Source organism: Silurus meridionalis, chromosome 4, assembly GCF_014805685.1.
Source record: "Silurus meridionalis isolate SWU-2019-XX chromosome 4, ASM1480568v1, whole genome shotgun sequence".
NCBI classification, from domain to species: Eukaryota; Metazoa; Chordata; class Actinopteri; order Siluriformes; family Siluridae; genus Silurus; species Silurus meridionalis.
This window is the reverse complement of record NC_060887.1, coordinates 18,600,942-18,673,030: the sequence shown is the minus strand read 5'-3', so window position 1 is coordinate 18,673,030 and position 72,089 is coordinate 18,600,942. Positions and strand designations below refer to the sequence as shown.

General features: G+C 36.7%; 2 protein-coding genes across 5 annotated transcripts; one reads left to right on the top strand and one right to left on the bottom strand.

The window, feature by feature from the left end:
- Positions 1–14,680: 14,680 nt before the first annotated feature.
- On the bottom strand, positions 14,681–46,408 carry mroh1 (maestro heat-like repeat family member 1). 4 transcript variants are annotated; one of them, XM_046847206.1, is made up of 43 exons: positions 46,149–46,408; positions 45,571–45,650; positions 43,743–43,888; positions 41,154–41,285; positions 40,901–41,063; positions 40,481–40,579; positions 39,100–39,251; positions 36,494–36,634; positions 35,375–35,467; positions 34,745–34,823; positions 33,958–34,071; positions 33,636–33,709; positions 33,374–33,496; positions 33,014–33,121; positions 32,246–32,390; positions 31,463–31,506; positions 29,979–30,120; positions 29,427–29,479; positions 29,212–29,316; positions 28,918–29,037; positions 28,296–28,418; positions 28,007–28,153; positions 25,655–25,681; positions 24,727–24,849; positions 23,785–23,864; positions 22,962–23,100; positions 22,303–22,398; positions 22,116–22,220; positions 21,404–21,539; positions 20,860–20,972; positions 20,401–20,553; positions 20,137–20,291; positions 19,860–20,025; positions 19,369–19,574; positions 18,386–18,523; positions 18,105–18,219; positions 17,449–17,595; positions 17,016–17,204; positions 16,389–16,538; positions 16,106–16,240; positions 15,605–15,707; positions 15,382–15,447; positions 14,681–14,980 (listed from the first exon to the last, which is right to left on the bottom strand). In XM_046847206.1, exons 2-43 carry the CDS (start codon positions 45,605–45,607, stop codon positions 14,904–14,906), a joined length of 4,959 nt encoding a protein of 1,652 aa, XP_046703162.1. In that variant the 5' UTR covers positions 45,608–45,650; positions 46,149–46,408; the 3' UTR covers positions 14,681–14,903. The 4 variants fall into 4 exon arrangements, with proteins under 4 accessions (XP_046703162.1, XP_046703164.1, XP_046703165.1 ...); XM_046847208.1 differs by having other exon boundaries at positions 45,571–45,645; XM_046847209.1 differs by having other exon boundaries at positions 45,571–45,642.
- Positions 46,409–63,952: 17,544 nt separating this feature from the next.
- Positions 63,953–66,635, top strand: scxb (scleraxis bHLH transcription factor b). Its single transcript, XM_046848018.1, is given in 3 exon segments — positions 63,953–64,751; positions 64,754–64,869; positions 66,316–66,635. Coding segments are annotated over 3 exon segments (591 nt in total). The 5' UTR covers positions 63,953–64,315; the 3' UTR covers positions 66,355–66,635.
- Positions 66,636–72,089: the final 5,454 nt, after the last annotated feature.

The window sequence follows — 72,089 nt, the reverse complement described above, 5'->3', positions numbered from 1 at the left end:
TCCGTAGATTCCTGACCAGATAGAATTCACATAATAAAAGACTTTTGTAAACCGATCTTGTATAAGGCAAAGGAAAGGTGTAAATCTATTATATGTTGTAAGTAGCTGCTTTTGCTTAAGGGTCATTATAGATTTGTTTTTCTTTCTTATGAGATCATAACTGATCAAATTTAAAGTTATACAACTCAGCACCACCAAGAATTATGCAAAAATGTAACTGCAACTATAATGACAGACAGACAGACAGACAGACAGACAGACAGACAGGCAGGCAGGCAGGCAGACAGACAGACAGACAGACAGACAGACAGACAGACAGACAGACAGATAGATAGATAGATAGATAGATAGATAGATAGATAGATAGATAGATAGATAGATAGATAGATACTGCTTGAAGATTGGAATGCTCATCTAGATGTCTCTAAGTACATTTAAGGTGTCTGCTTCTGTAGTGCACTCAAAAAACTAATCTTTTTGACCTGTGAATGATTTCTTCGGTAGCTGATGATTGTATGAGTGTGATTTCCCACAGCATTGACCATCAGGTCTCACTTCACCATCAACACGTTTTACAGCCGCTTTACAGTCAGCTCTTTATCTGCCTCCTTTTTGGCTTGCTCATTTTTTGTGTCTTTCATTCCTTTCTGCCTCCCTCCACCTCCCCCTCCTCCCCCTATTTCCCCTCCCCCTCTCTCTCTTTCCATCTTTTCAAGGTGGTGTGACAAGCTGCCAGGATGAAAGAGAAGTGGAATGGGAGGAGAAAAGGGGTAGAATTGAGCAGAGAGCTGAATCTCATTCACATCTCCCCAGACCCAATTGTTCATCCTAAGTTGGTGAATACCATCATCCTGTTGTGGGTTTGGGATTGATTTTTAGCCATCGGACAGAAGCCTAGGGACAAGAGCAAAACTCTGACAACAAGGAGAGAGCATTTCCGTGTGATGTAATAAACCTGAATACAAAGCCATTAAACTGGCAAAAAAACTGTATTGCCTTTAGCTCATCTTATCGATTACAACACTATGATGTCATTTTGGCTGAGGTGCTTTAAAATGGGAGATCACAGTAAACTACATTGAACCGATTGCACAAAGAGTCCAAATGGGACTTTGTCACTGACATAAAAACCTGAGATACTTGTAGAGTTCTGAGAAGTTTTATTTCTTGAAGATTTTGATCCTTGTGGACTCATTACTGACACACATTTATCCTATGCCAACTCCCTATTCAAAAACTAGAAATTATGCACTACCTGCCTAGGCTGTGAGCTGTAATAGAACACAAAATACAGACCGCCTGGAGATTCTCAAGGAGTTGGGTGGGGAAACTCTGCCGTAAGGCACAACTAGGGGACGACAACAAGGCTTTTCTAAAAATTTTCTTTTGTGTTGTCTCACTGAGCGTCCTAAGGGTGAATGTCCCAGCTGGTTACTCAGACAGTGGTAGCAGACAGTGGTGTATGTGTGTGTGTGTGTAAGGAGGGAAAGCTGCCTGGTGTGCCTGATCTAATCCACCTGCCTGTGTTGGACTGCACTCTCCCAGCTTATCTCAGGCTTAAAGGAGCTCTCACTGCTGTTAAACCATGAAAACAGCAAATGCCTTATTTGCTATCTTTTGGATATACAAAATTTGTATCAAATGGTTGATTATTTAAATGTACCTATGTTTAGGGCTTAGTTCATTGTGGCCGATTTTGCTAAAGCCCTAAGGCATTATTGCTTATGCTGATGGACAAGCCATCTGGTGAAGCTGAATCTGCATGATTTTGAAGGAAGGGTTTGGGGTGGGGTTGAGGCACATCACAAAAACTCTCAGCTTTTTTCTTCTATGTAACAGAGGCAAAAGAGCAGCTAGATAGTTACATATGCATCCAATTTTCTGTGAATGCCTAAGTCCTAAATGAAAAACATTCAAGAAAATTGCATGTATTTAGGCAGAATTTATAGTTATTTCTCCTAATTATTATAATTTTTTGGTCACCTGCATCCCAGTCCCTATAATATGTCAGAAGCAAGGATGAAGACTAACACATGCTTTCATGCTGATGCAAGTGAAGTCAACTAACTGTATGCTGTATATGCTGCATCCGAGGGCAGCGTAAAGATACTTGGAGAAGTACACTATCCACCCATAAAAATAACATTTAAAAACCATTTTAAAATAGCACATACAAGTTCACAGACACCTAGTGGTTGGCTACTTTTGCTGTGATCTGTGATTGAGAAAAGAGAGAGAGAGTGTGAGATAAAGAGAAAGAGCACAAACATTTTTTTCTCTCTTGGCCCCAGGCTACAGGTGGCTTGCTATCTCCAGGTAATCAAGTACATTTTTCTCTTTTGCATTACCAAATTTTTAAACGCACCAATAATTACAATGTTTTTTTATCTGATTAACTGTTTTGATGATTCAATTCACTTCTATGTTGTTGTGTAACCACACTTATCTCGCATGTTATTCTGCTTTTGGCGGAGCTATGCAAAATGTGCAATACTGCATGCACCATTATTTTGAATCATTTTGAACCAGCTCTCCATTTATTGTACCCTATGTGAAAAGAACATGTTCATTAACCTGTTCTCTTCACTCTTTATGCCCTCCTTGAGAGCTCTTAGCCCAAATTGCACTGAAGTGCCTGTTCAACATCTTAATATTGAGATAGACCTACAAAGGAGAAAAGAACAAAGAGAGAGCAAGAGCCTCTTATGCATGTTTAATGACAAAGAGGCCACCACTTCAGACACCAATTACTCAAGCATATAGGTTGAGCGCACACGGGCAGATTTGGAGGTGGGCAGTGGGTCGGTACTGACTGAGCGGAGGCTATGAGATCATCTTCCTATGGGATAAGGTACTGTATAATCATTGGGCATTAAGTTGAGCAATTATTGGCACCATGAAGTGAATATTTGTTGGGGGGAGGTCTAGATTTAATTTAGTCACTATATCAATCCCAAACAAACTTGCAACCCTAGAGGTCTGACTTTGCCTGATAAGACTTGTGCTCCCAGCTAATCCTGATTGCAGAACCCCCTCATGTACAATTGCATATGTGCCAGCACACACACACACACACACACACACACACACACACACACACACACACACACACACACAAAGTCTAGCGACCAGGATTGGCAATGAAAAATGAATTCATAAATCATAGACAGACAAGAATAAAAGTTGAAAGTGTATGGTTGATAAAGGGTAAAATAAGAGGCAATTATTGCTTCTAAGGGTACCGGATGAAAGCCGTTCTCTGTGTCAGTGGCTGACTAGACGGTTTGTATGTGTGTGTGTGTGTGTGTGTGTGTATCTGTCTGCGTTTGTTGTGGTGATGGGTAAGAGTGACAGGGAAGCATCAGGCATCCAGTGCTCATTATCAGAGATTTGTGTGTGTGTGTACGTGAGAGAGCCTTAATGTATTCATCTAACCATTTGGATGACTGTGAGCATGTTCACCCTGCAACCAAATGCAAGGGTGTGTGTCTGTGTGCTTTTCGGCCACTGATGTATTTCAGCAGCCATGTGGAAGGCCAGGCCGCTTAGCATGCGCTACAGGTCCCTTTTGTCCCCAGAGACAGTGATGAACGAGCACTTCCCTCACATAAAGACCTGAGTGTCACACACACTCATACACACACTCAAACACACACACACAAACACACACATACACACTTACTATACAGCCTCAAATTCAAAAGAGGCTCTAATTAAAAAGGTTTTTACACATTCATAAGAAGTGCAAGTAGAGTGCTGGTCTACCTATAGAAATACTGTGTGTGTTCCCTCTATATATTTTCTGAAGATAAGCTCTATGATCTGGCGCATACAAGAGCAGCTGTCAGATAATAGTATAATTATAGAAAGGTAGTTTTTAATGCAGGATGTACAGCACGGGAATGATGTTATGCATCATTGCACTTTTGTGTTTCAAAGGGCAGGTCATCATCCAAGTGCTGAGTCATTTCGCAGAGTCTTCAGACCATGTGATGTTACAGTTATGGTTTAAATCTTAAGCAAAAAGCCCAACAATTAAGTTGAGAACAGAGGTTTAGGATCCAGCACTCACAGTAAAATCTTTACAGTCTTTTGACTGTGAGAAAACTTATTAGACGCAAGGGAAGATATTACTTACAGTCAGCTATTTTACTCACCCATCTCTGTTTTTTTTTTTTTTACTTCACATGCTCCCTGACTGGAGGTCTCTGTTGGATCCAGAAAAAAAAAGCTATGTAGGTTTTCTTTTTTGTAATTAGTGTCTGTTGTGGATATTATTACCAAGCTCGGGGATGTTTTAAAACCTGCAGTGAAACTAACACACTTAGCTCTGCTAATAAGCTTTCCTTTGGCACAACATCTGGACTCATCACATTTATTTTTATCTACAGCAGGAATCACATTTTCCCCTCACTATTTTGATGGCTCTCTTTAGTGAAAGTCAGTGAGCATACAATAGTCTATTGTTTTTAATCTAAATCTCCTGCTCTGGGGAGGTGCACCAGAATCTTAAAAAGGTTTGCACTCTAGTCTGTAAAGGCAGTGTGAAATATTTCACCTGCAGATGTAATACAAATACATATTATAAGAACATTTGCACACCTACAGAAAGCTCTGTCTGAGAACAAGACCAGGAAGAAGATGACAGTGCATGAAAAGGAAGTGTCACGGTGTTAAAACTGAATTGGTGCATGTAGGATAAGGGCCTGGATAAAAGAATTCTGATTAAAACCGATTACACAGGAACTTTCTCCAACCACCATTTAGATGTTAAAGTACATTTTTATGTCACTTGATAAATAAAACCTTTACTAAAGGCTTTACAATCGAGGTGACAGTCATTTCTCTGTAATTTAGCATCCCGAATATTTGATGGAAGAGTGGTCAGGGTAATTGCAGGTTTCACCCAAGCCCTTATCAAATAGATCTTGATTTGAACAAAGATCATTTTTGTTCCCAAATTGTTTTAAAGCTAGCAATGAAGATCGTTATCATTAATCTCAAGTCAAATTGCCTACCATGTCGTTTGCTGTACCAGAGACAATTAAATGATGTGCGGCGGCAGCCTATCCTCCTGATTCCTCTCTCCCCAGGATATCCTGCGCTCTCGTTCTCATGGAAGATTCCGGGTAATTATTCCAATTAGTGCCAGTGTGAAGTGATTAAACATATGCAGCTATCACTGAGGGAAGATTTCACCAGGTGTTCCTCTGACGGTATTTCTCCCTCTCTTTCACTTCCAATCCAATTGTCTTGAAAAAGAAACATGATTTGGAGTGTCCAAGCTGCCTGTCTCAGGCTCTCAGGGAAAGCAGATGCTCCTTCTATAATTATTCCCTGTTCACAGGCTGAGGACTGACAGGGCTGATATGCATCAGTATAAATTGGTGTGGAGTGACCTCTGGCCATGGCAGTATGCTGAGGGCCAACAGAATGGAGCAGAGGGAAGGTTCAGGTCTTAGTACACTAACAAGCAGGCAGCATTGTACATGCAAAGCTGATGGTACCGTTAAAACCAGGATGGTATTCGTTCAGTTTTGTTGCTTTTTTTCTTGTGTCTTTTTTTCTAACAAGAAACTGCACTGGAAGGAGAGGTTAGGCAGCATGCATAATGCTACTCATCGCTTTACATTCTCTTAGTCTCACATCATAGTGTGTGTGTGTGTGTGTGTGTGTGTGTGTGTGTGTGTGTGTGTGTGTGTGTGTGTGTGTGTGTGTGTTTATTTTAGACCTAAACTCAGAAAATATCCATCATCCAACACAGGCTTGACTTTTTTTTCTTTATTCTTACAGTATACCCATATGCATGCCTTTCCTTTCTCAATTTGATAGGAGAGAATACATATTTTGACATATCTGAGTTAAACAACTGAACCACACAAGGACTCTTCTAAGCTGCCATTCCTCACTAGTTTCCTCATTGTCCTTCGTGTTCCAGTCTGTCAGTTATTGTATTGCTCCCACTTCTTCCTTCAGTCCAGTGTCAGTTCTCTATCTGTCCTTTCTGCCCAAGTCTCGTGTACTTTTCTGTTAGAACTGTGCAATAATCCATCCACACAACAATTAAATTAATACTAAAATATTGAAAAACATGACACTTCATTCCACTCATTAAGGCAATTACACACGGAGGAATTTCGATCACATCTAACATCAGTGGTTCGTTTATGACTTGTCCTCCTCAGATCTGGCCATCATTAGTATTAATGACGAGCGATCAGACGACACTCTGAACCATGATGAGTTTTGGCCATCTGAGGGACAAATTCATTATATGGCAGTTATTAACAAGCAACGACATGTCCTCTACTGCAGTGACACTTTAAATTGATTCTGAGTGGATCAAGCAGACATTTAATTTGGAGAAGCGCACTAATTCTGAGAATGTCCTCCTGACAAAATAATTCGCTGCATTCCCCGAGGGATTGTGCTTCTCTTCGTCCACTAAAACACTTTAAGAGGCATTTGAATTAAGTAGTTCAAGTGGCGTTTAATTAGTTTTAAGAAGTGGGTGATTGGTTGTTAATTAAGAGAGCATTAATGGTTGGTTATTTCTCATTCAGAGTCGGACATTTTCAACTAGCTAACACCAAGTACACATGAACTCATATTTAAAAAGAGCACCCCCCCTCATAAATAACATACACATACATAATACAGTATCTATTTACTTATATAAAGCACGAGTTTATTCAACATAACTAAATACTACAACATACAAAGATCTAAAAAATATGTACAATATATCTTACAATAGAAATGACTGAGATAAAATGAGATCTTGGGAAATTTAATAGAAATGAAGGTCAGTTCGTAGCAGAGAAGGCAACTAGTTTACATTTTTTAATCTCTTCTCAAGGACTGAGCTTGATTTCCCATTCTTGTGGAGCTGACAATGAATTCTGGCCTGCACTAGTCTACAGCAATGATAACAGCAGATCCAGCATATATAATATGGCCTGAACTGTGGGAGAATATTCTCCTATTCTATTCCAGGCTATGAACTGATGGCCACTATCACATGTGAGCCAAAGCAATTGAGCTCTAGATTAGACCCATATGTCCTCACACAGCCAGGTCAGCTCCAGATACACACACGCTCTGTCACACTCTGCCCCTCTGACAGAGGAATAAATGAGTGTAATTTCAGCAGAGATATATAAAAAAAAAAAAGAGAGAGAAACTCAGTCCCATCTTAATATTTTTAATTCTTATATGTAGATACTCATCTGATGTGTATTTATTACAGTGTTGTATTAAATGCAGAGAAAAGATGTTGCACTCGAGAACGTTTAAAACCAGCAATATGACCTGAAATAATACCTCAGAATTTACTTCCACATACAGCATAACCGCTTAAATATATTTATTATAATAATACAATGTGCTGGAATGCAACAGAAGTTGCCAGTGTTACTAATTTAAATGAAGCATTCATGATTGATGAAGCAGTTTTTTTCTGACAGCAGCAATGGTGCATTGATGTAATGTTGGTGAGCCGTAGGCCTATTTATGACTGAATAATTCAATGCAGTTGTATGCAGTGTTTCTACACAGCCAGGCTGGCGAAGGAGCCACTATGCAGCATCCGTCCAGATCATGGAAATGTTGAGTCTAAAAAGTTTTCCATTGTCAGTCAGACATTAAGTTAATTGTTTTTTTTGAAGTTTAGATGTTATTGGAAGAAACTAATTAAAAGAACACATTTTATGTGATTTTTTTATAAAGCTAAATAGTTAGATGTAACATTTATAACTGCCTAAGTTGAGCTTATCATTATAGGAAAGGAATTATCATTTATAATAATAATAATATATATTTTTTTATTTATATATTTTTTTATTTAATGCTATAATGATGTTTGTTTTTCTAGTTAAGAAACTTCACCTTTCTTGAAATCGTAACAACTCAGTTTCACAATAAAACCTTAGATAAGGTCATAAATCGCTTTTTCTATGTGCTTTTGCCTTATGAAACATTAAATAATACAATTGTTTCATGTAGAAAAAGTGATGATTTGGATAGTATAATGTTTTTAACTTTGAGCAGTTAATTTCACCCCATTGTCCACATTTTCCTCAAACTCAATCACTTATGTGCTTTGTAACAGTGTAAGGCAGAAATTGTTGCACAGAAACACTCAGAAGTACAGTACAATGCAGTAACATGTCAGTGGTTAAAAATTTTAATTTTTTGTTTTAATCCCATATGAAACTCATTCTGGTGTTTTATTTTTATTTATTTTACTTAATAATAATATATTGATAAATACAAATACATGACTTTTCTGGCCCGCAGTTTGATTGAGTGATATACACATAGATACATGTATGTATACAGTATACATTATACTGCCAAAAGTATTCACTCACCCATCCAAATCATTGAATGCAAGTGTTCCAATTACTTTCATGGTTACAGGTGTATAAATTCAAGCACATAGGAATGCAGACTGCTTCTACAAACATTTGTGAAAGAATGGGTCCCTCTCAGGAGCTCAGTGAATTCTAGCGTGGTACTGTGAAAGGATGCCACCTTTGCAATAAGTCTAATCCTCGCTACTAAATATTTCACAGTCATAATATTTTAGGGGTATTATAACAAAGTGGAAGCGATTGGGAACGACCGGAACTCAGCCAAAAAGTGGTAGGCCATATAAAATTAGAGCGGGTCAGCTGATGCTGAGATGCATAGTGCACAGAGGTTGGAAACTTTTTGCAGAGTCAATAGATACAGATCTCCAAACATCATATGGCCTTCAGATTAGCTCAAGAACAGTGCGTAAAGAGCTTCACTGAATAGATTTCCATGGTCGAGCAGCTGTATACAAACCTTACATCACCAAGTACAATGCAAAGCATCGGATGTAGTGGTGTAAAGCATGTCGCCACTGGACTATAGAGCAGTGGAGACGTGTTCTCTGAAGTGATGAATCACGTTTCACTGTCTGCCAATCCAATGGACGCGTCTGGGTTTGGTGGTTACCAAGACATTTTGAGTTTGGTGTGGAAGAACTTGACTGGCCTACACAGAGTCCGGCCCTCTTTTCCAACACATTCAAACACACATTGAGAAATAGTTAAAAGACTTAGTCTATCCACAAATATCACATGATATACAAATATATGTGGTGGTTGAACAAGTAGTTTGGAGAATTTCATTCCTGAGAAACGCACCATAGCAAAAACTACGTTTTTCTAAATTAAGCTGAAGTGTGAATATTTGTAAAACAATATGCAACATTAAAATTAATCTAACCATACATGAATACAGTAAAAGTGCATTTATAAGTGCATTAAAATATTCTGCAAGGACACAATTCATCAAACCTTTTTTGCAGTACTCTGTATATTCCATGTATTTCTTTTCTCTCCAGCACAACCCATTAGACACTATCTAGCTGCACCAGGTGTGCAAGTGGATGGCGTGTTGGAGAACAATTAATTATAATGTGTTCCTCATTCCTCATAAGAGGTTTAGAAATGTTTGAACTAACATACTGAGACATTATCCTTATTTTGTCTTAATCAATATTAATAGAGATATTAAAAGCAATAATCAACTGTAAAAAAGAAACCAGGCCAAAATGCAACAGAAGCCCCTCAGAAACAGCCTGCGTCTTGATTTCTTTAAGATACATTTCCTTAAGAGAAAGAATCTAGTCAAATGCTTGCTCAGCATCTGGCACAGTTGTTTGGCACTGAACCCAGTACATTCTTTTAAGAAACAGCCTTATATGAGGTGTTGCAGCTAAAATGTTATACATTGTTAAAAAAAAAAAAAAAGAAGAAGAAGAAAAAAAAAGGGAGAACATTTATTACACTAAAGACCAGCATATATGTGCACCATACAAACCGTCTAAATAAAGACTGCAAATTAACATTTACTAAAGACATAATCTAAGCCCAGTGGGACAATTGCAGCCCTGACTTCAACATAACTAAAGCACTGGTCGATAGAAAGCTCCTGAGATTTTACTATCAAGCTACTTCGGTTGTACATTTTTGAAATTGCAACATAAATACCTTCAAAATGCAGAAGAAAAGGATATCATTTAAATCAAATTAACCATGTCTCTATCAGAAGAAACTGCTTTAAACAAAATTTGGGTGGAACAATTTAGTACACAGACAGACTATTTTTATTATTATTATTATTTATTTATTTATCTTATTTATCTTTTATGTATCTAAATCAGATATTTCAGTTTTAAATCACAGGGATATAATAAAAATAAGCTCCAACCACAATCCCAAATTGAATCATTAAAACATTAAATCTTACCTTATTTTACCCTTAAGAGTGGTGGATAATAAACATTATTAAGGTGTAAACAAGTCGTAATCGCTATGCTGGAGAAGTCGATAGAATGCCTATAGGGAAGATTCAGTTAATTACAGTGAAGGCCAGTCAGACTGTCTAATAGAATACTGCCTGTAAATACACATACACTCCATCACACACTCAAACACACACACACACACACACACACACACCTCTGTTACTCTAACTTCTGAAAACTTCATTTCCAAAAAAGTTTGACTTTTCAGTACATTGATTTATCAATGGATAAAAAAAATAACAACTGGTGAAAATTGAAGCATTTCGTGAAAACATTTTGAGATACAGATTTAGCCCATTGAGGAATATTATAGAGGAACATTTTGTAAGGAAAAAATGTACTCTAGGTCCATCTAGTGGTCATAAATTAATTGTGTAGACTAACCTACACAGATAGAAAATTGATAATACAGTACTTTTTATATAAAAACAACACTAGCAGGGATTTAAGCAAGTGTTTATTAGGATACATTATAGTCAATTTTAATAGTTGACTACACATAATGTACTTCTAGCATGTTTACGCTGCATGACAAATTTGCCCGTCAGAAACTTGTTCAAAGTTTTTTCATTCTCAAACGGAATTCGGTGTCATTATGTAAAGCAGAGGAAATGAGAAAATTGCTCTCATTTACATATAAACACTGGCAGGGCATTTGAAGTAAAGCATGTGTAAAACTCAAAAGAGAGACAGATAAACTGTGTCCTCAAGGTGTAGTGGTTCAGCAAACCTATTTCATTTACATTTACGACATTAGGCAGACGCCTGTATACAGAGCGACTGACAAAACTGCTTCAAAATCTCCATCATTAAATGCATTCTAATGCTGGTTTATTAGGACACAGACTAAGAATAACATCAGTCTATAACTCTGTTGGGAAAATGTCAGTGTATTATCCTGGTCTATTTCAGATACCATTTGTATGGAAGCATCTAACAACAGCAGGGACTCTGTGTTCAGCTTGTACTGTATGTAGACCTAAATGAAGAGATCAACTCTCCAGTGAGTCCAGTCAGTACCATCAAGAATGAACTGGACTGGACCAAAGAAAGCTCTCTAGACTCCCCAAAGGTGATATGACGATCAGCAATAATCCTGGTTTCACTTACAAGGTCACTTCAGTGTCAAATTGCCACCCATGCAAGTTTAGCGTAGCACCAGTGGGTGCTTTTTCCTATTTGATGACTAGCAAAAACGCAGGTTTCAGAGATTTCAGTTTAGCATCCTGTATGAGCACATAAGGAGGGACCCCAAGGGATTTCATCCAAAGGCAGAATGCCATGGCAGGCTCCAAGGAAATTATGGTGGATGGAGGCACAGCGACCCTCTTAGAAAATAATAATAAACATAATAAGCCTATCAGACCTCAGGGAAATCCTGTCCATGGTGCTTTGGTGCTGTATGCAAATATTTGAGCATTGTCTGGGAAATAGCAGTCCTTGATATAAAGGTTTTGTGATTTGGGCAATACATACAGTTTTACGAACAATTATGCACTAGGGGTTCAGGAATGTGTCCTGGTCTGTTAGGTCATAGACCTCAGTTGTACAATAGTTTCCGTTAAAGGGACCACTGCGGTTTTCCATGCAGAAGAGGTCTATCTGCACCTTGCAAATCTTTCCCAGATCTGGTTTAGCATTTCTGGGTACAGATGCTACTCCACTGGATGCCTTGGACAGTCTTCACTGTGTTTTCAATGCACCATTTTACAGCCTCATCAGATGAGCTGCTGTCAGTGAGGCTAACTATGGAAATGTCCATCCTAAGAAGAGTTCATGCAAGGTGGAGACAGCTGCTCAATGTCGTGCCACTCTGATGATTGATATGACTGTCACAACTTTGTAAGATCAAACAAACAAATGCCAATGTCTTGGGCCTGATAAAAAGAAACTGATAGGCAGAGAACTACAGTCTCTTAGGGCTGGTTAACACGTTCTGATCCCCAGTGTGACATACACACCCTCCCCCAGACCCATAATTCACTGCTCCCAAACCCTAAAGGCATCTGTGCATCAACAGCAGGCATATGGCCACAACGCCATGCTAGCTATCAATCATATTAGCCACAACATTCCCCACACATTTCATGCACATGGAAACTAATGATTATCCTCAACCACTTTAAAGCGGTCAAAAAAAGTATTTTGAACTATGGTATAGTGAATTCTGTCACGACTGGCACTTTGAGGAAAGGGTGCAGTCGGTGCTCATCAGAATTTAATACAGTTTGGGCCACTGACATCATTTGACTGGCTGCCAAGGCTGGTTTCAAGACTTTTTTTTTTGTGATGCTCATCTGCCTTTGCTGGATGTGAACATTTGTGACACAACATTTGTTTAGCCAGCTGTTTTGGGTCGTATTTGATAGCAAATCAGGGGTTAAAAATACCAACTGAGTGTACAGAGACAGAAACAGCCACATACACTGATGCCAATTTTGGCTACCAAAGGATTTAGAAACATGCAGCATGCTTCTTTTGCAGAGCCACTTATTAGATCTATGGAGGAAACCAAGATGTCTGCTTTGTGGAGAGAAAACAGCCACCAACAACAGAGCTGCTTATTAACCTAAATGCTAAATCCAGCTAATTTTGCAGATTTGACAATAAACAGGACATTGTACATTCAATGGAAAACCAGCCAAGCTAGAGAAATGTTAGTTACAGCCCTGTAATTAAGGATGTGGAATGTTCAGAAAGGACAAGACAGAAGGAAAAAGCGATGCAGAAGCGAGAACTTAGAATTTAGTGCTGGTTGCTGAATGGAAAGTAATAAACTACACAAAAAAACTCATGCAGATAATGAACATAGTGAATGATGGTTAATACCGTCTAGTAATACTAATAAGGGAATACTGACTTGTAGGAGCAGACAACCCACAGCTCTGTAGTGTTGAAAAATTCACAGGGTATTTGGAGGATGTGATAAACTGCAAATAGACTCCAAAATGTGTCTACAGTTAACTGCTACAAGTCTTGATCCAGCTGAGATGCATTTCAACTCTTTTTAACAGCTACAGATTAACATTCAATGTTTAGAAATAAATCTATGCTCTACATGTTAATAGATACTTAATCAAGAATATGTGGCTGCAATATAGAAGTGTAGGATATAAAAGATCAGCTGTGATCCAGAATGAATACATTAGTGCTGGGTGTGCTTTCAACAGCTTTAATAAATCACCCCACATTCCATGATCATCCATAAAAAAGTTTCTCTCAGACAAAAAAAACAAAACAAAAACAAAACAAAAGAAAAAGTTCAAAGTACTTATCAACAAATCTAGACTCGAATTCAACAGGACTGTACAGTCAGAAAGTGGCAGTCTAATGAGTCCAGTTTATTGGAGTTTAGAGTTCTAGGTTGGATAGCATTCATTTCAACATAAATCATGATAACAATAACATACACATGGAAATCACAAAACCTGCTTATCTGCACTAGATGCATCAACAGTTGTAATAATGATTTAGTATTAATCTTTGTCTATATCTCATTGACCAATATGAAAATACTACTGAGATTTCACTGGCAGCAGCTCGACTGCATTAAAAATGAGTATGAAACGTTCACTGTTCACTGCCTTAGTTTACACTGTATGTTTGACCCTTACAGGATTTTGGCACTGTCATGGCCTGGTGTTGCAAATGTAAGCTTGTCTATGTGCTCTGCCTGGAGTCTACAGGAAGCCCCACACAAATATGCTCACCTAAGAAGATGAACTAATTTTGATACCTCAAATGCTTTATGCTACAAAAAAGACACACTTACATTTGCTCAGGGCACTATAGACACTGTTTTTGAATGGTAGTTTGCTGCATCCTTCGTATTACTTATTACTGTGTTTTAGTTAGGACACATACTCAGCCTATTGAAATAAAGCAATACCAAAAGAAAATAAAAACACTGGTATTATTCGGTCAGCTCAGGCGAATAGTAATTATAAACAATGTCTAGACTGGACAATAAAGACAAATTATTTGAAACCTCAAATCTCTCAATATTTAAAGGGATTCTGTCACCCTTACAGCTTTGACTGCCCACTACATATAATACAAACCCTTACAGATCAATAGGCACACAATATAAATTTTGTATATATATATATATATATATATATATATATATATATATATATATATATATATATATATATATATATATATATATATATATATATATATATATATATACACACACACACACACACATACCAGTCAAGAGGCCTGAAGAATTCTGATGTATATATATATATATATATATATATATATATATATATATATATATATATATATATATATATGTATATATATACATATATACACACACATACATACATACATACATACATACATACATACATACATACATACATACATACATACATACATGTCAGCATTTTCAAAGCCTCTTGACTGGCATTACAGAGCTTCTGTATATCTTACCATTCTATCAGTAGTGCACAGTCTTTGGTCACTAAAAAGAATAATTCAAGTGCAACATATAGGCTATTGACCATTGTAACCAACAATAATAAGCTTAGTTAAGGAGTGTGAATGTTCAGTGAAAGTGGCCCATGGCTTCTGCTGCCTTTGCTCGTACCAGAGGATCTGGATCCTGTAGGAGCATGACTAGAGCTAGAAGAAAAAAAGCAAGTAAATTTGTTATGTGAAAATCTCATGGATCCAGTGATCAGAAAGCCTGCAATGCAATTGTTTTCTTTTTAGCATGGGAAATGCATACTTGATTGGAAATATCAATTCAGAAATTGGCTTGCCTCGTGTTTTTACTGTGTGCATCTGTTTTAAATGATGTCTGTCATTTTTATGGACTTTTTTGCCTGGAGGTAATTCGGATGGAATTATTATTTTACATCACTAATAAATAACTAAATGTGTATAATTACATAAAATGACACTGTAATTTCTGTATTACTTGAATGCAATATAAATGTCACTAGTCTGATAACCCTGCGGTAATATTTTTTGAAGGACACCATAGTGAAGGAAAGTTATGTGCAATATTTCATGTAACTTACCTTTAGTCACCTCCCCCATATTCATATGAGAGAAGTGCTCCTGGGGCAAATTTCCCAGTAGAAACCCTAAAATTGAGAGAAGCACCAAAACACACATGAATATTGAACTTTAGTAAAATTGTAAAAATATGTGTACAAACCTCGACAAGGACAGACACAAGAGTATCTTTCATATTTTCACTATAAAATCATTAGTTTGACATTAATGCAACAATCATCCTACCTATAAACATAGCCGCACTTGCTCGTATCTCTGCCCAGTTGCTCTTGAAGAACTGAACGACTGTGAGATGGTAGAAATTAAGCATTCCTGGGAAGTCTTGAATCTTTAAACAAATAAAAATAAAAATTAAAGTCAATTAGAAATAAAAACAGGTGGAGGGTACAGCAAAATGAGGAACTAATCCAAGCTGCACTTTCATTTAATGGAATGAGGGAGCGTTAAAGAGCGTCAAGTTGAGCGTCAAGTTAAAGTGCGTCAAGTTGTTGTCGTCTTAAAGTTAATTTGCTCCAATGATACCTTTCCCGCCAACTCTTTATTGAGACCCTGTTACAACACGAAGGCTACACACACGCAGGAATTGACCATAAAAAATAAATAATAACCAGCATTTGAAAACAACTCTATGATCTGCTGAGATGTAGGCTGGCATCTAGAAATGAAATATTTAACAATGCACCCCAATACCACGATCATAAAAGTGTCTGACATATAAATACTTACTAGGTATTTGACAAGGTCGTTGAGGAATTCACCATAGTGAAGGGGCTTTTCTTCATGGAGATGGTTCAGAAACATGTTGGTGATCTGTTCGGAACCCAAGACAGGAGCGCACTCGCGCATGGCATATTTACATGCCTGAAAACACAAATGGTTTATCACCAGTTTTTGCCAACGTTTGTCCATTTTATCCAATAAAATTCGAAATTGGAAACAGGAAAGAAACAATGGAATGAAGCTGGTGGCAAATGTATGTCTTCAGGCATGAACTCTGTGAAACACTGACCTTGATGACCTGTGCATTTGGATCACTGAGGTGCAGAAGCAGACTGACCAACACATTATGAATCTGGTCTTTAAAAACGGGTTCCCCTAAGCCGAACTTTGACAGGTTTCCCAAAAGCATGATGGAAGCACAGCGGATCTCATCGTTCGCCTAGAAGTCAAAAATTTTCACAGATCACAGATTCAATAAAAAATGTATTCTAAAGCTTGTGGAATGAAATTGTGTTAAGCTGATTCTGTACACAGCATGAAATCTTCAAGTTGTTGAAGGTGACTGTGTATTTAAATGATGAAAGATGAATACATTTGAATGTTTGTAATAGCAGCATGAATACATGTATATAAGCCAAATTATAAACAAAGTCATAAAACCCACAATAACACAATGTTGTCAATCTCCATCTTTCTGACTCTTCTTGTTGCATAATTGTTCAAAATTCCTTTTATTTATATTTATCCCAAACTGTATCATTGCCATTAAGAAATTATGCTCTAAAGCTGTAAGAAAGATGAAGATTGAGCTAAACTACGTAATACTGCTGCATATTTGCATATCCTTGTAAAAAGAAGCTAATACATAGTGCATTCCAGCAAATCCCAGTATATCCGCTCTGTGCTATTCACTCACATTCTCCAGAGAGGGTTTAATCTTCATGAAGATGTAAACAACCAGCATGTGGACATTTTTCTCATTCAAATAGAGCAACACCTTGGACATGCCAGACATTGCCTCAAGAGTGATGAGTTTCCCCGGGTCGTCCTTCTCCTCCATCCCCGAACTCATGGCTGCCAGCAGCTCCTTAGCATATTTATTCACCTAAACATGGTGAAATGAGTGTGTAGTGAATTCTCAGCAGACATTACTGCACTGTATCATATCTATGGCTCTTGCATTACATTAATAAAAATGCTGATACAAATATAATCCGACTGGCTTATGTTTACATAAACACATGTCTTCTATGGGAGCTGGTTGTTACACCATTACAGACTCAGCACTTTTTAACAAGATGCATAATTGCAGCCTTTCTCAGCTCATACTGTAGGTCAGATCCAAGTACCTTCTCTGGTGAGCCAATGGCGATGTTCCCCAAGCCTCTGATAGCCAGCATACGAACAGTACAACATGGGTCTGAAATTCTCTCCATCATATTGTTCATTAATACATCAATTATCATCAACTCTGTCACCACATGATGGTTAAGGAGCTTGAGGGAGGAGGAAAAGAATGAAAGAGAAGAGAATTGTGTCAATTTGTAGTTGCAAGAAATTTCCATTCACGATTTTTAGACCTCTTTCAAACCATTAGGTTGTAAATTAGATTTAACTTGGACTTACAGTCACACGAAGCCAACAGTGTGTAGCCCAATTATTCCAAATTGCTTGTAATTTCCCCCTCACTCACAGTCTCAGCCTGAACTTTTCAGGGAAATAACTAATTATTTGTTACCCTTTTTTTAAAGATGGTAGACAAGATTATGAAACACTGTCTTGCCCTAATGTCACCTCATATTTTAGTCAATATATGTATATTCATATCTAATGTAAAATTACTTGGTAATTAAAAATCCCATTTTTCTTCATTTGTTTAATTCCATATTGGTGTTTTTTTTAGGTAGAGTGATTGCTTGAAGAAATAATATATTTGGGGGATAAAAGCCGTTCTTAATTCTTATTGCGTTAAAATTATATACCAATAAAGCTTAAAAAATCTAACCTCAGAGAAGAAAGCTGTGACTGTGATTCTCTGGCACTCGTAGATGTTGCTGAGGGACGGACAAAGGCTCTCCACTATAGCTGGGATGCGTGGACCTGCATGCTTTGCCATCGCTCTGGAAGAGATAAAAAAATAAAAAAATAAATACACAGTGTTCATACATCATTACTCCTCACTCATTATCTTAACCAGCTAGCATTTCAAATACTAATTATGCAGTAGACTAATTTGGTCAATTAAAATGAAAAAATGAACATTTACACGGGCTTTAGGCACCATACCTGGAGAGAAGTGTGACCCCTGTTGTATGCTGCTGAGAATCCTTCATCTTGTCCCACACTGCATCCTGGTCTAGCACCTTAACTACAACATCCAGATGAGCTCGAGCCAGCAGGATGCGCAAGGCTTCAACTGCTGTACTGTAGGAAGAACACAAAGTAACGCTTGCCACTTACTTTCCATACTGAATCAGTGACGATGTGTTTACGGCAAAAAGTTATAGAAATTACTCATGTCCTAGTCGATAATTCAAACAGATGCGTTTGAAAACATCTGATAAAAACAAATGATATTCTAAGAAAGCTAAAAGTTTAAAAGGGTGTTTTAAAATGCTGTGGTGAAAGAATAAATATCTCAGAAAGGGTCTGCAGGCGTGTGTTATCCGAACTTCAGTGAATCCATACCAATTATTTGTAATGCGTTATTTATTTAGACAAAAAACAAATGATCTCATTTGTCAATTTACCTTTCATTTCTTCTCACCTATTTGGGTCACTTGCCGATTCCTCAGACAAAACACTTGCTTTCTTTCAGACAAGGCAGTAACTACATCCTTTCTAAGCTGCTGTTTAGTAGCATAACACACGTGGAAGAAAGAGCTATCTGCCATCTTTAGCATGCATTAGCTGCCCATGGTTGCCTAGTGGCACTGTGACTGAGAGAGTAGACAGAACGTCATCCCTCTTTCTCTGAGAGAATCCCCAATATTGCTCCCTTGGCTTTTCTCTACAGAGGGTATTACCAGGATTAAAACTTGAGCACTTTAGATAAAAAGACAAATGGCAATGGATAGTTTTTATATTCCTCCAGCTGTTGGTTGTCTGAACATATGATCGATTTCTCGTGTTATATATGATCATGCACTGTATTACATGGGCAAAACAGAAATGCATGTTTACTGCTAATTAGTGAATTAGTCTGCACCAGCTTTAGAAACTCAAAGATTTGGACTGAATGTACCCACAGCTACACTGAGATGACTCACCCACAGACATCAAAGTTAATGATGGTGGTTTTGCTGGGGCTTTTACTTTCTGCTCTGATACTGTTGCTGTTAATATCCTTAGGGAGTTGAACCCCAACACTGGAGCCCATGCGCACCAGCAAGGCACTGAACAGCTGTGGGAACAGACGGACCACAGCTTCCTCAGTGTGTCCATTCAGCATCATCTCACGCAGTGCACATGTCATCTACAGATCCATAAATATACACACAATTAATAACATGGATGCAGTAATGCATCAATATATAAACAAATTAGCATTAACAGAAATGCACATTTGCAAACGAGAATAATTAATATAGCGATATGACTGCATCTAAATTCTTTTGTAGTATTGTTTTAGGCAAAATGACTACATTTAAAACTGCTTTATTATACTGGCTGATGTCTAAAGTGATAATTGCACCCAAAAGTGCAAGGGCATTGATTTGTTTTCCTCAATATCCAAACACAAAAAAAAATATTCACTCACAGCTAAAGGTTGATTGGTGGCTACTTTGGTCATGCCTGGTTTCAGTAGGGACTCTTTCTTATCCACATAGGGTACAATGACGTTCAGCTTCTCCATGATCATCTCCATGATTTGCCGGGCTACAGTGCTGTCAGCTCCCAGAGCGATCCACATCTCACTGCTCCAACTGAAAGAAACCACAAACACATTCAAGATCCAGTCTGAGAACACCCCCGCTTGATGTGAATAAACATTTCATCCACCATAATGCGGGAAAAAAGACTGAATATTCTAGTACCTGTCGAAAGGAAGAGGATATGAAATGAGTGTGTTGATGACCGTCTGCAGGTGCTGTGTGGCAAGGATCAGGATCGATTGCGCAACTGCTACCTTAACCTGCTCTTCGGTGATGTCCTGAAGCCGAATGTGCAGCACCTCTAACATCTCTGGGACCTGACACACAAACATGCACAGAAACAAGAATCCATTTATTTAATATGGCTTTTGACCTCTTTACCGTGACCTTTTTTTGCACAGAGGGGGAATAACTAAGTATCATCACCAGGTCTTGCAGCATTGCCCCTCTGTTTTTGAGCAGAGTGTTCAAAATGACACTGGAGGCTCTGGAGCAATTTGACTGGGAATCCACTAAACCTTCAAACAGCATGAAGATCAGCGAGTTTAGCTGCTGCTGAGGCAGACGTTTACTGATGATCTGCCACAAAATAGAGAGATAGAAACTTGCATCATAAATAAATCATGCCATGTAATATTAACATATCAGGAAAATGATAATTATGTTATAGTATAATTGGACACGCAATTAAGGAGCAACACTGATTTCACAGTGTCTTATTTTAGTGGTTGCATATTAGCCCTTGTTTTCTACTATATAGTTAAAAGGAGAAAATATAAAGAATATAACAGTCATGAAGGCAAGCAGGCTTTTTTCAAAGAATTCTAATAACTAATGCATTAATGTGTTGTGGAATTTACATTGAATACAGTATATATTCATTACCTTTGTGAGTTCAGAGCAGGTCCTATAGAGGACCGAAGGGTCAGGGTCATTTAATTTCTCTCTCAATGTTAATAAACTTTCAATGGAATCATCTTTGTAGTCCAGTGAAAAGCCTGAGGAACACAGCATGAATAAAGAAACAATGACAGGGGGTCAACTGTAGTTTACTCATATACGAAATCATAGTCCATGGGCTAAAACATAAAACTTAACTTGAATTCAAAAACAATAATAGTTTAAGGAATTGCAATTAAAATAACTTATAATATTCCTCAGATTAACATCCAAGTCCACTAATTAAAGCAGCTGTTATACACTGACCAGGCAAAACTTTATGACCACATAAATAATGTTATGCCGGGTCAGTCTATGTCAAGGAAATGACACAAATAAATGCACTAACAGTGGAACTAACAAAAATTGAAAAGTAAACACAGAAATTACTACTGCTGGGAAGATTGCTGAGCTAATGATCACTAAGTACAGTCAATTCATATCACGCATGAATAACACAGGTAGTATTTTTATGATTATAGGGCGTTACCTTCATAGCGCAGCTGAATGTGTAAGAGTGAGTAAATGCAGTCTATGGCTGCTGTACGCACTGCTGCATTGGGGTCCGTACAGCGTGGGGCCAGACGCCCCAACAATGCACCAAGGTTATGGAATGCCACTAAAGTCTGCACAAAAATTCAGATAATGTCTGTGCTATACAGAATAAAGTGACTAAAAAAAATAAAAACGCCTATGAATTTAACATCGAACTAATCAGCAAATGGTCAGCATCATAAGTCAAGAGCATTAAATGCATTTTAACACAAATTACTACCAGCACCTTCTGCTGCACCACTCCTACTGATGCACTACCTTCCAAAAGACAAAAACATTTCAATAAAGGCTTATCGTTAAAATATAGCAATAGTGACATTTATGTCCATGTTTTTTTTTTCACTGAAGGTTTTTTTTATTTATTTATATTATTTATTTAAATAAAATTCTATCTCCATAATTTTTTACCCGTCTAAGAATCCGTGAGCTGTTAGCATTTGGCTAATGCTATCTTATACAAAATATACATTTCTCAAAACAGAAAATATAAATAGTACTTACTTGATTAACAGATTTCTGGGTCACAATGTAATTTGCCATTTTCTATTAATTATTGGCTATTCTAACACAGCAGTCCATAATAGTAAAAAAAATGACAAAAATGGCAAACTATTAGGATTAGTATGTCACATGAGTGTATGTCACACCTTGACACTGAGATTGTCCAAGTAGAACTGAAGCATCTCGGCTGTAGTCCTCATTGCTCTCTCACGCTCGTGGTCCTGTTTGGCACTCAACCAACCCTCTATATGCTGGTTGGAAAAGCAAAAGCACTCAGAAATGATCGTTTAATAAATTTAAGACTTCATAAGATGTGTGTGAACTTCTGCTTACCTTGAACAAAGTCTGAATACCATCTGGACTTAAATCTCTGGCCAGAACACTGCAAAGCAGTTCATGAAGGGCACTGAATGTACATGCATATAAGGCCTGAAAAACAAAAGAAGCTGTTAGCTGCTGAAACACACATCTGGATTCCATCGTATGACCCATTTCTTGTTCTTTTTAGAGGAAACCACTGTAACAAAATGCACACTATTGCGGTACATTGGTGACAGACGTGTTAAAGCGATACATGCTGTACTATATAATTAGATTTGGGACTTAGATAATAGTTCTAGGAAACCAGATACAGGATAGTTATGATCAATCTGCTCCAACTGGGCAGTTTTGCTGATTTCCCCACCAAATGGTCATTTCCAAACACTTCTGAATCTTGTGTTGGTGTAGCAATTTGACAAATTTATTTGAGAGAAGAAAAAAAAAGGCAAGACAAATTCTTTTAAGTATAACCAAAATATAAATCACCTGACTGCTTTAAAGCGAATCTTTATGAATGAGATGAAAAACAAAGTCACTGAGTTTTCAAAACCTTTTTTACTTTTGATCATCATTTATATTATAAAAATGTGCAACTACCACAAACATTTATTATTTTCAAAAACACTCAAAAATAAAAAATGTGCGAGTGTCAATCCAGGTTTTATTCTTACCTTTCGCTCCTGGGGATCAAAAAACTCTTCATCTTTGTTTTTTTCAACCATTTCCGATGTAGGAAGCCCAAATACACCATTTATACATGTTTTTAGCATGTCAAAATTGTAATTCTCAGACAGTGGTGGATCCAGAGTACTGAAACATTGAGTCAAGATTATTTCCAACATTTTTTAGTGTAAGGTTTAAAAAAAGTTCTAGTTACATCCTAAAAAATTGATTAGGTTTTTATACATTTTCCTCTGCCAGCCAGTGAACAGTGGCTTTGGCCAATCATGTTCTCCAATACAGAGGCAAAAGGTTTGTGGACACCCATATTTTCTTGGAGGGCTTTCCAGTGGATTTTGAAGTATGGCTGTAGGCATTCAGGTACTATGGTCAGTGTGGTCATGCAATGATGTCAAGCAAGGAGACCTAGGGGTCTACCTGATCCATTATGAGGATGTTTATTACATGTCAAGTTCTTCCAGTACCACCCACTTATCCATGCCTTCAGGAAGCTTGCTGTGTTTACAGGAGCTGTCATGGTGGAACAGGTTTTTGCTTGGTCCCTTTGGTCCCGTAAAAGAACATCCTATACAATTGTGTGCTTCAAATTTTGTGAGGAAGAACTACATATGAGTGTGAGGGTCAGGTGTCTGCAAACCTTTGGCCATATTGTGTATTTACACACATTCACACACACAAATTCTAATGTAAAAAAGTTAATATCAAAGCAGCTCTTCACTTAGATTTATAATACTAAAACTAGTATATTTGTAGGTTTAGTATTATATAATAAATTATATAAATCTAGGGTCAGGGTTACTCTTTAAAGGATACTTGAGGTTGGCACATGTGGTCATTACAAGGTGGCGCACTGGAGTACGCATGGCATCGACTGGCTCCGCCTTAATGAAATCCTAGTGAAACAGAAGAAAACACAAGAGTTCTCTGGACAGACTGACAGCATTTTATGACAAGTCATTGTTTCTAAACCTCATATACAATGAGGTGGCAGGTTATTAGACACATCAGTCACTTCTAAATAGATTATACATTCCAGCACATAGGTCACATGTCATTGCACTCTTTGCTACAATTCAGGCAGACTACATTTACATTTACATTTGCGGCATTCAGCAGTCGACCTTATCCAGAGCGACGTACAAAAGTGCTTTGAGTCTCTAGCGATGAATAAATCTACACTGGTACGCCAGATTACAAACTTTATATAAATATAACTATTGAATTCTACAATTGGAAAGTGCTGATTTATGTGTTTCAGGAAGAGGTAGGTCTTCAATCGTCGCTTGAAGATAGTCAGGGACTCAATATATCAGACTAGTATTTCTAGCATTAATAAGCATTCATCTCAGTGTGCAGATAGCACAAGGCAGGCTCAAGCATGCTTTTAGCATCCAGCAGTGATTTTATATTCACAAGCATTTCCAGAGTTGACCAAGATAAGTATAAAAAAAACTAAAAAGCTGCCAATGAAGGTGACTACAATAATTATTAATAAAAAAAATATTTTTTTCAAAATTTTGACCCTATTAGACATCTTGGAAATGAGAACAGAGCTGCATCCAAACTACAACTAATGCATGTCCTGGACCTTAACCTGGTTTGTTCATCAATCGATGGGAATGATTTGTCATTGGAAGGCCTAAAAAAAAAAAAACTATTTCCTGATTCAAACCAATAGAGCAATACTGTGAGCACTCATGTAAATAAACGGCTTCATGATCAAGTGTTTTAACCGATGTCACACAAATCACACACCATCATTATTCCCATGAGTTCCTGCTTGCGGGTGAAGACGAATCCCTGTTTGTGAACGCAGGTATTAATGGCTTTTGCAATCAGGCCAATACTTTGAATTAGACTCAGCTTCATGGTCAGGTCCTGTTGAGATTTTAAACACAGTAAAAGACATAAACAAAGACTTAATTACAAAGGTTGGTCACTTTACACACCAATCTTTAAGTAAGCCATACTCGTATTAGTGCTTGGACCACATCAGGGTGGCATGCCACAAGATAAGACTTGTTTATTCGGTACATTTCTTCTTAAAACACTCAAAGGTTTAAATGAAGACAAGTAAATAAATTACTATTTACTTTAATACAAATAAATGATATTTGCTTTAGAAGGATTTCCACTTATTTAGCAAATCAAGTTTAGCTTTTCAGTTCAATATGAAGCATTAATATAATCAACTGTTGATAGAGTCAGAAAAGGCAAATCATAACCCTCCACCTTAATATGGCGAGTAGAAAGACAGATTAAGTAGGTTGTTGAAGAAAGTTAAAGAAGCCAGTCCATAGAAGCCCACAGAACCATCAGTGTGATAATTCAGTAACAGAAAGTATTCAGGGGGTTAGTTACAGATATTCATTCTTAAACCTTCTGAACTTCTCAAAGCCACAGAACTTAGTTTACTGAGACACCAAGAGGAGCTCTACAGATAATTTAGTACTCCTCTGAATAAACATCTAAAGGTCTTAGGGTTAAATGCATCTTCTTTGGAGAAACTCATTTACAAAGACACAATTACAATGTTTATTTTATTTCATTTTTACTTTCAATTTGAGAAGTTCAGAAGTTCATGCTCCTCAGATTTTCATTGAAGGCCTCAAGATTAAAGATAGTTTAGAGGATGAAGTTGATTTTATACAGGTCAGAATAAGAAAGAGGCTCCTTATGGTACCTTAGTCTCTACTTTAATTCCAAGAACCTGTGCAACATAAAAGTAATGTTGGAGTTTAATGTACAACACAATATACTGTATCAAGACAACACACTGCATTTCATTAATGATGTACACTATTGTATTTAGCTTTACAGTAAACGGTTTACAAATCATATAGGGTTAAAGTATGATATTTAGCACATCTAATGCAATGTTAATATTAAATATAAAAAAAAATGCAACAGAAAAATGTTCTTGTGTAAGATTTGTATTCACCCTGACAAGCATTTCAATACTGGCTGTGTGCATACACATATATTTATTATGCCAGAATATAACTGATAGTGAACTCTTAATCAGGACAGGCAAGTTACCTGTTAACTTACCTTTTTGAAACAAACAATAAAAGAGTATCCACTTACACACTTACACACACACACGTGCCTAGCTATCGATAACTAGGATTTTAATGCACCAATAATCTCCAAATGAACCAAAATAAGTTTCGTATTTTGCGGCAATACTAGGCACGTTTACATGGAGCATTGTAATCGGTTTAAAAGTCCAATCGAATGAAAATGCTCCATATAAAACACCTTAATCAGACAAAAAAATTCCCAAACCGAATGACATTGTAATCTGTTTGAGAGAGATGGGATAAACTTTTCTATAAACTGAACAAAATAAAAATTCTTTAAACCGATTACTTGCAGAAGATGTACACAAACTTTTTTTAACACAGAATTGATTTGCCACAACACGGTATTTCGCACAGTTTCAGAGTTTGTATAAAACATTTTTGACGGTCTCTTCTTAGGAGGCATAAATCCCTCTACCAGTCCACACAAACGTGTGAATGACCCGCCGGTCACTCAGGTGAAAGTTTAGTTTCTATTCCAGGTCACTAAATTCCCGCGCATAAGAAATAATGGAACTCCACGTTGACAGGAATAAAAGGTGTCAAACAGGATATAGGCTAATGTGCACATGTCACAAAGTTATTCTAACTGAAAGCGCCGGCACACGCAAACACCATATCGGATTAGATAACGTCTCGTAAACAATCCACAGAATCTTTTTATCTGAATGATTTTAATCGGAATGACAAAAAAGGGTACGTGCAAACTGGAATATCTTCTGAGAAACTCCTTCAGTGCTTTCACTTCTATGGCTGCTGTAAATATATATGCCTTTTCTATAGACAGGTCATTCATTAAAAGGCAATGATAGGAACAAGTAATAAAATTATCCAAAATTCAAGAATAGAAAAGTTTTTCTCCTGGTCTTCAATTCTTCAATAGTCCAATGTTAATAAACCAAATCAATTATCCAAAGGTGACATTAATAAGAGAATCTGGTTAGCAGAGTAGTCATGGCTTCTAGCTAGCACACATGGACAAAACTATGTTTCATGTCACTATATCATGTACAAAACATTAACATATACTGAATTTAGCAGACACCCACAGTGACTTTCATTCAGAGAGACAATTCTCTCATTCACTGAGCAGTAGCGGGTTAAAGGTCTTGCTTAAGGAGTGGCAGCTGCTGTAGTGATTGGATTTGGTTGGACTTGACCTTTTGATTAAGACATCATCATAACCACGGAGTTACCCGTTCCCCTACTGTAAAAGATACCTTTTAATTTCAACCTTAACTGAACTTTACTGATAAGATGTTTGTGATCAGCACTGAGCCTGATTCTAAGCACAATGACTACTACAACATTTTCAATCAAACAAATAAAGATTTTAGGAATAAAGTGTACCATTGCTCTTCGTAACTTTTCGAAATGGGCTTTTTAGAGGACTATACCTCAGTCAGGATCTCATTGACATTAGGTCATTCAGGGTGAGTGCCAAGCTAAGCATGGCTGCTTCTCCAGCAGACACTGGTTTTCAACTACAATACGAAACCACAGACGTTTTTTTGTTCCATTTAGGAAAGAATTATGACTCTGAGGTGTACAGTGGTCTGACTAACTTTTTTTTATTTTAATAACCAGTCATGCTTTTTTAACTGTCTAGTTACAAAATGGATGCTTTAAATCAAACTGAATTTTGAAATAAAAAAAAAAAATCTAAAGCAAATCTTTATGTAATTTTACACCTCGTTTGAGCCCTTTCACATAATAAACATGATTAGATTGAGTATATTTATAACTTATAAATAGTTAAATAGTAATGAAATATTTATAATTCCCTTATGTAATAAAGTGTCTGGCAGGGTATGATTAGGTAAGGATAGGGTTTGTGTGTAGGAGTTTGAATATCAGTCAATGAGTTGCGCTTTTCAGAGTTAAACTTAAAAAATAAATAATAAAAAAAAAGGATCCATTCGAGCATAATGTGTAGCATCTGTTAATCCTACCTTGGTGTTAAAGAGCTTGCTGATGTTGCAGAGTATGTCATTGTCGAGACGAATGAGAAGCTGGTCCTCTGGAGCGTTCAGGGCCACGTAGCCATAACACATAATCAAAGTGCTCTTCATCTTCTCTACATCCACATCATTCTTATCCTGCTTGACAAGACATCCATAAAATACAACATTAGCAGTAATGAGAGCAGTAATATTTATAACCGCACATGTCTGTGGGCCCTTTATTGATTTGTTTGAAACATTTTGGTTTCCTCTCACCAGACAAGCCAGCAGAACCTACTTTGAGCAAGCTGAAGATCCCAGAGGCTTTCTTGAAGGCATCAGATTTCCCAAACTCGTAAAGCTTGGCCAGAGTGCCATCCAAATGACTGCTGGCACAGAGCCCTACAGCCATCGCTACTCCCTGTGAAACCAATCACTCCCAGTTATTCTCATTATTACATATTAGTAGATTTTAAATGCTTGTATAAGTTTTCAATTTCCAAGTAGTGGTTCGGTGCAATCATCAATATGCACCATTCTGCAATTAGGAACTGCTGGGCTGCATTCTCTGATCAAATCTCTGTAGAAAAGCCATACTGTTGACCAGGACTGAGCCTAGCCATGGCCTCTCCTTTTGCAAATTAGCAGCCAGCTTCAAACACATTCATGTCACAAGACCACATTTCTCTGAGCATTCCTGATAGAGTGAAACAAACACTCAAACCATGTGCCTTTAATTGAATGCTCAAACAGGAAACTGCACTAAAGGTCACGTCAAACAAGTGAGCAGACGAGCCTATGGCTGAGATTACAGCATCTGGAGTGCTTAAGACGATGTATGAGAGGCCAGACAGATGCTGGCAGATAAAAGAGGTAAAAGCAAACAGAGCAGCGTGTGTAATGTGTTTTCTTTGCCGTACCGCTCGCTCGGTGGCGTCGTTATGGCGGGTGCTGATCAGAATCTCCTGGAGCTGTTTTCTCACCAGCTCTTTATTGGAAGACTGCTGCAGAGCCACACCGATGCACTTATACAGGAAGCTCTAGAATGGGTAATACGTATCAGTATGAATGAGCTGAGAGGACGCTGGAAATAATTTGTTCATATTTACAATTTGTACAGGTCTCAATTGAAGCTTGATTTTGTACAACCCATTCCAAATGCATAAACATCAAGGTATAGCAAGAATAAGAAGATTAACATTAGCAGAACTGACCTTCTCCTCTAAAGAGTTATAGGTTGGAAGATATTGGGTTGCCTCAACCGCCAGCTGACAGCACCACTGGCCGTCATCAATGGTGACCAGAGTTTTAGACAGGAACTTTCCCAAGACAGCAAAATAATCATCATAATATACCAGAGACAAGCAGTTCAACAGAAAGCAAACAAAGGCAAACTCATATAATTATTTAAACACACAGAGCTACTTACCTGAACGAGGCTGTCTTCCCATTTCTTTTTGTTAAATGCATCTGGTGTGGATTCTAATCATAAAAGTACGATTAGTTTTGTGAAAGAGAACACCTCGTTAGAGATGGTGTGGCAAAATAAATGTGGCTTACACCAAGCATTAAAAAAAGAATGTTATTTAAACCATATACTTTTATGAGAATGTTAGAAAATGTAACATTTTCCTCATTAAAATGACACAGGCTCGCTTGTTGACATGTCTGGCAGTCATATAAATTCACATAGGAATTTGTTTGTTTTCGGAGAAATGCGTGCTTTTAGCTAAGGCCTCACCTCAACAGACATTATGAGAATACTGTTTAAATTTATAAGTCCTCTGTGGGGAAAAAAATTATGCTAAATAATAGTTTAACTGTGAATAGGACAAAAATTGTAGTGTGCCTCATAAATAATATGTATTATAGCTTATGCAGTCCAACTTAGGCTGTTCCAAACTGGAGCAGATTTGTTGAATTTGCATTGTTTCATACGACACTTTCAGCCACAGCCTGAAGGTTAAACTTGAACACTCACCTTCCAGATAGCTAAGGAGTCTTGGGACCTCACTCTCCCATAGTGCTTCAACTTTAGGGTTAATGTTTGGACTGATGGCATTTAGAAGACTCAGTGAGGGAGCACCATGACCTCGATACGAGAATGGCATGGAGGCATTCACCTAGGACAGCAATCACACAATCATTTTCACATTCATGTTTTGCTCTATTTTAAAAATACACGTGATTAATAGTGGAATGACGGACAGATGTCTAATAAAAACACTGTACATACATCTGCCAAAGTATTTCTTCATTATTAAAACGTTAGATGCAAACTAATTAATCCACAAAATGGTGCATGTTGTCAAGATGGGTAAAGGCTTGCCAACATTATCTTTGTGGTTACTCAGAAAAAAAAATACTGTGAAAGAAATGATGAATTAAAGGAAATGTATTCTAAGGGGATTTTATAAAGGGATTGGGATACCTCAGTGAAAGCATGATTCTGTGGTTAGTGAACCTCTTCTGCATTAAATTGCACACTTTGGATTACTGTCCAACCACAACTCAGTTGTAGCTTCTTGGCAAATGCAGCCAGGTTTTCATGGCTACTTCAGGGCACTCCATAGTCCATAATGTCATGTGTCCTAGCAAAGTTCTGTGCCTTTATTTTAAAGAAACAGGTTCTAAACAGGTTCACTTTTTTCTTATTAAATTTGTGGATTCTATAATGTTCTTCAAGCAGATTATTTGCTAAAGAAATCTTATATATCCCTGTCGGTCAAATACAAGGTCATGGATGACCACCATTAAATGTTTCTAGATTTTACAGTTTCTAGACCACAGCAAAAAGGTGAGATTTTTAATTATTGCTGGGTAATGTATAATCATTGAGCACTTGATTAGGAATGCCATAATAATTTAAAGTACAGCCTTCCTTTGCTTTTAATTCTAAATGGCAAAGATTACACAAGGTTTTGGAAACATTCCTTCAAGGTTTTGGGAGTTGCTGATGTTATTAGATTGCACAATTCATTCAGACCTTTCAGCTACACTTTCATTCTGTGAATTTCCCGTTCCATCACGTCCCAAAGTCAGTCTATTGGATTCAGATCTGGTGAATGGGAAGGTCACTGAAGAACACTGAAGTGATTTTCATGTTTTATAAAAGAAGTTTGAAATAATTTTTGTATTGTCATACATTATCATACCAGAAGGAGCTACTAGAGTAAAGTTGAGTAGAGTAAAATTTACAAGAGTAAATTGTAGCCATAAAGGGATGCACATGATGAAATGGACTGTGGCACTTAAGTAATGATTAGTTAAGACAGATTGAGTGAACGGCTTCAAACTGATTCTGACTTTATCGTCTATTTTAGTAAACTAAAATCCCAGGCGATAAGCAGTTATATAAACACTATTAAATTAATTAAATTAATAGCATAGACATTGTTTAAAATCATGAAGGGCACCAATGATTCTGGAGAAACAGAATTCTGAAAATGTTGTACAGTCACTTACCAAAAGCCTTATCATTAGTATATATGGAGAAGGAAGACTGGAACCTATAGAGACAAAATAAGTAAAATAAATAAATAAATAATACTAATAATAATAATATATATATATATATATATATATATATATATATATATATATATATATATATATATAGAGAGAGAGAGAGAGAGAGAGAGAGAGAGAGAGAGAGAGAGAGAGAGAGAGAGAGAGAGATAGATAGATAGATAGATAGATAGATAGATAGATAGATAGATAGATAGATAGATAGATGACAGAATCAGCAGCAGTACAGACAAGGATAAGACAGTACTCATCACTCGATGAAAAAGAACTGCATTTAACAATTAAATAATCAATAAGAGCACAGTTTAATCTCTGCTGCTGTGAAAAACAATTATCCTTCATCACAGAACTCCAGACCTATAGTCACATGATAAATATGACTTCTGGTTTGACTAATTAGAACCAGACAGCACTGGCCAGCCAAACAAATGTTAATAGAAACAAAATGTCTGTAAGCGAAATGTTGCTTCCAAAAAGAAGTGGAAAAAAGCAGGCAAAAAAAGGCACCTGGCCAGAGCTGTGAGCGTCAGAGTGTGTGTTTATGTGATGGCCTGGTTTAACCGGCACAGGATAGCTTAGCCAGTGGAAAAGCCCTCTGCACTTAAAAATGTCTGGAGCCGCATTCATCGATGACATCATGATTAGGTTTATGTGCATGTTGATGACGTATGTGTTTGTGTGCATGAAAAGCATGGTGCATAGTTTGATTATGTCCCTCACCTGGCGCATTGAAGTTGATGATGAAATTGGGTTCCTGGGCCGATCGCTTCTTATTAGCCAGCAAGATAAGGCTCTTGCAGAGAGGTGTGGTGGCATTGAAGTACTGACTCGGGGTCAGGTAGCACAGCAGCATCGGCCACAGCACCTACAGCACACAAACTGACTTGCCAACTTGATTTACACAGTGCACGAAATCTGCTCAGAAACGGAACTTAACTGATGACAAATAGTTGGAGTAGATTTAAGTGACATGTTACTAATCCAGAACAAAAGCATAGGATCAGTGTCCTATATAAAGCACCTAGAAACAAAGTCACTAAAAATAGCCCGCTCTGTCTGCACACTAAAACTCTCAAAGTGCCAGCGTGATGACAGAGCTCTGTCATCAGTCCTCTGTTAATGTTGGGAGCTATACAGGAAAAGAGCTGACCTCTTCCAGAACAAACACACACAGACACTGCTATTATGGGTTGGGGCTGCTGATGCTGGCTGAAGGTTTACAGTTTACGGTTAAGCGTTCATGACGCTCCTTCCTTGTGGTGTCATACAGATCACAGTGTCTTTTACCAGGCTAAAACACTGATCTGCAATTCATACAGAAGTGCTTAGTGAACTTGTTATCATGCTAATCTCGCTTCAGAGAAAATCGCTTTTTGTGTTTACATTCCAAAGTGATACCAACAACTAAACCTATGTGCATTTTCAGTATTACAGTCATTCCAATCCTCCTGGCCATATGTCAGTGTGTGATTTTTGTGCCACTCTCACATCAGTCAGGCGGCCCACAGTTGTGGTGAAGAGATGGAGTGTGTTATCACACATGCTTCTCAGTGCCTCGTTTGTCACCTCCTCTGGATCTACAGGACGCTGTCCACGCTGCAAATGCAATCCGTCATCATTAGCATTTCCACAGAATAACAATATTAATATCAAGCAGTTTGCTGCAGTCTGCTGTCTATTTATAAAAAATAGGATGGTCTTATCTGCACCATAATCAGGGGTTATTGTGATGTAAAAAATACTTTCTAATAGAGATCATTTACACAATGCATCCCTTTCTTTGCAGAAAAGCCTGGTGCACATCAAGGTACAAAATGAAAAAATAGCGAACTTAAAAGAGCTACGTACATGATAAGTATCTGACAGAGCACAGTGCTGAACGATAAACCGCACAAGCACGTCTCCTCCCTCCAGCTCCAGGTAGCCATGGTGAGCCATGGCGCTGATGACCTGCACAACTCTCTTTTTTACCTGCACACATAAACAGACATGTCCACCACTGAAACATCCAGATGCTTTATCCAATTGAATCATTTTGCCATATTTTCCCCTCAAGATGATTTGTAGACACATGAAGTGCACATTACCCACCAATTATGGAAAAGCTCACCTTGTTGCTGTGGTCTACTAGAGGCTGCCTCATACTTGCAATAATAAAAAGCTTTTTATTTTCCATTATGGAAGCTATAAAAAATAGAACAATGTAATATATTTTCTTAGTAAATCCAATAAAAAAATGATTAACACACATAGTTCACATTTTATAGATTACTGAAATACTAATAAAATATTAAACTTTTTTTTTTTTTTTAAATAAAATAAAAACTGAAGCATCTCCAGCACATGATCCATCAGATAACGCTGACTTGTTGAATCAGGAGCCTCTTAAATCTATCACATAAGTGTTATATTTGATGACGACAGAGTCTCACTTGTTGAGTTGATGAGGTGTCTGAGTAAAGCCAGGGAGCCCATTCTGTTTCTCTCATTATTGTTTTCCAGTCTCTGCAGGACAAACACCATCAGTCGGTCTGGGAATGTGTTGGCTGTGTCAGAGACAGACAAAGAATTAAATATTACAATAGGACTTGGACTTACAGTACAGTATTCTAACGGTAACAATTCCTAACTTAAAATCCAAAAGGCATCCACACCCATCTTTCAGCGGTTACTTTCAATATTCACATTACCCAAGAGAGAAAAAATTATATTAATAAAAAATAAATTAATAAATTATCGGCCAAGAAATGTGCTGCTGGTGCATTTAAAATGTATTTGGCTTACTTAGTATACTTCAGATTCGAATAAACCAGTAGGAATTACACAGTCACAGAAAAATCTCTATAAAAGCACTAACAAAGCCTTGTCAATACAGCGAACATCTACTTGTGAAATGTAATTTTAGCGACGGAAGGAGCCGAGGCGTCTGAAGATTAACTTGAATTTAATCCTCTTTTTCCCCCCAACCACTGCATTACAGCAGCAGTCACCTGACTGCAGACACACTGTACACTCATTATTCTATAACATTCATGTTAGACACCAAAAGACTGAACAATGTTGTGTCCAAATGATGTCCATAAGGGGAATAAACTGCTCATTATATGCAGTAGAAATCAATGCTTCACTTAAATCCACTAATTTTGGATCTAAATAAAACCAATTAATTAAATCGGGTATCTTCCAGTAACCAGTGTTCAGAAAAAAAAAAATCCCTACCAAGGACGGTGAAACATCGCAGAACTTCGTTGTGGTTTTTCACAGTTGGAAGATTATTATAGTCCAGAGGTGAACAGACCTGAAAGAGCACATCAGAACACAGGGTTGGACAAATATTTGCTGCCTTGAACAAAATAAATATTTATTTGTGTCTTAAATGAGGTGGAACGACGTGAATAGTTCAGTAGACATGAACCTGAAACTGTGTGGCCAAAATATAAAGCATCAATAAGCATTGATAAACTGAGCCATTAGGTAGCCGCATTAATTAATCAACTATTACAAACATGTCTCTAGTCTTTTTTTTTTAATCATTAAGTTTTGGCAGGTTTGTACATGTGAGCTGGGTGGGGTTATTTAAACAAACCAAGCATGTTCAAAACCTGTTCTGTTGCAACAGCATATAGGAAAGGACTGCTTACAAAACAGCCCATGTGTGTCTTGCACAAGCAAACGAGAGAAAGAGAGGGAGCGAGGGAGCGAGGGAGCGAGCGAGCTAGAGAGAGAGAGAGAGAGAGAGAGAGAGAGAGAGAGAGAGAGAGAGAGAGAGAGAGCAAGAGAGTGGGAGAGAGAGAAATAGAGGAGCGATAAGAAAAAACAAAAAGAAAAAGGAAATAAAACCTCCACAACCTGTTGGTGCAGAGCAACTAGAAGGTTGTCCATCTGAGACTCCAGCACCCTGCTACCCATAGTCACAGAGGCTTCCAGGACCTGACAAAGACTCTATAACACACACACACACACACACACACACACACACACACACACACACACACACACACACACACACACACACACAGCAAAAAATACATATACAAAATTACATATACCTTACTGAAAAAGGTTACACTTATTTAATATTCTGTAATAGTTTACTCATTTATTTTCATTAACAACTCAATGAAGAGCTGAATCAATGTAGCGTACTGGATAAGGATGCACCAAATTTTTGGCCGAAAGAAAAAAAAAATCATCATCAATGTCATCAATATAAAGTAGTATTTTAAAGCAGTAGTCACCGCTACATCACAACTGGACATGTTTTCTTGCTGAACTACCCATCAGCAGAAGCGATCATTTTTAATTATTCAGTTATAATTTAGTTTATAATCATTCGGTGCAGCATCGCTTGTTCTCAATGAGAAAAGGAACCGTTTCTCTTGTCAGAAAGCTGAGCCACTGTTTTTGTTGAAGAAAAACCTGCCACTGTTATTAAAATAGAAAGCAGTCCAATTTGCTATGTGCAGTTATATTAAGATTTGTGTAGCGTTTAAAACTTTGTTCCCGGACTTGTGGCTACATTTGTTGTATACAGGTTGAGGTTGGTTCTAGTTTGTGTTACTGCTGTTTTGCACAATAATTGTAACATTTTATTATGTTGAAAAAAAAAAACTCAATGAAGAATAAGATATTTGAGTTTGTTCTAAAATATTTTGTTTACTTCTAAGTTCAGTTTTCCAATTTGTTCAATAAAAATTCAAAGTGTGATTATTTTATTGGTTCGTAATTTTTCAGTTCAGATTAATAAAATTTCACGAATTTTCAAGATTAAAAAGTCTAATATTAATACAATTAATTATTTTAAATAGTATTTAGAAATAATTAAAAATAAGCAATTTTCGGTTTTGGTTTTCGGCCAAGTGCATCCTGAATTTTGGGTTTGGCCCAGAATTTTCATTCCAGTTCATCCCTACTGCATCTCCAGTGAGTCAAGTCACAGTAAGTAAGTGAAGTCATGAAAAACTGCACCTTGCTGATGATGTAGTGCTCAGGGTTTTTCTTGTACAAGTTAAGTATTGCAGGAAGAAGTTTAGGAAGCTGCTCCTCCAACTTGTCATGAGCAATCAAGTGACTCATCAACCCCAGAGCCTCAGCTACAGTTAGACGCAACTGCAAAATAAGTGCATGCACACACACACACACACACACACACACACACACACACACACACACACACACACACACACACACACACTCTTACTATACTTCACACTTGACACTTGATTTACCAACAACACAGTGAGCAGTATCTTTCTCAGAAGCCATTAATTCTTTTCAATCAAAATTTCAGCTATTTTATTTAATAAAAAATATATATTATTACACTGTGTTCCAAATTATTATGTAAGTAACATTTTAGTAGCATTTTAATAAAATAAACATCCGGGTTTCAGTTTTTCAAAGAAAGCATTTGTTTGTTTGTTTTTTCTCATATATGATGAGATAACTGGGCTCAGTCTCAGTTTCATTTATTAGTTTGCCAGGTGATTTTAGCTAAAGAAGGAAACCTACTTGACGTTGTTCCACATTATTAAGCAAGTCACAGTTCTAATGCAATATGGAGAGAAAGAAAGACCTTTCTGAAGATGAAAAGCGTGAAATAGTGCAATGTCTTGCAAAAGACACGAAAACAATGGATATATCACAGAAAGTAAACAGAGATCCACAAAACAGAACAATTCGATCAGATAAAGTATTAGTAAGAAAGATTTCTGTCAGAAAAATTTATAGTATTTAAAAAGAAAAATATATATTTTTTAAAAAGCCTGTCAAGCAGCAAAATGTTTTTTGAAGATGCTAGTGTCTCTGGAATCCCAAGGAATTCCCATTGTCTCAGTCCCAAACAACAGCCACCCCTAACCAAAGCATTTACAGTGGGCTCAGTTAGATATGAAGTCAAATTTTTCTATCTGTTTTGTTCACTGATGAATATCGTTCTATACTGGATGGTGCCGGTGGAGAAATTCTGGATGGCTGGTGGATGGCCACCCTGTTCTAACAAGACTGATGTCAGCATGGAATGATGATTTGGCTGGAATATTGAGAAGTGAGATGGAAGGTCCCTTTAAGATTCCCTGACGGTGTCAAAATGAGCTCTGTGAGATATGTGAAGTTCCTAACTGATCATTTTCTGTCATGTATAAAAACAAAAATTGTGACTTGGGAAATAAAATGATTTTCATGGATGGATGACGTACAATCACACGCTGTTGTTACGGGCATAGAAATAGAAAAAGAAAAAAAACATGGTGTGGCCACTATCATCCCCTGACCTCAATTTTATTGAGAACCTGTAAAGTATCCACAAAAGGATGATCTATGACAGTGGAAGGAAGTACAGCTCCAAACAAGAGCTGTGGGTGTCAATACTGGCAACCTTTTATGAAATACAGGAATCTTACAAGTTAAATGGATGAGAGTTGTTAAAGTCAAAGAAGGGCTCATATATTAACATGTAACTTGTAATATAATACATATAATATACAGTATATATATTATATTATATAATAAATGTAGTATGAATAAATATTTTTGTTGTAAATTTAAATGTTATTTCTATGAAATTCTATGAAAGTTCTGTCCATGCACCATATATGACAGATTTGAGTTTTGAGTTATGACTTGTTGAATGTTTTTAAAGTGCATTCTGCATAATTATTTGAAACATATTTTGTATTTTGTTTTTCGAAAATGAATAAAGCTGTTGACATCGTCAGTTCTTTTACATGTAATAATATCCACATTGTAATATAAAATGAATGAATAAAATTTAATCTTTAAACATACTGACCATTTTGTAAAACCAAACAAAAATGGCATATGCATAATAAATTGGAACATGGTGTATATTGTTATTATAATTATGTCCCAGCAAGTTCAGATCATACATACATATCGTAAATATAAAGACACAATGAATTCTAATGAATCCTCTGAAATAAAAAAAATAATTAATAAACAGTATAAAGCATTGCATTATACATGGTGAATTATATACTTCATCAATGAAAAGATAAATAAATAGATTTCCAATGCTGCAATAGAAAGACTAAAGCCTACAATGTAGAAAAGAACATGTTTTTCAAACATTGGCTTATATTTCAGACTCGTTCACTGGGGATTTATTGCACAGCCTTGGGCACTACTTAAAAAAGTCCACTGACTAAAAGGTCTCAAATGGCTATAGATGAATCCATGCATAGTAAAGACATGCATCACTGACTGATTAACTACAAATGCTCTTTAGTGAGTTTCTTACAACTGTATATTTCTACACGATTTCCAAATACCCCAAAACACTTTATCTTATTTAAGAAACCTCCTGTTAGTTGTCCTCAATGCCGTCTTCTAGTTAGATTGCAAAGTTTGCACAGTGGATTTCTAAATTCCTGGTAGTGTTCCAAATTTACAAATGGGGTCAGCTCTGATTTTAAAAATAAAAAAGTTAATCTTAAAAATAAGATTTCAATAACCGCTTCCCTCTTAAGTCACAAAGATCTTCTCAGACAGTCTCCTTTTGACTGTATAATTGAGTTAGTTCTAATTGGTTTCATGCTTTGTCTAATTTACTGCACCTTGATGTCTCTGCTTTGTAGCCAGCTGTTGAAGAGGATGTCATATGCGGCATAGATTTCACTGGAGAAAGTGTCCTTGCGAACTGTTGGGTCCGGCGCTTTGTCCAAGTTGGCCAGGTACTCCAGAATGCTCTCGCTGAAGCGTGAAAGAGCTAAAGGCAATAAGAACACTCAATGAGAATGGCAGCACAGTGGATCTTTCAACTGCTAAAATAAGGACGAAAAAAACAGATTGATAAAAAAAAAAAAAACAACAACTGCCTTGAGACATCTGCGTACATTTAAAAGTCTGTCTGTATTTTTGAAGATGCTGTAAAACAGTGGTCCCCAAACCCTGGTCCGTGGGTCAATTGGTACCGGGCCGCACAGAAAGAATACATAACTTACATTATTTCCGTTTTATTTATTAATCTGATTCTGAACGATGTTTTATTTTGGAAAATTACCGGATTCTCTACGCCACATCTGTCTACGACTCACTTTTGATGTATGTCATGATGCCTCGGTCACATGTCTTACCTCCATATTTCCCAATATTTCCCATGTGGTCCTTGCGGGCAACATGGTGCCCGCGGCACAATATCAGCAGGGGTGTCCAATCTTTTCCACAAAGGGCCAGTGTTGGTGCAGGATTTCCATTCCAACCAGGCAAATCCACACCAAATTCTACCTGTTCAAATGACTATCAGGTATGACCATTGATTGGTTGGAATGAAAACCTGCACCCATACTGGCCCTTTGAGGAAAAGATCAGACACCCCTGCTCTAGAGGTAGATATTGTGCCGCAGGCACCATGTTGCCCGCAAGGACCACATGAGTCGCCCGCAGGCCTTCTCTAAAAATAGCTCACCATAGCGCCACTTACCAATGAGCTGCATCTAATTTCTTTTGTTATTATTCTTTTTTAAATCACACTTGCATTGGCATGAATTTGAAAATGACAATATTTAAATATAGATGACTAGATATAGAAGATCATTAATTATATTATTAATAATAACATATAATTAAAGGTAAATTCAGAAGTGTGTATCAAGCTGGTAGTCCTTCACATTAATCGGTACCCAAAAAGTAGCTCTCAGTTTCAAAAAGGTTGGTGACCTCTGCTCTAGACATTTCATATGCATGATGCTTAACATCTAATTAGCATCCCATATAAAAAATTTGGGAATATTTCTTCCTAACACCTAGATTTCCGAGGACAATTTTTGGAGTCACTACGATGCTGAGAAGATTAAGCAGGTACAGAAGATGAATAAATTAATTTAGCTATCTATAGTTTTTGCTCTCTTGTTTACATCTAATCTACTGTTCATTATAATGCTAGAAATGGCTTCATTTCCCTGAACCTAATCTGCAATCAGTTAACTGCAATCTTACCTGATGAGAAGACCCATTTCATGTTGTCTTGCTTGGCCAGTCCTAACATTGGCAACATGGTACCCAAGATAGCACTGAGGAACGGCACCATGCCATAAACTGCAAGCAGACAGAGTTTAAACTGAATATTCAGTGAGTAGGAAAGTGACAGTAAAATCAAATAAACCCTGGAAAATACTAGCTAAGGTATTCTAAAGCTGGAGTCAAGAAAGGCATTGAATCAGCTGAAAAAGACAGTAAACATTTTATTTAACATTCAAGGCCCCATGGATATAACATGCCAATCTGTCAAATAATACAAATCCATCACAGCACATGTGTTTAAATGCTTCGTATGGAGTTACAATGCAAACATGCATAGAGTTAAAACAGGTGAAAACAACCGTGTTACTGTTAATGGATTCAGGCCAAAATATCTACCATTGGAGTCGGAGAGACTGGCTAATGTTTGGACGACAAAGTAATGAGGCAGGACCCCTGGCTGGAATTTGCAGAGGATGTCCTCCATGATTTCATTGATATACTTGTTCCCTACCGCAACCAAAATGTTACTAGCCGTTTGCTGCCAGTCATGGACAACTTCCTGCAGAAAAAGTAAAAAATCATTTTGAACTTATTAAATATTGTAGTCACTTGTTCTTATTCTTCTTTTGGTAAATTGATGAACTATTACCTTAAATCTGGTCATTTCATCTGAGGCTAGTGAAATGGTGGTCTTTATTTTAGGGTAACTGATGTCCTCAATCTTGCTTTTTACCACCAGCTCTATAGTCTGCAGAACCACCACTCTGTGCCCTGCCACCAGCTGAACAAGAAACACACAGTTAAGGTTAAGCAGACTCTTGTAGAGAATCTAAAGAAGCAAAAGCAATAAATAAGCGCATTAACAATACATATGCAAACAAGGAAAAGTTTAATAAATCGTATACTTCATGTGGTCCTAATTACCCACAAACATTTTTACCACAATCTCACAACTTTTCTGTCTGGATATTGTAAATGACATCTATATAACGGAAAAGAATACTTTATTTCTACGCATTCAGAAAAATGTGTTTATTAAATCCTTGTCTAAATGGGTTGAATATGTAAGGCAACTGTGTTTGCAAATTTCCCCAAATTTTTTCTACAGCCCCTACTATATACTGAGAACCTACAATACACAACTTTTATTTTGGAGTTGAATTATAAAGAATATATCTGACCTCCCACAGGTAATTATTGTTATTTGATTACATTTTATTTGTTGTTTTGTTAGTAGTTTGTTTGTATTATGTACATATTTTAAATTTAAAAGAGGAAAATTGTATTGTACTGCTGTTTACCCGTAGTTCCCTGACTATGAAGCCCAAATATAAGCCGCACCCTTTTTTTTTTTTTTTTGTCCTTCACTAAAACTAATGAACTTTACACAGGATTTAAAGAAAGACAGTGTCTGTTACACGGCTTGTAACTAAACAGAAGCCTACCAAGAAAGTCATTGTTCACTGTCTTCCTCCTTCCTTTCACAACTAATTCTCTCGAGAGTTTTTCTTTTGGCATCGTCGTGCGTTTAAAAATCACCATCGGTGAAGTTTTTCTCCCGATGCCGTGCCGCTCAGAACACAGGTGAAGTTTTTATTCATGCCCGGTTGTTTTCAGCGTGATGAATGATTCACATTTCCTATAGACAGTGCGAGTGAGCGGCAGGTCAAACGTCTAAGGAACCACATCCATATTTATGATGTGGTGTGGCTCGATTCAGTGGGAGCGCAATTGATTTAATATAAAGGGTTTCATTGGTTCACTTTAACCCGTTCGGCAATTTCATTGGTCTAATGTTATGGGGTTCAGTTTTTTGTCTTGAAGCTTGTGAAACCGGGAAAAACCCAGGAAAAATCCATAAATTAGCCGCTTCATTGTTTAAGCCACGGGGTTCAAAGCGTAGGAAAAAAGTAGCGGCTTATAGTCCAGAAAATACGGTATGTTACTGCACTAAAAATAAAGAATTTTAAACTCTCACCTTTTAAGCAATAATTTTCATCTAACTCTATATGATTCATTAATTCATTGAGACTTTCTGGTAAATCTTCTTTAAAACACAACATGTCACAACATTTTTTTCTCTCCTTGGTATCAAAGCGATCACATGCTGAGTCACATTCGGGAAGGAAATGATACATTTATTAAAATGGTTTACTGCAGAACTGTCAGCTTTTGTGTAGATTGCTATTTTAAACATTCTTTTATTCAATGTGCATTTCTTATATGCCACTGCCAAACATTTCTGAATAAGAAAAAAAGTCTCTCAAACATAGTTTAAATGCTTGGCAGGGATAAACGTAAATTTTGGGGTGGCAGGGGCTTATTTAAGATTTCAATACCACAGCATGTTCCCATTTTAAAGAAGTATATAGACGAGCACATATAACATAACAAATAGACATGATAGTGCCGCTGACATAGGTTTGATAAGTAGAACTGTAACGATTCCTCAAGTAATTACCGTACATAAATTCATCGGGGCAAATTAATTTGCTTTGATGCTTCATTTAGTTTATTTAACTAAACACGAATCACTGTGTTTCCCAAACACCAATATTACTGACGCACCGGCCACTAAAATCTGGAGCACTCTGGACAGGTAACACAGAAGATGCTGCAACATGAAAAAACGGTTTGGGATCAAAAGTTTGGGATAATTTCAAACTAAAAAAGGAAAATGTACAGTGTGGGTTTCATTTTTAAAGCAATTCGATTTAGATTTGTTTATGTTTTATTTATATACAGTGCATTCAAAAAGTCCCTCGGCTGTAGACGTGTATATAAATACACTGATTAGTGTGGAAAACTTTTCGGGAAACAAGAAAACCACATCACGATACTGTGAGATTTAATAAATAAATACATGAGTGAGAATAATCATGAATTCCATTAAACGAATTGTTCCCCATAACTTACTGTACGCAGCCACTACGGGGGGACTTTTTAAACGCACTGTATTATATTATATTAAATGCACTATATGGGTTTAGTTTTCACCGATATTCTTGCATGCAATTTTAGCAATAAAAATTTAATTTTTTTTCTAAAACTCGTCTTATTTTCTCCCTCTTATTTAGTATTGCTCTTTAATAATAAAAAAAAGTACTTCTTATCTGATTAATCAAATAATCGATGGAAAAATCTTTAGAATATTAGATTACTAAAATAATCCATAGCAGCAGTCCTATTGATAAGTTTCCTGGAACACACAAAGTCAACATCAGCATCATTGCCTGACCTTGGAGTGTTTAAGCAGGTAGTCCTGGCACATGGACAGCACTTTATCTGGCTGCTGGTTCCCCAGTGTAAGGATAGACTTTCGAACCTGCTCTTGTACACCCACATCCTTATCATTAGCTGCATCCAGTAGAGCGAGGGTCACCTCTGATTACACACAAACACACACCAAAAAAAACAAATCAAAGCTTATTCATCAAAACAGATTTCCCATGAGATTAATTATTATAAAAAAATATGACCCACTTTTTATTCTGCCTCTGTAGAGCATGTAAACCATACCCAGGTTACCCACTGTCTAGTTTTTTGTTTTTTGTTTTTTTTTAATTGGCTAAAATTCGTGTTGAAATAAATCTTTAGCAAGCATTACTAAACCCGGACCGTCACGAGCTGACATGTAGAAATGCATATGACTGTTGTGCTTGAAACATTATTGCTTTTTACTGCCTAAGATCACAATTTTAATGGACAGTTCCTGTTCAAGTTTTATGACAATAAGGCATGTGACCATCAGGCAGCCATTAACATGCTTTCTCATTGTGACTATGAAGAAAAAAAAGCAGGTACTGCTTCTTTCAGAGTTTGGCACACTAACAGGGAAACATTTCCTCCTACTCCCTTCACTAGCAGACAGTGTTAACTAATGTGGGTGTTCAATCACACTAGGTGGATTACAGTGATTACAGCAAGGGCCAACTGCTGCTGAGAGAACACGCTGCTTAAAACAAAGTTAAACATGTGGAGGCTGAAACTAGGGCATTTTGAAGTATAAAAATGCACTGAATCTTTAAAATCTATTTAAATATTACGTAATTAATTATTAATTTGATAACCATTGTTGAGAATTACATCATCGTATGCTGATGCAAAATCACAAGACAATGGTACTACTTTGGCTTATTTACAGAAAGACTTCCAAAAAAAACCAAATGACTCAATACACTAGGAAGTGAAATAATTTCCCCATTAAACCTTACACCTAACTGCTTTGTGAAGTACATGAAATTATCAGCAGAAAGATGAAGAGAAAAGCTTTAATCTGGATTCTAGGAGTCTCAGATACAGATTTTTGTCTAAGCCTTGACTTGACTGCACTTTCACTTGTGAATCCAGCAATCTGACACAGCAGGATTACAATCACTTTAAGGACATGCCTTTTTTTTTGACTCACAATGTAAAGCTAAGATGATACAGCATGGAACTTATTAGTCACTATACAGTGTAATTAGTTACACTGGTTACAGTACAATGTAATCAACTGTGTTGCTATAATTGGATGAGCTGTATACCCATCAGGTGTATAGAGCCCAATGATTGTATTATGTCTATTATAAATGTAGGCAAGTTACCAGTGAACAAAACCACAGATTCAGCCAAAATGCGGAGGACAATCATGACCTGTGTTCTTTGGTGTGCTATATTGTAGTCCTGGCATCATATAGCACAATTAGTGTAATAGTAATCCTGGTAGTACCCTTATAAATATCATCTTTATAATATGCAAAAGTGCAAATATCTATTTATATCATCATCTGTTTTTCGGTGCATATTTTGGTCATCTTTATGCAGGTTGTGTCGATGTTGGTCGAAGCAGCACTTCATAACAAACTCTTCTGAAATTGCTCCTGTGTCAGTTTGGGTTAAAACACTTTCCCGGCTCGTGGTTTTTCTATAGCTGTTTAAACAGCATGACATACAGTATCGTAGAGAGATAAAGGTGCATTGGTGGGTCAAGATCAAAAAGGTGGAGAGGCTCGGAGACCGTTACAGAGGTGGAGAGTTAATAAATGTCATTTGATGGTGTGAACATGAGCTCAGAGTGTACTTACGCTCCACATCGCTCTCCTCGATAACCCCCATGGCCATGCAATGGAGATCATCTAGCTATACATCTGGGAATCCTGCTGGCCTTTCAACAAACACACACACACACACACACACACAAACACACAGAGAGACTTTTCTTATCATACCTCTAAGAACATTCCATTAACATGATCACTAAATCATATAATACTGAAGCCTATAGATTTTGTGTATAAATGCATATAAAGTCACATATAGAAGGAACATTGGGTTTCCACCCCAAAAACACAAGACAAATAAATAATGACAGCCGACAATTTAACTTCTAACAGTGACTACATTTGTCCTCTAGCAGAACGGGGACATATTTACAGGAATGTACAGCACAAGTAACAGACCCACAGCAGTCACAAGCTGCCTTGTCAGTTAGCCAGCTAGCTAACTGCTCACTTCCTACTCAGTCCACATGAACTTGCTGCTTGGAACCTGACCAAATGATAGCTAGCATGCGAGCTAATTCACCTTAGCCTACCGACAACTGGGATTTTCAGTCCAAAAAAGTGGCAATAAAACAGCTGTAATGTGATCAGCTCTCTTCTACCTTTCTTCTTCTATGCCACTGCTTTTGGTCGCTTGGTGAAGCAAAGCCAGGCAGATCCTCAGTCCGGAGTATACAGTACAGCAGAGCTGGCTAAACCCTCATACTGACGAAGATCCTGTGAATCTGAGTCAATAATATAATCCAACAAACCGGCAAAGTGAAAAAAGCCAGCAGTTTTGTTAGTCTAGGTGAGTCGTGGCATTGCGCTGCATGTAAACAGCAGCGATCATGTGCTTCCTGACTACGTCCCTTGCAGCATACTAGCGTACTGAGCAGTATGAGTGGAGCAGTAATGGCCTACTGATACTCTAGAGCTCTGTGTAGTGCGCTAGTGTACAAGTAGACATATACCCCGGGCAGGTGGGAGTGTCTACAATGTCTAAGAAGTAGAAGAAAGGTAGGAATTTTAATTTTTAATAAAAAACACGCACATAATATATTTTGTATTTACAAGAAATATATGTAAAGCGAAGATCATGCACCAAAAAACAATGAAAATATTCACGAGTTTGATTTATTTCTGTAATATGAAAAAATGCCCGCTACTGTGATGAAAACAATGCACTAGAAACCTACAGAGATTTTTGTAATGGTTGTGTTTGTAATGCAAAAGGTAATGGTCCCTGTGGGTTTCTATTGTGATATGTTGCCTTACTGGCATGTAATATCTAGTGCAGAGATGCCCAAACTAGAGCCTACAATACCAAATAAATTAAATATTAAATGTAAATAGTTAAATTCATCTAAGTTACATTTTTAAGCAGCAAACACTTTGGCAGTACCTACCTCTATGAGCAGACTTACAGACTGACAAACTTGATCAAGTGTGAACTGAGAAGTGATCTAACAGACTCTCACCTACATAATGTCATGACTTTTTCAGCAAATCAGTTGCAGGCCAAATTGGGGAAAAATGTACGAAGAAATAAAGACCAGCTTTACAAGTATTGCTTATAGATTTAAAAAAAACTCTACTAGGCATTGAACTCTATTGTTCTCTAAATGGGATTGTTTCACTGTTTTCATTGTACTATATGTTCCACTAAACTGTACCACTCCTGTAAACCAGTACTGTAAACAGATTACAGTAATATTATTTATTTATAATTATAATGAAACCAGAAATTAGGGGAACCATAGCAATTGTACTTTTTTACATAACACAATTTGGAATAATACAACATTTACTTCTGGAACACAGCTCTCAATAAAGTTGGATTTTTGGCCCTTCATTGAAAAAGTGTGGAAAACTCTGATCGAGTGTATACCATTAATTGAACACTTCTGGCAACTTGTAGATCACAAGTCAGTACCTACTGGAGACCCATAGGGACTATTAGGACAATTATTAAAATATACAGATTCCAGAAAGTTTCTAAAATATTTTCTTTGGTTTGATGACGATGTTTTAATTCATCAGATTAATGTACATTGTACACTGTGCTGAAGCAGTTTTAAAAATGTAATAGTTATTGAATTTTAAAACAAAAAAATATTAAAAGTATTAAAAAAAAGACAAAAAGTGGATAATGATGATGATGATTGGATCTGAGAATTAAATTCAAGAAGAGCAAAAAAAGGAACCAGTAGACAGTTTAGATGCTGAATCATTGCATGACACTGTAAAACAGACTTTGGCATAATGCAAGAGAGTTAAACACATTCATTTCTCAGTGTAATTTTTCAGATGAAGTATATGTAGTGTCTGATTGTCTGACTATCAAAACAGTGGTGTTCAAGAAAAGCTTTGTACTGAGTAACTACAAACTATGTGTACAAGCTGCAATGCACATAGACTTTATCTAGTCTTTGTATATGTTCAAAATACAGCTTTGGTGCAAATGCTTTTTTACAGTTTTGTTGTACATGAGCTGTTTACTGACAAACTACTGTCTGCACCCTACAATGACGGGCTTTAAAGACAGCGTTATCTGACCTTTTATGCTTTTGTGATAGTGATGAGTGGTAATTTAAATGCTCTTTGATTTGCTGAAGCAAAATCAGTGATAGGACTTATTGATGACAGTTTGTTGTGCAAGTCTTATGCTGGGGAGTCCTTTTCACTGCTGTATTTATCTGTGTGATTACCCTCAGATTAGGGAGTTAGAATTTGCCTCTGCAAATGAATAAATTGCTTTTGTTGTTAAGTCCTTCAATGCAAAACACAAAAGGGATACAGAAAACAAGTTCTGGAAGAGTACCATGAGGTGGGTTCCTCATTTTGGGTTAAAAAGCAAAGATTCTAAAGAATACAAAACCGCTTCTTTACAGGTACATTGTTATTGACAAACTGTTCTAATTGTTAAAAACAAAACAGGCGATAATCTACAGAAGCCTTGTTAACCAAAGTAACAAAAAAAAAAAAAGAGCATTTTTCCTAAAACTATTAGGAATATAGCAACATTTAATGACAACATGTATGCTAAACTGCAGAAGGAAAGAGATTGATTGAAAGGAAGAAACAAACTACGGATAAACAGCAACCATGACTTTTTGACACTATTAAACCACATAGTTTTTGCACAAACTCCTGTGTATTTCTTTGACATTATTATTACCAATGACCTCAGCTGCATATGAAGAAAAGCATTTTATGTTATAAACTATGTAAGAAATAGCAGTTGTTGCCATCACTCCCAAGCAAAGCACAAAGCCAAATTTACTCCCTTTGCTCCCGGCTACAGATGTCTGTGTTCTGATTCAAACTGCTGATCTAATGATGTACTGACAATAAGGTGAATGCCACTTGGTAGCATTAATGGTAATCCTATTCTGTAGTACTTTATCAGCTTTTGTAATTGATTACAATTTGGCCTATACACAGAACCTTTTAAAAAATGATATAAAAATAACATACCCAAAATAAAAGTTAAAACCCAAAATGTATAATGTTTTATTGAATAACATTGAATGCCAACTTGGCATGTAAAGAGTATAAGGATTGATCTGTAAATAAGTCAGAGATTTATACGAATCCTACAGACTAGGGGATTCTCCAACTTTTAAGCCAGAGACCCCATTTACTGTAAAATAAATTTCATTGTTCCCTTCTGAACATAATCCAACTACTTAAATAATAGGGCTTTTGTTAAAATGTGTCCACTGATATATTGAGTATTTATTTAGCCAGAGAGCTTTTATTTATACCTGAGCTTTCCATCATCCCTTCTGACATTATTTATTGGCTTATTTCTTATTTAGTTATTGAAGTTTGGATCAAACCTATTTTATACTTTGATTGAATAAAATACAGATGGTACTTCCTGTTTATTGTAAATGAGAATTGGGAAATGCTACTTTAAAATCCAGCTGGTGCATTTTATTGAAGTTCTTATATTAATCTTTTTCACGACCTCACAAAGACATTCATTACCCTGTAGTCAACAAAAAATTCAGCACCTAAGCTCCAAGTAGTAACCCCCCAAAAAGGAGCAGGGAAAAAAAAACCAGACAATCAAGGAACAATTAAAGTTAATTACACTAGAGGGAGCTAAACAGCTCAGGTGTCCTGTGCATGCATCAGGAAGTGTGTTTGAATATACAACAGTATGGAGTGTATGTATTTATATCCCATAATGCACAATGCCCCAGCATAAATATATACATCTTCTCCATACTTAACAACATGTAAATTAAGAGCACATATGCAAAGAACTAAACCCAGATAGTTTTTTTTTTTTTAGCATTTTATTTTAATAAATTGAGGTGCAGTTTTTCTTGTTATTTTTTAATTCAAAAAGCATAATCATGGTACTTGAAAGTGGTCTTAACTTAAACAGATTCTCATATATGTAATTACATTTAATTGATGTTGTTTGTTCAACAATTGTAAGATCTTGGCCAGAACCTTTGTATAGTCTACATTAGGGGCCCGTGAAGCACAGCCTGGGGATGTGTGAAGTTTTTTGTTTGTGCTAGAAATCACAACCCACTTTTATCAAATTGTTATATTTAGTATTGAGTTCCTTTATTTTTCACTCTGTCAAATTATTTAATCCAAACCAAAACAACTCAAAAACAAGTAGGTCCATAAATAATTTCAACTTACATTTAGTCTGCTACTGGAAAGATTTCTAATAAAAAGATGTATGACTAAAATAAATAACCAAATAGTAGTGTACACATTTAAATAATATTCAAGAAATAAATCTTGACAGAGAGGGCCAGTAAAATATGTTTTACAGTTGCACTTCCTGGCTGCAAGAAATGTAAGAATCCCTGGTCTATATGACTAAATTTTATGGACATAATACAAAATTAGAGACATTTTAAAAGGTCTAAAAGTGTATTAAATAAATAAACAAGTGAGGTTTAAAAGCAAGATTTGTGCTTCACATATGGGTATTTGGAATGGAAATATTATACGACTGCATGAAATATGGAGGTGTGTTTGTTTTTGCGTAACAGAGTAAAAGCAGAAATACACATACTGAAAGGAGGAAACTTTGCTCTGGCCAGGTTTGTGCTACTCCTTGCTACTTACTTTGGACAATTTGCTCTTATTTTCAAAGCACATTAAAATGTGCATAAATGCTTACTGTATGACTCCTTTATTTAAAGCTGCAATAAGAAACTTGCTTTTTTAATGGAAATACCTATATCAAGCTATACTGTACTTTATCAGATTCTCTATGTGATATTTGAGACTGAAACCTTGTAAGAAATTTCATGATAAGAAAATTTCGTCTGGAACCCTTATAACAGATAAGAGAAATTTGATGTTCTAATACTGTATATCTAATACTGTATATCTACTGATTTTGGAGACATGCTGTTTGGACAATGCTAGAATTTCCCACCATGCTTTTTTACAAGGCAATAGAAACTTCACCTTCTGTATTGCTTGTGTTTTACAATCTGTCCAAGACATAAATTAAGGCTTAACTGCAAGACAAAAGCATTCCAGCTGTTTTAAACAAAGATGGAAGTCAGCAGCCTGTGCAGCACATCTTACATTTTTAATACAGAAACTCAACAATGTCAATACTATGTGCAGGCTTGTGTTTGCAATTGTATAAATGTGAAGGATTGGCAACCATAAAAGGCAGTCGGTTTGCAATGTTTTTGATGTGAATTTTCAACTGGAATCTCATTTTTAAAATGGACCAGTCAAACTGAAACTAAATAATTATGCCCCATAAAATGTAGTCACTCAGACAGTGAGTCAGTGGAAGCTTACAGACACTTGAATCTTTTTAATGGCATGACAAATCGCTAGCTCCAGCACAAACCTCAACCACATATAACAAAACACGTTCCGAGTTGAAGTCATAAAAAGCTACTGCCGAGCTGAAGGGAACAGGGAAAACAAGGGCCATATAAACAAAATAGTCCAGTTTGGTATGTGGATCAATTTTGCTTATCGTAACAAAGGCTAACACACATGGAGGGAGTATCGGAGCCCAGATCAGCATCCAACCTGCAAATACAAGCTTGTGTCTGTTTGCACAGCTGAATGAGCTGAGACATTTTTCACATAGACACCTTGTCCCTGAGGACTAGCACACAAGGTACTGTGAGGTACAGCAGATATCTATGAGAAATTGTTCCATTTGTTTTTGTTATATGTCTTGGGTGAGATCTCGAAAAGTATCATGTCACAAACTAGATTATTTTTTCTGTTTAAAAAATAAACGAGTGGAATTAAGTATTGATTACAAGAGACAAAGGATTATTTTATTTGTATCAGGTGAAAACCAGAGCATTGTGAATGTTATGAATGTACAATCTCTCAATGAGATTTAAACATCAAGGTGTGGTTCATTTGGAATGGTGAGTTAAACCTAAGCCATGAAAAAAAACGTGTACAAGCGTACAATGGCTTCGACCACAAACAAAGGAAACTGAAATAAATTGTAGCAGCAGGCATTTTTGTTACTTCATTATTTTGCTGAGAATTTATGGTTTAAACCTATAACAAGATCTTGGTCCAAGAAACGATAAGCCGTAATGCCAAACTGAAAATATGACTATAGAGCTGCTTGTAATTTCCCACTATGTAATATTTCCAGTGGAATTTGTTTTTGTAGGGGAAAAAATTAGATCAGAAAGTGATTTATACTGAACAACACATGATTTAACCCCCACCAACACCACACTCTCACTCTCTCTCTCTCTCTCTCTCTCTCTTCCTCTTCCTCTCTATCTCTCACTCCTTCTCAATATAGAAAACTATAGTTAACCTAGGGAGTCAGATTTTTGTATTCACAATCATAATTAATGCTGAACATTGTCTCGGACAGTCACAACTTCATTTAACCAATTTTAAAACATTTCATTTAACACAAAAGATTGATTCTTTCCACTTCTTAAAAACTTTTACATTTTTTTTGTATAAAAATAAATAATTTAAAAAAATACATTTTAACAATAAAAACACGTTAAAGAAAATTCAATGCATTATAGTATTTTTTGCCTTAAAATTTTTGTCTTTTTTTTTTTTTGTCCTATTTCATATTTAAGTAGAATTGTGACATTCAGAAAACTTACCAGATGTAATAAAGGTCCATAACTGACTTCTTCGTCTGACATGTGGAAGTACATGTGACTGGTCACTTTGATTGATTATGTGGCAGTAGGAAACATGGTTAGAGCTAAAATAAACATTTGTGGAGTTTTTTTTACCACATTCTCATAAACAAGCCCACTGTGCACTAATTTTTCTTCTTTAGTTTGACAGAAATCACTTCAAACGTAAAGGCATATGCTGGACGAATAACATGATATACAATATGCTACTGTTGTACAATAGAAAGTGTAATCACAGATGAATTATAGCTGCTATGGGGAGCCCTGTGGGCTTTTTGGTGCCTGGTGTGTGACTGCATGTACTTACTGAAGCTATGGTTAGCATGTAATACCCAGTAAATAGGGACTATAACAAAACAATACTACTTGTATATAAATCTTTATTGATCAAGTGCTCTAATTATTCACATCTGTATTTGTATTCGGATGTAAACCTGAAGTAGGCATAGGAATGAGAATTTTGTATCTGACAATTCACCAAACTCATCTACCTCATTCGAGTTCACTTGTGTGAGAAATGTCCATAAGATTCAATCATGATATGCAGTCGTACCTTGCCTTTAATTTTCTGACAATTTATTTTTTCTCTTTCCCAAATTAAAATGAAAAGCTTTTTTCTAATGTTAACCTCCACAACCCAGACTGCGCAGTTAATAGTGCACCATGCAGGGCCGCACATCCTGTCACATTATGTTTGGGCATTGATCTTCATATACTACAATTTTTTAAAAATAAGAATACATTTGTGTCACTCAAAAGGATTGAATGCTAAAATTAATGCACAAATGGCTCAACACAAATGGTAACCTCTATTGAGTATCAAACCCTGGTATCTAGAGCTGTAAGGCAGCAAAATGCTTCAAACTAACATCAATGCTGCATTACAAAAAGCTGTTTATGAAAATTATGCAGCTTATCCTCTCAGCATGTATGGCTCTACATGACTGACATGGTGTGCATCAGTATGCTTTTTTTGAAGTTTATTTAAGGTATTAGTTTTCTAGCATTTCTGCTTTAAAATCATCATTTGGTGTCAGTTTATTTATTTTGATAGATTTTGCATTTTCAACATTGATCTATCAAAATATGATCTTGCTGCACACACAAGAACCACTGTTTTTTATTATAAGATGTTTTATGACCATTGTGACCCTATTCTTATTAACCACACTAAAATGGTTTTGTATTTGAACAGCTGTTCCCTACTACTATTAGACCTCTCCTGAGGACACTTAGCACTTGCAAAATATGAGCCCACCCCTTCTTTCACAGTTTCAAGCCAAATTTCTCAGTTAGTAAATTTCAAATATATGTAATTTTCAAAAATTTAGTCCATGAGTTATCATCCACTGTGCTATGCGATTTCTTTTGTATTCAAGGTTATTTTGTTTCAGGTTATTGGTATCACCCTGTCATATGTATGGGCTTTACATATCACATTCATCGTTTTTTATGTTGTTAGTTACACAGACATACATAAAATATAATCACTAATGCACTGCTATAAATTCCTTAAAAATAGTACCATTTATACTCACTTCTCACTATCCCATGTAGTAACGAATATGGGAATTGTAACCCAATTGAACCTTATAGAATGTGTGGCTTTGCTTTATTGTTTTCTATAAGATATATATTTCTTCTGGAGTCACAATAACATGTGCACAATACAGGAAAACCTGGAGGAGGGATTGACTTTTCTCTGTCATCAAATGCTATTCACTGACATGTCATTCACAGGATAAGGTAAGAGCTGATGTACATGAGAGAAAGTGTGTTAGCATAAATCTCACCACATCTTCCCAAAGGCTACATGCGGTATAATGCGCAATAGTCATAAAATATGTGGGTTTACAACAGAACTCTGAGCAAAACCAGTAACAAAATTGGAAAGACTTGGTTCACATGGTCTCTTATCACATGGATCAAATCATAGGAAAGGAGAACGGTCCGTTAAAAAGCTATCCTCCATCAGGTGTTTGATGAAGTGTTTTATGGCTTTTGTGAGTGCATTGTTGGTTTATAAAACTGCCATAATTTACAGTGCCACAGTTTTTATGAGAGTTAAAAGTCAACAAATGAAAGGACCTTATGGAAACAGAGTACACCATATGATTCAGAATTCTGCTTTGATTACCGTGCACACCATATGATCCATACGACAGCTATTTCATCTTACTCATAATGTTACTCCAGAGCCCCAATTCATTGTTAACAATAGGTTGGAGCAGTATTGAAACCTCAGGGTTTTTGTTTTGATTATATGGACACATGTCTGCTTCTGGCTCTATAAATGCACCTGAAATTGATGCATTGTATTTAAAAGCCCTACACTTCTTTAAAGACCTGGCAGAAGAAAATGCATATGTGTCCCTATTCACCTCAAGGTACTCTCAATTCCAGTTCACCACTGTGCATGAATGTAGGAAAAAAAACTGCAATGGTAAATCTGTACTCTAGCATTCCAGTCAGCTTGCCCATTCCTTTCTGACCTCTGTCATCAACAACTACTGCTCACTGGATGACTTTTCCCCAAAACATTAGAATTTATTGTGCATGAAAATCCCAAAAGATCAGCAGTATTTGTCAAACCAGCCTATTGGTTACCAAGAACCATGCCACGGATGCTGAAATCACATTTTACTTCCCAATTTTCTATTTATTATGATGCAATTGTTGTGAACCGTTTTCATAGTAGACACATTAGCTGTGATAGTTTTCTGGTAGCAGTCCAGTTACCAAACAGCTGGCCCATAAGGATTTTGAAGAAATAAATCAATGGATAATTGTGAAAGAAAGAAACCACAGAAGAGCTGAAGTGGATATCTTACCAGAATTGCAGCAACAAAAGTTCAGTGTGTCAGGAAAGTATTTTCTGATCAGCATGTGGTGTCCATACAACAAAATGGTCACTTACAAGGTCACTTGCTGTTTTTAAGGATGTACTTATTGTGCCTTAACTTGTAATTATTACCATTGTAAATGATACATCTAGACTTTAGGAGTGTGGGCTATAATAAAAAGGAATTAAATATCCTTTTATAAATCACTGTGACTATATGTGGTGTCATTTAGATATTTTATGAGAAGACACTGCATACCAAATTATCTCAATTCATGTGAGCAGGACTCACAAATCCCAAGAATTTATTAGATTGGCCTTTTTAGCTTTGTACATACATGAGCCACTAAAGGGGACCTCATACTCCATTGACAGTTTTGGCAGAGAGAGCCAACAGTATTTTATTTCATGGTTATAGGGCTCTACTAAACAATAAAGGTCATGGGTGAGTTGCACAAAAGTCCTTTGGAAAGCATTTAAAAAAATATTTTTTAGAATGTAGTACTCCATCTATAGCCTACAAAGCCGCTGATGTTAGTTGTGTTTTATCTGGAAAAATTGTTTCAATGCAAATGAATGCAAATTTAAACTCATTTGGACCTCAGCAACAGAAGGTAATAACTAGGAATAATTTCAAGAATAAAATGTAAACAATTTTAACAGTAAATACAATTATTGTATGGGGATGCATTTGTGAATATAGAAAGCAAGTGTTTAGGTCTTATATTGTCTTCTTTTTACTTACTGCTATTTTAATACAATTGTTCTCAATTTGTTTTCATCCTATATTTCAACAGGATCAGTTAGAAGGGCAAGAGTATGAATCTTATTTGGTAAAAGACTGTCCTACATCAAGAATCTGTGTTTGGCTTTCTTGTCTTACATGTCTTCTTACTGCATACCAACTTATTAAAAGCATGCTTGAATCTAATCACATGAAAGGAAAAAGTACAAAATGATGCTACCACCAACATGCTTCAGTGTAGGGAGATTGTTCTCAAGGTGATGATTTTAGTTGGGTGTCCACCCTTGTTGCACTTTGGGCCACAAAATTCAATTCAGCTCAGTGGGATTTTAGCCTCTGAGGATTTTTATATGACTTGCCACTTTTCCATAAAGTGCTGTTTCTTTCTCTGACGAATGTCCTTCTTAACTGCTCACTGACTTTTATGTTCTTTTTATAAATTAAATAAATTGGGCTCCACATCATGTTAAATCTTTGGGATTTTTTCAAGTGAACCTTGATTGAGAAACTTGTTTTGTTAACTCCTGTGTCTTCATGATTGTTTGTTTAGACATGTCCTTTACTAAACTCTGGAGTCTTTCAGCGATGTGTATTTATGGTGTGATCGCATAACACTTTAATTGCGTACAGGTGGACTCCATTTACTAATCATGTGATTTCTGATGGCAACTGGCTGCACCAGAGCTAATTTAGGGATGTCACTACACAAACGTGCAAATATTTATACAATCATAACTGTTAAGTTGCAGTTTATGATATAAAGTCCCATTTAAGTACCAGGTTGAAATACAAAATGTGGAAAGATTTAACATGGGTAAATACTTGTGCAAGCCATTGTAAGTTTTGTAACTGGTAAAAGAAAATAAGATCATTATTGATGATGCTAAAACCATGCACAAGAGGTTTGCCAGACAAGCACCATATCAAGTGGGTAGAAAAAGACCATATCGAGTTTTGAGACAGGGGAAAAGGTTAAACAAATTTCCAAAACCCCAAAGCATTATCATATGCCATAATACATTGTTGACACAACCCATGTAGAACTTGGGTAAATGATGGATTTGCCATGAACAGAAGAATGGCTTCCAGACTCACTCATGGTTTTCTGTCTACTTATGTTTCCATTGGCAAGACTCTGTATGAACATCTTACTTTTTACAAGGAGCCTCATTGTCCATGCATGTGTGGTTGCACTTTATGAGCACTGTAGACAAAAGAGGCAGTAGCACATTTCATGTGCTGGAGTGGACCCCCATCTCCTCCTACTTCACGGTGTACAAAACGAGGCATCCCTTCACACACACATACCAGATGCACTGAGGCTTGGAGACCACTTAGTTCATGACTCCTTAGTGATGCTGATTGTAGGAAATGAACACCAATCACTCAATCATCTAATGTTGCTCTTTTCACTTGAATGTGAATTATTATTTTTCATGTTAAAGTGGTATGATTAAGGAATGGTTCAGTAGCTGGACCTGTGTTTCTAGGAGCGCAATTGCAAAACCCTGAAGCTGAACACACCCTACAGAGAAATAGAATTATATAGAATAATTATAGATAGATAGATAGATAGATAGATAGATAGATAGATAGATAGATAGATAGATAGATAGAGGAAAATAAAGTAAAAATAAAAAATGAAATATTCCTTATTCTGCCAAGTCCTTCCTTTGGGTAACATTTAAAAACTTGGATCTATATAAACACATCAATAGAAATACAGATGGGAGGAAAAGCATAGTATCATACCACCTAGACATTATGAACCAAATATCTATAGGCTATTTGAGATGTTTTTTACTGTATCATAGAGTTCATATGGTCACTATATGTATGCCTTAAAGCTGTATCCCACTCCACTTAGAACTTGACAGCCACATAGCAGTGTGATATAAATCATGAGTCTCACCTCTGGAAAGAATAAAAATATTTCTCAAGTTCCAGTGAAGAAAAAAGAAAATCCAGGTTTTTGGGGAGTAATTTATTGCATTTCATCAAGCGTGCAAAGGATTTGAGCTGTAAACTGTTCATTCTGTGTGTTTATTTTCAGTTTTACAGCCATTACAAGCAGAATAGTATGATTTGTGGAGTCTGCAAGTTAATGTGAGGACGTTTCAGCCAAGATCGTTCTCAATCTACTTGGGAGACAGAATGAGAGCGAAGGTCAAAACAACATGATGTCACTGTATGTGTCATTTTGTATCAAGAAAAAAAACACACTACTGATTAAGTAAAATGTCACTGCAGCAATTTCAGGTAAGACAGAGCAACCGTGAAACACACTGTCGAAGTCGCTGAATAGGTGCCTTAAAAATGGATGGATAGGGTACGTTAGATGAATAGAATACATTAGTAATTTGTTATTTCGTGTAGATAAAGTGCATAAGGTCCTTCTGGGTCAGGACTGTAAGACAACCCAGTGAGGCAATACTTGTCAATCTGGAAGCTATTCAGCAAATAAAGATAATCAGATGACAAGCATGAGGAGAGGAAATCATTGGCAAATAAACTCAGGACTTTAGGGGACTGTATGCAACCAGTCACAATAACTGTTTCAAATAGCAGTTTATATAGGCTCTGCCTGTTGGATTTTCTCCATGCTCACTCAAACATTTTGCTTTACTTTTAATGACAATCATATGCAGCCAATCTGTTCATTTAAACCTTACTGAAATACCTTCCCCACACCCACACTCATTTGCACACACACCACCACCCACCCACACACATGCATGCTCTCTATGTCTCTCTTTACACACACAAACATACAAATAAATTTTGCCTTATATGACAATTTGATCATTTACTGTTGACAATTCATAGTAATTCAAATTCACATCAAATTCTTATTTAAACCATTTGAATATTTTATAGTTTGCATCAAGGATTTTCTGATTATTTCTAGGCCTGGCAACCGCACCATAACCTGTTTGCCAGAAACCATAAAGAAAATCAACTATAAAGCCAAAGTTTGAGCGGGACATTCACAACAGCACATTATATGACTGAATGGTGAAAAGTGCCAGCAAATATTTGCTCTAAAACTACATGTGCATGCACAACCCCCACACACAAAATGGATGACTGTTTTTTTGGGTCCTAATCTCTAGTAACAGCTTCACAGCCAAAAACATGAGCTCATAGTGCTTGCTGTGTGGATGATATAAGCCACGAGTTAGCTACTGCTTACATTACAAATGACCACAAGCAGCAAACAGCAGAGCTTTAGTAGATGAATCAGCACTAGTAAGAGGGAAGGATGTAAGTCGTCATTTATATCTATTCACATTCTTCTATGATTTGACAGCCAATGCATTTTAATGTTTGACTTGTGATAATACCTACAGCTTTTATTAGTGTTCTTTACTTAAGATAAAGTGCACTGTGAGCTTTGTGCAAAGTTTCTCTGGAGGATTAATATTACACTTTATTCTTTTTATAAAGCTTTTTACAAAGACATGCTAAGGAATAGGTTCATACTGTCAAGCATTTTTATTAAACTCCCTCACAGCCATGTGCCTCCCAGAGCATTGAATTAATCACAATGCATCACTCATCACAAAGCAGGAATTTTACTACCCTTTACTAATACATTCCAAACCATGAAGCTGAATGTAATAAGGAAAACGTATGTAACCCCCTGACCTCTCCCTTTTGGCCTAAAGTGGAAACCGGCCAAGCTCGCTCATATCTATTAATAAAAACAATCACTACAAATTTGAAATTTCCTGTTGCCCAGTAATACCACTGACAAGGAAATCTGACCCTAAATATGTAATTTCTTCTGGAAGTTTATTGAATTTAGTGCCCCTGTTTCTTTATACAACATCCCCAAATTGACAGCACCCAAACCTAAAGAAGTGCTGCTAACTAAAACATCCTATGAGGAAATAAGCACATTGTCCATATGTGTGAATGACAAATAAAATATCAGTGTAGTATTAAAAAGTAAATTAAAACCAGATGCTCTACTGAGAAGTGCTGTTCGAAATTTGACTGATATTCTGAAAAAAAAAAAAAATTAAAATAATTTATTTTATAAGAAATTTGTGCTTGGAGTAGATTTATGTTTTAGGCAATCTTCAAAACTCCAGTTTTAGTGGTTCTACCTCCTCGGGTTTAAGAAAAGTTAGTCTGGATTTGGTGTGATTATGCAGCATGGCACCTGTAACAGGAATAAATAAGGGAGAGCGGATAGAGAGGAGAATGCTTTGAATTTAAAGATCTGTTAAATTAGCAGAAAGGCATTGTTAGCAGAGCAGCGGGCTGGTCCCAAGGCTCTACTTGAGAAGGCTTGAAATGGACTTTACAAGGCCAGTCTGAAAGGCCCCATCCATTTTGCCCTCACAGCTGCCTTTTTTACAAGGCACACTTCAAAGATAAGGTCTTGACTTAGACCACACCTAGCATTGGTTAAGGATATTCAGCAAAGAAACAAGGTTCATGGGTCAGTACTGATGACTCCTTTTGTATGGTATGAGGACCCTTAACCTTTCTGTAAAAAATAGGGAAAATATTTAAATTAAGACTTTTCAAGAATCATTCCGTGCTTCTTAACCCTGTTTAGCCTTACCAATTCCTAACCCGATTTACATTTAAAAGGTGTTACAGCCTTATTCCAAAATAGATTAAATTAATTATTTTCCACAAAATTCTATAGACAACACACACAATAATGACAATGTGAAGAAGTGATGATTAATAAAAAATAAAAAACAAAAACATAAGTATTCACAGCCTTTGCCATTACATTCAAAATTGAGCTCAGGTGCATTCTGTTTCCACTAAACATTCTTAAGATGTTTCTACAACTTGAATGAAGTCTACATATGGTAAATTAAGTTGATTGGACATGATTTGGAAAGGCACACACCTGTTTATTCATCTTTCAACAGGACAACTGCCCTAAGCACACAGCCAAGATAACAAAGGAGTGGTTACAGGACAACTCTGTGAATGTCCTTGAGTGGCCCAGCCAGAGCCCAGATTTAAACCTGAGAGACCTGATGGAGTTCGAGAGGTTCTGCAAAAAAAAATGAGAGAAACTGCCCATAAATAGGTGTGCCAAGCTTGTAACATCATACTCAAAAAGGCTTGAGGCTGTAATTTCTTTAGTTTTTTATTTTCAATATATTTGCAAAGATCTTAATCACACCTCTTTCACATTATATATATATATATATATATATATATATATATATATATATATATATATATATATATATATATATACTGTATATATACTGTATATATACTGTATATATCATAGGAATGTTGATACAGTAGATACAAGAGTGGTTCACAATTGCTCCTGACTCATTTGCACTCAGTAAGTAGCATATTTGTAAACTGGACTGTTCAGTTATGAGTTATGAGAGTTCCATAAAGCTAAAAACCTAAAGAACTAAAGAACCTGAGCATTTAAAAATGTGGTTCATCTGTTTTGCTTAATATATAATATAGTCAGTATAAAAAGTATATCCTAGCATTTGTAAAAACAAAGGGTAATATAAACCTATGAGGACTGTCAGAGTGACTTTGATGGGCACTGGATTCAACAAGGTTCTGAGCAGTTCACTTTTTCCATCTCTCAGGCACACTGACCTGCTTACTGTCTGAATTCTTTGGCTTCTGAAGAACAGGACAATTACAGCATGGAATTTAAGGAAGGATTGACTTCATTTGTGCTCCTGAAATAACGGAACTGGTAGTAAAAAAAAAAATCAAGCCACAGATTTTATTATTATTATTATTATTATTATTATTATTATTATTAACAGAGGGCACCAAAGTTGTGAGGTTTGGTTTGCCAAATTATTCAAGCGAAAAAAAAGACCCTATAATTGCTTATTTCCCATTGCTATACTAAATCTGCTCTGTTCTAGACATATATCCAATGAGATATAACATTTATAAGTATTTATGCCACTTTTGTGACATGTAAAATCATGCCCTTTTTCTCAGTCCCACTCTTTAAATGGGGCAGATCTAGAGATTGTGTCCCATTAGGGTCGGGTGCCTGTAAGCTTGGCATGTTCCCAGCATGGGCTAGACAATCCTGTCCCTCAGCATTCTGGCTGTACACCCGTCCATTCGGCCGACTCCATAATGAGCCAGTCGGTCTGTCTGCAGTGCTGTGCAAAGGATTATTTCCGAGTTTTGACAGCTCCATAACCTATGCCAAAAGGGAGAGGGAGGGGAAGTTTCTTGGTGAATAGTTTTTAGATTTTAACAGTGGAAGGAAAAGAGGAAGTTGGAGCGTCAGCGGGAGTAATAGCAATCAGATGCTGACAGCATGGCTCTGCTACTGAACTCATTCAGAGATATTAAATATCAATTGTGACATTGAGAATGGATAATGAAGAAAATCGGGTTTAGAGTGACAAAATCATGAGGGCAGGTGATGTCAGTTAAGCAGAAAAAGTTATTCTGAATTCCTAAAACGTTTAAAAATAAAGAACTGCACAGAACACTGTAGTGAAATTGAGAATTTAAAAGACTCTCTGATTATTAGCTAGATGCTTAGATGCTGCTAAGGCAATGTCATTCACTGAACAGCACCAAGTTGTCACTTCCTTCCACACCTTTATGCCTTTTTCTGATACTGATTTTATGTTGCATTAGTTTAAGCTCATTGGGCTCTGTTCCCTGTCACTTATCAGGACCTACCTGGGGCCTGAAGCAGTCTCTCGCATTCATTAACCACATATCATAATAATCACAGTTTAGCTGTTTGGAACACTAATAGTTAGGCAGGAATACATCTTGAATGGGATTCCAGTCCAGTCCACACACATAACACAATTTAGTAGGTGGGAGAAAACCAGAGGAACCAGAAGAATCGCAAATGGGCAAAAAGAGAACATACTAAGAAATTTTACACAGAGAGTAACTTGAGCTCAGTACTTAACCAGAGACCCTGGAGCTTTGAAGCAAAACTAGCCACTGTACCACTGTGCCATACTGTCCTGAAGCACTTCCTTTTCAATCAGCGCTAGTAACCAGACTACACATTCAAGCCAATGTTTTAAATGTATAATACAAATAGTATAGAATTGCCTGTAGCATTCACACTCTGCAACCATTTGTTTTAATAACCCTTAAACTCTTAGTGTGCTACTCATCAAAAATCATATCACTTAGTAATTACTATGAATTATTTAGTAACTACAGTAAAACCATATAGAAACAAAACAATTTTATGTTAGGAAATGTATTAAAGCTCATAGGAGATTAAGAGATATCCAGAACTTTAGTGATTTCTGTTTATTTTAAATGTATGTCTTTAGGTGAAAAAGACTCAAGGGTAGTTGACAGAAAAATAAACATTTGTACAAAACATTTTGTAATTAGTTTTTTTAATCAGGCTTCAATTTCTATTTATGCTAAATAAGAAGACACTTTTTAACCAATAAGTAAGTGTGTGTGTGTGTGTGTGTGTGTGTGTGTGTGTGTGAGAGAGAGAGAGAGAGAGAGAGAGAGAGAGAGCTCCACTGCATTCTCACACTGGATTTGCGTTTACAGTGAAAGAGGGGGAGCAGTCCCCAGCCACTCCCCCACCACTACTATACTCTCTTACACACACACACACACACACACACACACACACACACACACACACACACTATAAAGCCAAGGCATAAGGAAACACTCAGCCATAATAACATGTGGAACTGTTGAGGGATGAATGCTAGTGCAAAACACTATATACTTTTCCACTTATTCACCCACTCAGGCTGGTGCTTGACATTCTGGTTCTTGAAAGAGCAATCTGCAGAAGGAATATGAACTTATAATGACTGAATCACCATGAAGCGACTGAGTCGATCATCACAGGATTGGTTTGATACAACGCTGGATTTTCGCAAACTGAGGGCTGCTGTTCACTAAGTGAGGGACTACGGTTTGTCTTGTGTGTGTTGGTAAATAGGACTGAAAGCGAAAAGTTGTGTTAAGGAGTTTCCTTGTGTCTGTGTAAAGACTGGGTAAAAACAGAGAGCCCAGTCCCTCCTGGTGAAAGGCTACAAGTGTGAGACAGAGCAGGTGAAGATGTCCTATGCCATGGTTCACCCCTCTCCTGCCCGTTTCCTTTACTCTGACATTACCCCTCTGTCAGAGGATGATGAGAACGGCAGTGAAAGCTCAGGATCCGATGACAAATCCTTTCATCTTTCCACTCCTGGGTACAACGCTATCAAAGCAGACTCTCGCAAACGGAAGTTCGGCTGCAGGCCATCGGTTGGAACCACAGAGCTTCACTTGCCAATCTCGGAGACCCGACAGCGTAACTCAGCGAACGCTCGAGAGCGGGACCGAACAAACAGCGTGAACATGGCTTTCACTGCTCTGAGGACACTCATACCCACTGAACCAGCTGACAGGAAGCTGTCCAAGATTGAGACATTACGGCTGGCCTCTAGCTACATCTCTCACCTGGAAAATGTACTATTGGTGGGAGAAGCATGTGGAGACGGCCAGCCATGCCATAAAACACAGGGGCTCTGCATAACCATCTCCTTAAGACCATAGATGCAAGCCCAGACTCAGAGAACTCTCAGCCAAAACAGATCTGCACCTTTTGCCTCAGTAACCAGAGGAGACTGGTGAGTAACACACCATACACCTGTGAAATCTGCTGATCTTATCTTTTTAATAAAATGCTTGTATGTTTTCTAACTATCCATATCGCAGACTCTGTTTATATCAATCGCCTCATTGCATGCTACAAATAGTCTTATACAGGATATGTTTATGTATAAAACATTTGCCTTTAATTAACATCAATTTCAATCCACCAAACGTGACTCTTTTAGCTTCTAAAACTTGTCACAAGTGAGACTGAACACAGCATCAGAGTTTTGCTTACTTGTGTGATTGATGTGTCACCAAATAATTTTTTCTAGTGCATTTCCTATGTAACAGAATTAGCCTGAGAAACAGCCAATAAAAGTGAGGAATATGGCAATGAGTGTGTGAAGTGATGTCATTGCACACAAAAAGCTGTAGACAAATTATTGTGCATCCCACATGCCTGTGTGCTGCTCTGGAAACATCTGGCTCGCAAAATTCCCAAAATTCCAAATAGATCACTGGTCTAAGATCAGTGGATGCCTCACAGACCCGAATGAATGCCAGCATCCCTGCTGAAGCTCTTAAATCATCACTTACCTGAAAAATCCAACCATATAACCAAAGTCTAGTAAAGCTTTTACAACTCTACAAGAAAGACATGCAGGGAAAATTCAAAATGGCTTAGAAAAATGCACTATAAATTAAGTTCTCTGACATCTTTTATATAATAAGTAATGGGGTTTATATATATATATATATATATATATATATATATATATATATATATATATATATATATATATATATATATATAAACACTATTTAATATAATATATATATAATATATTACACACACATTCACACACAATAACCATACTGGTCCTTTTGCATTGAGCTTTAGTAAGTTAGTAAGTTTGGTAATGCAATCATTTTCTGCTCGAGCACGCGGATTTAATGATGTACATCATTATTATTCATATTCAACCATCAAGAGGAGTTTGTTTACTAGAGTAATCCACACTTATATATCATTAAGGTATACATTATGAAATACACATAATAATTTAGATATAAACGCATAGTTTGGGTGCACCAATAGCACTGACCTCAGGTCAACAAACAGTGTGAACATGATTAATTCGTGCCAGCTGCCTCTCACAGAACACAAGAGCGATTGGAAAAATTGAGGCATGCTGCCCCCTCAGCTGACGCTATGGCCAGGCACCCTGTACCTTAACGAGATTGGGTTCTCTAATATGAATTGCTTTCAGATAAACCCCTAATTGATGCTCACGGCACTAAAGAAAAACTGGTGAGCTGGTGGCTCATTTACGGTTAGTTATGCAGTTCACAGTTTAAACGTATTGAAGTGTCTGTATTTAATGTGTTTAGATCTATTACAGTAAAATTCAACTGCCTGAGTTAACACTTGAAACTGAACTTGTGAAACTGACATTGTTATTGCTCTGGTGTTTCAGAACAAAGACAGAGAAAGAAAAACAGCTATAAGAAGATAATGACGAAGAAGAACATACCATTCAATTCACCTGAACTCTAACTCTATGTTTTTCCTAATGTATTGTAAGTATGCTACTGCAGAATCATACATGAACCTTTATTTATCCTGTAAATGTACATTTATTAGTGGACTGCATCACTGTGGATTAAAGCAATCACTCTGCTACAATGGCTTCATGCATCAGAGCTTTGAGGACTTTACTTTCAATCAACAGCACACAATGTTTGTGCTGAACATGGCACATTAAGACTCTATATAAATTTTAGCATCATGAAGACAAAGGACTACATGGACTATAGGTTTCATGATATCAGGCAGCACTGATTTGCTAAATGCTATACTATAATGGAGATGAATCAGTTCACTGGTTTTGACCTGCTCCAGCTTTAACAGCAAGAGTGGAATAAAGTTCTTTTGGATTCGTAAAACATCAACCCCATACCTGTGTCTGCTTTGTTCAAATGTGCAAATATCAGTTATAATGTGAAGTAAGACATCAAAATAACAAATTCCAAATTTTAATGTGTGTGTGTGTGTGTGTGTGTGTGTGTGTGTGTGTGTGTGTGTGAGAGAGAGAGAGAAAAAGAAAAAAAGAGAGACCACTGGAGTTTTGTGTGTTCATGGAGATGAGATCTGCAGGTTGAGATCTGGCAGACTGTCAGTCACAAACTGTCCTCTACTTTACCTTTAGATTCTGTTACACACACACACACACACACACACACACACACACACACACACACACACACACACACACAAACATTTCCTTCTATTTATCCATCCAGTTTCATTCTTAATGCTGTATTTGTTTATCATTTCTGCCTGAAACTATTAATTTTAATTGTATTGCTTTCAATACTTCAAGTAGTTCAGCATGGCACAATAATCCTATAGTCCCTAAAGTAATCATTTCAACCAGGCAGCCAGCCAACAAAATACAATAATGATCAATAATTTCTATATGCAGAAAAATATATTTTAACATGTATTTGATATCTTGAAACAAGTTAAAAATTAATGTGATGTATATATGTATAGTATATGGTATATAAGGTATGCTGTAGTTATGCTGATTTTTGTACCCTTATCAAAAGTTTACTTCCTGTGCCTTAGGCTGATTGTAATTCAATTGTAATTTTGCCTAATTGCTCAGATCTGCCACCTCACAGCATCAAGGTCCACATATCAATCATGTGCTCAGGTTACTGCATGCACTTTTCTTGTGTGTCCATGTGGGATATTTCTGGCGTCTTCCCAAAGACCTGTCAGGTGTAAGAATGACCCTAAATGTGTAAATACTTTGGAGAGTGTGTGTATTCATGGTGCCTTGTGATGGACAGGCATCTCATCCAGGTTTTTTACTTTGGCGCTAACCAGATTGATGCAATTATTGATGACTGAATGAATGAATGAAGAATGAACGAAAGAATACATAATTTATAACCACTTTAACATAGAAAACTCATATCGAACAGATATCTTACTGCTGTTTTCTTCAAGGGATCTCCACAGAGCTCCACAAGATTATCCAGCCAGCTTTAATTTAATTCTTAGTTGCCAAGTTGACACTCTGTGAACTCTGAACTCTGTGACAGTGTGGACATATAATTTACTCTACTTGATCCCTTTTCTCTGTCTCAGTCCATTATCCAACAGCAACACAACCCTATTCTCAGAGCTGCAGAGCCATCCAAATACTTTGCTGTGCAGACAGAAAGCCACTTAAGGCAGGAGATTTTTGCAGCATTTGTTTTATTTCAAAATATACTGCTCTGTTGTAAGGATATACTCTACACCGGTCTGTGCACTATGCACTCTGTCATCTTTGCATGATTTAAATCCTCCACCATTGCCCTGTGTGCTAGAAGAACCCTTTGATAATGTCAAGATGAGAAGCCATAAGTCACTCTCAACAGACAGTTTGAAAAAAAAACGCTTCACAGATTAACAGATATCTGAAGCAATCTGTTGGATGCAGGTGATTCTCTGCTAGTTGTTTTAGCAGATCTTCAAATATCTCTTGTAACATATATGAAGATTACAGTAACAATTAATAAAAAATGTGTCTGATTATTATTTTGTATATTTTTGTATGTCGAATATATCAGTACTGCATGACTGTTTTCAAACTATGCACACCTTCACCTCTAAATGGGATCTAGAACTAAAACTTAGAACATGTTTACGTGTGCATAATTAACACCATTGGGTTAATGAACATTTCCCAGAGATCATTAATAAATAAAATGCCACAAAAAATCATATTTCCAATGATTAATTAACATTAAATTAACTCAATAGCTACAATGGGTTATGATATAAAACCGCAGGTTTTACGTTGCTATTAAGGAAATGTGTATTCAGTCCTAAAAAAATTATCAGTAGAAGATAGAGTTTGGATTGAAAATACATTATATTGACAAAAAAGTATTAGACCCAAACCTCTTACAGCATCTAAACCTACTCTAAGAAGATTTGATTTACATGGGCTGGAGTGGAAGATCTTGAGTGGCCTTCTATAGAGCTCAGATCTCAACCATTTTTAACACCTTTGGGATAAATTGGAATGCTGACTGCACCCGACTACATCAGCACTACATTGGTACCTGACTTTACAAATGTCCTTACAGATGAATGATCATAAATATACACAACCACATTCCAAAATCTAGTTGAACTTCTTAGACTGTAAACTGTTTTATACCTGCAACACTGCCACAGTCTGAAATTCTGTCCTCAAAACAATGTAAATTGTATTGTTATGATTTTCATGGTACATTCATTAAGACTGCAGAATCCTTTTATGTATAGGTAGTTCTTGCAAATACCCTCACTAAGCACATAGAAACATAATGCTAATAAGTTAAGCTCTTAAAGCAACTTCAGGTGTTCTGGATTCCCCAAGATGGACTGTTAATGCAAGGCAGGTTGAGTCCATGGATTCATGCTGTAGTCTGGACAGACTTCAGCTGCTGTAATACCATCTTCATTAATGTTCAACATACTATTCCACTAACCACAATTGTACAGATTGTTATCTGATTTTCTGTAGTCTTTTTGTTAGTTTGAAACTGTCTGAGTAAACTGTTGTATGTAAAAATACATCAATAATAATAGAAATATACAAGTATGCGTTTACTGCCACCAACAGTGATGCCACTATCAAAATAACTGCCATCCCATTTTTGCTGTGGTGGAGAGTAACGAAGTAAATGTAATTCGTTACTGTACTTAAGTAGTTTTTTCACATATCTGTACTTTACTCATGTATTTCAGTTTGGGGAGACTTTTACTTTAACTCTACTACATTTCAAAGTGAAATATCTTCGTCATTCCTTTTGATTTACGAGTGAATAAAAACATAACTGGACTTAACTGTGCTCTGTTTTAAACTTGTTTTGACTGTTTGATTGGCAGTGTCGATTTTAGGCGACATGGCAGTCACCTAGGGCAGCATCTTGCCGGTTAGGCGGCACGGAGCGTCCACCCAAAAAAAAAAATAATAATTGTTTTTTTTTTGGTTTGTTTTATATAACGCTCATTTGCACGGTCGCGTCCATTATTAAATCATATCACGGTCAATGAACCTTTTTATCTATTTTTCGATAAAAATCATGACATTATCGCCTTAATTAATTATAGTACTTGGATACTTAAGTACATTTGAAGACAGATACTTTTGTACTTGTACTTAAGTAAAAGATTAAAGGGAGCACTTTTACTTTTTATCTGGAGTAATAATTTACCTACTGTATCTCTACTTTACTCAAGTACATGCTTTATGTACTTCGTCCACCACTGCATTTTTACTATTCTTATTGTTGATATAAACATTTCACAAAGCTGCTGTTGCTTGATTTTGCTGCCACACTATACGCTGATTAGATAACTGTATGTATTATAGGGTCCATGGTTGTTACTAATAAAGTGCTCGGTTAATGCAGAGTAATAACAGTGGCACTACAGGTGGCAAATTCACATTCTTTATAGCTTCTTCTCTTTCTCGTGCACACACACACACACACACACACACACACACACACACACACACACACTCACACACTCGACTCCCTCTGGTTGCATGATCATTGTCTGGTCTTTGATTTGCTGCCAACTGACCCTGTCATCATCCCAGCAGTCAGAAAACAACTCTTCTCCATTTTTACTAAACTTTGGGGCTTTTGGACTAATTGTTTCCTGCTGGTACTGCAGTTCAGCAAAAAAAACCTGCTCAATAGCTAATCTGGCTATTCTCTCCCCTCTCCCACTCGAAATATGAATATTTGCAATATAACACTAAAATATATTATGCAATCATTTGCATAATGCAATACTAAATTAATTGTTCTGTTCAATTTGTGTGTAAACACAAACCTCAAATTGGGTTTAGCATTGCATTACATTTTATGTGGAAAAAAAATGAACGAATGAGATGACACGTGTCTTGGGAGGGATTATAATCCCGTTTAAAGTAAGAATCAGAAGAAGTTAAATGTGCCTGGGGAGTATTCCCCAGTTAGTCATCTTTTTAAAGTTTTTCCTACCATCAGGTTATGTCAGCAAAATGCTCTTCCAATTTATTCTAATTGAGTCCAGCCCTGGCCGGTGTCTAACCTTTCCCATCACAGGCTTTATAGATTTTAACTCTCACTGATCGTACACAGATCATATTTTTTATGAATAAAAGAACTATTGTATTATACTTAATCATTTTGTATGGCAATGCAGATAGAGTTAAAAAAAAACTGGCCCCAGTCTGGCAAGTCAATACACTCTCAGTATTCTCAGTATTTGTTTGGTCAACAATGTGTATAGATATTTAAATAGCTAGTATACAGTTATTATTGAATAACTCAATGGATCATAGTGGATCAAGTCTTAACAGGTGCTTAATTCTTCCTAAATTAGATTTAGCAAATGTTACTGCAATTCCAGCTTCACTGAGCCTTCAGAATGATCACACTTTTCGGTCCAACTTATTTAAATATTAAATTCATAGGCAGGGTTAACACATTTTGACTGTAAAAGAATTCTCAGAGTGTTATAGGGCAGACTGTCAGCTCCTAGTGTCTTACTGCAGGGAGAGAGAGAGAGAGATAGAGAAAGTGAGATGCTACTGGAGAGCCAGGAGCAGCAGCTGAGAGCCAGATCCCAATGCACTCTATTCCATCCAGTTGGGCCTGGGTTTTAATACTGGAAAAATCTTCTTTAGCTGTCAATCACATGCTTTAATAAAAACATAGTATAACATTGCGGTCTCGCTTGCTCTCCCTTTGCCTCTTGGAGAGGCCCGAATACAAGGGGTATCTGCAAGACTCCAGCCTTTTATTAGCCACAGCTTGCACTGGAAAATTAGGACTGTGGCAGCACTCATCTGGTGGACATTAACTAAGCACCTGGAGCTTTAGTCAATCATGAAATTAAACTTGGGAATTAAAGACAAATGAAAAAGCTCCATTCCCAGACAAATGTGGTCACCATATCTTTGACATGTGTTAATGAAATTTCCTACAGACTGGGGTAACACACAGGGTATCAACCAACACCCCTCTGGCAAGATGTGTTTGTTTTCTTTTGTGATAGGGGGCACAAGTGGTATTTTATACTTTTTATTTTTAGAACTGAAGGAGCTTTTAAAGAGGCTGTGCATCATTGCATTCTGAAGCAAAAACATATACACCTGAGAGATAGCAAATGAGTATTGTCCTTTTGTTTTATAAATCATTCTTTTTT

Bases quoted from the DNA above. Each gene is read 5' to 3' on its own strand.
- mroh1 (XM_046847206.1), bottom strand. From the start codon at position 45,607: ATGGCCATGGGGGTTATCGAGGAGAGCGATGTGGAGC. The intron at 28,154-28,295 runs GTAGGTTCTGCT...CTTGTCAAGCAG, and splicing joins GGATCTTCAGCTTGCTCAAA to GATAAGAATGATGTGGATGT. The intron at 18,524-19,368 runs GTGAGTCATCTC...TTCTTCCTACAG, and splicing joins ATTAACTTTGATGTCTGTGG to TACAGCAGTTGAAGCCTTGC.